This window comes from Abramis brama, assembly GCF_963993115.1.
Source record: "Abramis brama genome assembly, chromosome: 24".
NCBI classification, from domain to species: Eukaryota; Metazoa; Chordata; class Actinopteri; order Cypriniformes; family Leuciscidae; genus Abramis; species Abramis brama.
In genome coordinates, this window is record NC_139986.1 from 766,819 (window position 1) to 838,907 (window position 72,089).

General features: G+C 40.0%; 3 protein-coding genes across 3 annotated transcripts in view; all 3 read left to right on the top strand.

Annotated features, from left to right (window-relative positions):
* Positions 1 to 12,144: 12,144 nt before the first annotated feature.
* Positions 12,145 to 21,344, top strand: LOC311075755 (uncharacterized protein). Its single transcript, XM_084103340.1, has 10 exons — positions 12,145 to 12,228; positions 14,453 to 14,752; positions 16,540 to 16,870; positions 17,260 to 17,366; positions 17,437 to 17,495; positions 20,062 to 20,133; positions 20,235 to 20,303; positions 20,403 to 20,480; positions 20,564 to 20,632; positions 20,785 to 21,344. Exons 1-10 carry the CDS (start codon positions 12,180 to 12,182, stop codon positions 20,839 to 20,841), a joined length of 1,191 nt encoding a protein of 396 aa, XP_083959466.1. The 5' UTR covers positions 12,145 to 12,179; the 3' UTR covers positions 20,842 to 21,344.
* Positions 21,345 to 25,476: 4,132 nt separating this feature from the next.
* LOC311075027 (uncharacterized protein) lies at positions 25,477 to 43,939 on the top strand. Its single transcript, XM_084102082.1, has 8 exons — positions 25,477 to 25,632; positions 36,993 to 37,208; positions 38,034 to 38,340; positions 39,024 to 39,106; positions 39,560 to 39,630; positions 39,836 to 39,895; positions 40,102 to 40,145; positions 42,098 to 43,939. Exons 1-7 carry the CDS (start codon positions 25,578 to 25,580, stop codon positions 40,141 to 40,143), a joined length of 834 nt encoding a protein of 277 aa, XP_083958208.1. The 5' UTR covers positions 25,477 to 25,577; the 3' UTR covers positions 40,144 to 40,145; positions 42,098 to 43,939.
* Positions 43,940 to 51,045: 7,106 nt separating this feature from the next.
* Positions 51,046 to 72,089, top strand: part of tgfbr1b (transforming growth factor, beta receptor 1 b) — a 69,401-nt gene continuing 48,357 nt past the window's right edge. Inside the window, exon 1 of the mRNA XM_084102083.1 lies at positions 51,046 to 51,342. Coding sequence (XP_083958209.1) covers positions 51,129 to 51,342 — 214 coding nt within the window. The 5' untranslated portion in view covers positions 51,046 to 51,128. The remainder of the gene's footprint in view (positions 51,343 to 72,089) is intronic.

Sequence of the window (72,089 nt, forward strand, 5' to 3'; positions counted from 1 at the left end):
CGAGTGTGAGCGCTTCAAGTGTGTGAGATCTCAAACACACGAGTGTGAGCGCTTCAAGTGTGTGAGATCTCAAACACACGAGTGTGAGCGCTTCAAGTGTGTGAGATCTCAAACACACGAGTGTGAGCGCTTCAGGTGTGTGAGATCTCAAACACACGAGTGTGAGCGCTTCAAGTGTGTGAGATCTCAAACATACGAGTGTGAGCGCTTCAAGTGTGTGAGATCTCAAACACACGAGTGTGAGCGCTTCAGGTGTGTGAGATCTCAAACACACGAGTGTGAGCGCTGCAAGTGTGTGAGATCTCAGACACACGAGTGTGAGCGCTTCAGGTGTGTGAGATCTCAGACACACGAGTGTGAGCGCTTCAGGTGTGTGAGATCTCAGACACACGAGTGTGAGCGCTTCAGGTGTGTGAGATCTCAGACACACGAGTGTGAGCGCTTCAGGTGTGTGAGATCTCAGACACACGAGTGTGAGCGCTTCAGGTGTGTGAGATCTCAGACACACGAGTGTGAGCGCTTCAGGTGTGTGAGATCTCAGACACACGAGTGTGAGCGCTTCAGGTGTGTGAGATCTCAGACACACGAGTGTGAGCGCTTCAGGTGTGTGAGATCTCAGACACACGAGTGTGAGCGCTTCAAGTGTGTGAGATCTCAAACACGCGAATGTGAGCGCTTCAGGTGTGTGAGATCTCAGACACACGAGTGTGAGCGCTTCAGGTGTGTGAGATCTCAGACACGCGAGTGTGAGCGCTTCAGGTGTGTGAGATCTCAGACACACGAGTGTGAGCGCTTCAGGTGTGTGAGATCTCAGACACACGAGTGTGAGGGCTTCAGGTGTGTGAGATCTCAGACACACGAGTGTGAGCGCTTCAAGTGTGTGAGATCTCAGACACACGAGTGTGAGCGCTTCAGGTGTGTGAGATCTCAAACACACGAGTGTGAGCGCTTCAGGTGTGTGAGATCTCAAACACGCGAGTGTGAGCTCTTCAGGTGTGTGAGATCTCAGACACATGAGTGTGAGCACTTCAGGTGTGTGAGATCTCAAACACACGAGTGTGAGCGCTTCAGGTGTGTGAGATCTCAAACACGCGAGTGTGAGCGCTTCAGGTGTGTGAGATCTCAAACACGCGAGTGTGAGCGCTTCAGGTGTGTGAGATCTCAAACACGCGAGTGTGAGCGCTTCAGGTGTGTGAGATCTCAAACACACGAGTGTGAGCGCTTCAGGTGTGTGAGATCTCAAACACACGAGTGTGAGCGCTTCAGGTGTGTGAGATCTCAGACACGCGAGTGTGAGCGCTTCAGGTGTGTGAGATCTCAGACACGCGAGTGTGAGCGCTTCAGGTGTGTGAGATCTCAGACACTCGAGTGTGAGCGCTTCAGGTGTGTGAGATCTCAGACACGCGAGTGTGAGCGCTTCAGGTGTGTGAGATCTCAGACACGCGAGTGTGAGCGCTTCAGGTGTGTGAGATCTCAAACACACGAGTGTGAGCGCTTCAGGTGTGTGAGATCTCAGACACGCGAGTGTGAGCGCTTCAGGTGTGTGAGATCTCAGACACGCGAGTGTGAGCGCTTCAGGTGTGTGAGATCTCAGACACACGAGTGTGAGCGCTTCAGGTGTGTGAGATCTCAGACACACGAGTGTGAGCGCTTCAGGTGTGTGAGATCTCAGACACACGAGTGTGAGCGCTTCAGGTGTGTGAGATCTCAGACACACGAGTGTGAGCGCTTCAGGTGTGTGAGATCTCAGACACACGAGTGTGAGCGCTTCAAGTGTGTGAGATCTCAAACACGCGAATGTGAGCGCTTCAGGTGTGTGAGATCTCAGACACACGAGTGTGAGCGCTTCAGGTGTGTGAGATCTCAGACACACGAGTGTGAGCGCTTCAGGTGTGTGAGATCTCAGACACACGAGTGTGAGCGCTTCAGGTGTGTGAGATCTCAGACACACGAGTGTGAGCGCTTCAAGTGTGTGAGATCTCAGACACACGAGTGTGAGCGCTTCAGGTGTGTGAGATCTCAAACACACGAGTGTGAGCGCTTCAGGTGTGTGAGATCTCAAACACGCGAGTGTGAGCTCTTCAGGTGTGTGAGATCTCAGACACATGAGTGTGAGCACTTCAGGTGTGTGAGATCTCAAACACACGAGTGTGAGCGCTTCAGGTGTGTGAGATCTCAAACACGCGAGTGTGAGCGCTTCAGGTGTGTGAGATCTCAAACACGCGAGTGTGAGCGCTTCAGGTGTGTGAGATCTCAAACACGCGAGTGTGAGCGCTTCAGGTGTGTGAGATCTCAAACACACGAGTGTGAGCGCTTCAGGTGTGTGAGATCTCAAACACACGAGTGTGAGCGCTTCAGGTGTGTGAGATCTCAGACACGCGAGTGTGAGCGCTTCAGGTGTGTGAGATCTCAGACACGCGAGTGTGAGCGCTTCAGGTGTGTGAGATCTCAGACACGCGAGTGTGAGCGCTTCAGGTGTGTGAGATCTCAGACACACGAGTGTGAGCGCTTCAGGTGTGTGAGATCTCAGACACACGAGTGTGAGCGCTTCAGGTGTGTGAGATCTCAGACACACGAGTGTGAGCGCTTCAAGTGTGTGAGATCTCAAACACGCGAATGTGAGCGCTTCAGGTGTGTGAGATCTCAGACACACGAGTGTGAGCGCTTCAGGTGTGTGAGATCTCAGACACACGAGTGTGAGCGCTTCAGGTGTGTGAGATCTCAGACACACGAGTGTGAGCGCTTCAGGTGTGTGAGATCTCAGACACACGAGTGTGAGCGCTTCAAGTGTGTGAGATCTCAGACACACGAGTGTGAGCGCTTCAGGTGTGTGAGATCTCAGACACGCGAGTGTGAGCGCTTCAGGTGTGTGAGATCTCAAACACGCGAGTGTGAGCTCTTCAGGTGTGTGAGATCTCAAACACACGAGTGTGAGCGCTTCAGGTGTCTGAGATCTCAGACACACGAGTGTGTGCGCTTCAGGTGTGTGAGATCTCAAACACGCGAGTGTGAGCACTTCAGGTGTCTGAGATCTCAGACACACGAGTGTGAGCGCTTCAGGTGTCTGAGATCTCAGACACACGAGTGTGAGCGCTTCAGGTGTGTGAGATCTCAAACACACGAGTGTGAGCGCTTCAGGTGTGTGAGATCTCAGACACGCGAGTGTGAGCGCTTCAGGTGTGTGAGATCTCAGACACACGAGTGTGTGCGCTTCAGGTGTGTGAGATCTCAAACACGCGAGTGTGAGCGCTTCAGGTGTGTGAGATCTCAGACACGCGAGTGTGAGCGCTTCAGGTGTGAGATCTCAAACACACGAGTGTGAGCGCTTCAGGTGTGTGAGATCTCAAACACGCGAGTGTGAGCGCTTCAGGTGTGTGAGATCTCAAACACACGAGTGTGAGCGCTTCAGGTGTGTGAGATCTCAAACACACGAGTGTGAGCGCTTCAGGTGTGTGAGATCTCAGACACGCGAGTGTGAGCGCTTCAGGTGTGTGAGATCTCAGACACGCGAGTGTGAGCGCTTCAGGTGTGTGAGATCTCAGACACTCGAGTGTGAGCGCTTCAGGTGTGTGAGATCTCAGACACGCGAGTGTGAGCGCTTCAGGTGTGTGAGATCTCAGACACGCGAGTGTGAGCGCTTCAGGTGTGTGAGATCTCAAACACACGAGTGTGAGCGCTTCAGGTGTGTGAGATCTCAGACACGCGAGTGTGAGCGCTTCAGGTGTGTGAGATCTCAGACACGCGAGTGTGAGCGCTTCAGGTGTGTGAGATCTCAGACACACGAGTGTGAGCGCTTCAGGTGTGTGAGATCTCAAACACGCGAATGTGAGCGCTTCAGGTGTGTGAGATCTCAAACACACAAGTGTGAGCGCTTCAGGTGTGTGAGATCTCAGTGTGAGCGCTTCAGGTGTGTGAGATCTCAGTTATTTGTCACCTTCATCCAGGACTGAATTTCCATGCTTTGCACGAACATCCGAGATATTTCATCATCCGGCTCGGCTCTCAGCGGGAACACACAGATGCTGAAACACACGTTAACATGATGATCTGACACTGCATGGAGAAAATAAAGCCCCAGAGAAAACACCAATAGTGTGTTTCTGCTGTAAAATCAGGGCACCACAACTTTGAAAAATGCATGCTTGTTCAAGTTAAAAAATGCAGTGATTCATTTAAACAAACATGAAAACATTTTTTTTTTATAAATTCTTTTGATAAAGTTGTAACAATGAAATTGTCTTGATAACTGTGAAAGCTTGTAGAAAAATGTAGATGCTAATTAAGTCATATATAGCATGTGCTGAAATAAAAAAAAATAATTGGATCTAGGACCACCATTAAATTAGTTGTAGTTTTTCTTGAGGTTTATGTTTTTATGTTGCGATTTATGTTTTTTTGTTGTTTATTCTATAAGTTCCTCTATCTCAGTGTGGTTTGTTACATAATTGCATTCAAAGTTGTCATAAATAGACTGATGTTTTTTTAGGTTGTTAATATAAGCAGTTTCTCAGTAGGTTTGACTGTAAAGCTGCTTTTTCAGAATAATATGTATTTGTCCACACAAGCTTGGCTTCAAATTCATAATCGTGCTCCTGAAAATGAGCAAAAAGTGTGTCCTGCATTACTTTATCAATATCAATGATTGATGGGAATCTCATTAGAGCCTGAAATCCCACATCTGCAGGTCTGGCAGGATTTTCTCCATTAAATCATCATGACAGGATGAGACAGACTTTTTACATCTTAATAAAATGCCTTGAAACATGATCTCTGAGGTTTGCAGAGGAGCGAGCAGCATTATCATGATGAAATGTCCATCATTGCAGTAAATGTGAAACATGAGCAGGAACTATACGTTTGTGCAAGAAAGCTTGGAAACTCGTGACCACAAGCATGAAGTGGTGAAGCGTGTGAACAGAAGATTCTCACGCCGACACAATGATGACAACACACTCCTCACAGCTCAGTGTCGCTGTTCCTGATCAGGGGAAACTCTCACACGTCCGGCGTCCGTGACACATTCACTGCTCATACTTCAAATGGCAAGCGAGTAAACAGAGGGTCTAAATATGGTGTGAACTGATTAAAATGATGTAGCATTTTTTTCATCATCAACCAACATCTCAAAATGCTCAAGATGTTGAATAAACTGGTTTGTGTGTTTTTTTGTTTCTTTTTTGTTTTGTTTTCTCAAAATCCTTAAATCAAGACCAACATTTGTGCAGCTCACTCAGAGTTTCAGGCCACATCAATACAAATCTATATAACCTTCAGTCTCTGCCCTTGAAGCTTCATTTGAGGATCAGTTTTTATTCATATTTGGAATTATTGAAATTTTAATCTTTTATTTGGTTGTTTTTGTCTATTTCTGTTTCAAAGTGTATTTAGTAAAACTGAAAATGTTGAACTGTAAAAAGTTTGGTTCAGAAAAAAAAGTGATTTTAAAGAGAATAAGTGAAATATAAAATCTTACAAATATTATAATCTGCTGTTTAGTTATGCGCAATACTAATGAAATACAGTGTTGCACAATAAAAAGTCTTATTATTATGGATGTTACTTAATTAACCACAAGTAACAAATGTATGAAAAAACATGTTTGAGTTTCTCTTTCCAGTGACAGACGCTCATTATTATGACAGATCATGTTGTGCAAGATCAGTCAGTTAACTCAGTCATATGCATATGTTACTTATTTAATACAATTAATGTGAAATTATCCACTAATATTCTTGCGTTTGTGTACATCAGAGCGAGTGCTGCCCAGAAATAGCAGCGTAAAGAAGCTCAGAATAAATGAGTTTACTGTCTCTGACCACAGCTTGTTATTTGAATTATTTATATCCTTCTTTTATTTGTGTAAAAGAGTGAAAGCTTGCAACCTTCTTGTGTCAGTGATGGCTCAGAGGTGTTTATGTGCTTTAGATGTGAGTGTTATTGTTATTTAAACACTTTTGTTCTTTTTCTGAAGCCGTCAGATGCTGAGAGAACAGATACTGAGACATGTGAAAGACGGGAACTTTCTAAAGTCTTCGAAGCTGCACTGTAAAAAATCCAACTTACGTTTTGTATGACAAACTCAGTTTTTAAAGTTTATTCAACTATTTAACATAAAAAAGTTGAGAAAAGTTGAGATAACTCAAACACCTAAGCTGAGAAAACTCAAAAATGTCCTGCAGCTGGTTGCCTTAAACTTTTAAGTTTTCTCAACTTTTTTTTTTTTTACAGTGGGCTTTTAAACAAAGAAAAATGTTTTAGACACTTAAAAACACAATAAATACAAAGTCCAGGAATCCTGCTTATTTTTCCTGGCTCCCATATATTGCATCTATATTATGATTTTTTATTTTTATTTTTTGAAAGATGTTTGTCAGCTGATTAAATGGCATTTTGTCAAGAGGTCATGAACTGAGAAATCTAATTTTCCTTGAACTTTTGACATACAGTATAAGAGGTCATTATACTATAAGAATATGCTGTAAGTTTCAGAACTGAAGACCTTGTTCATCCAGAATCATTATTGTAACCCAGAGAGACTCGTTGAGGAATGTGTGTATAGATCATCACATCTTTAGCCCCGCCCACTGGCGCTTTAGCCCCACCCACTGGCGTGTTCGTGAGATGAGGAGGAGAGAAGAGGAGGATCACTGACTGGACTATAACATTAACTTCCAAAGGATCCTATTGCTAGGAATTGTCTCAGTTGAGCATTATTTATTTGTTTTCGGTATGTTTTACTGTGGATTGTTTGGTGAATCAGTTGCAATTTCGTCACAGACTTTGCAAACAGACTATTTATGATATGGACTCTACAGTAATGCATGTTAGTAACTGTGTTAATTCTAATGCCTGATCTGTGACCAGTGATTTCTGATATATAATGATTCACGTACAGTCAGATGTTCTTCATCTATGTGCAGTAAATCAAACCAGTGAGTGACTTAATGGTCAACTTCACATTGTTTCTCTTAGTAGGATGAAAATAATCTGTTATTTAAACTGTGCTTAAATTATATATAGAAAGTGATCAAAGAAAGCGTCCCTTTAAAATCGCTGGAGCTGTCAATCAAACAGCACGTGTTTATCAGTGACTGAGATCTTGCCTCTCGCCCAAAACTCTCATTATAATCAACAAATCTCTTATTTACATCGTGTTTGCACTGTTAGTTATGATGAAAGCATTCATTACTGTGCAGAAATCGAGTTGCAAAGATGAGTTCACTGCATTCATGCGCTCCACATGTCTGTGATCGGCTATGCTCATCACTGCAACCTTTCATGACACGATCTAAATATAATTCCATAGATCTAAATATAATACTATATAATCAACACTTTACACCATTAGTTAACCTTGAGAGCTGTAACAGTAAAGACGTGCTAAAAGTTTACAAGATAATTCAACATGTATTACTAGCTATTTCATATGCAGAAATGTCAGCCAATCACAGCAGTGGGCGTTTACACTGAAGTCTCACAGCCAATCACAGCAGTGGGCGTTTACACTGAAGTCTCACAGCCAATCACAGCAGTGGTTGTTTACAGTCTCACAGCCAATCACAGCAATGGGTGTTTACAGTCTCACAGCCAATCACAGCAGTGGGTGTTTACACTGAAGTCTCACAGCCAATCACAGCAGTGGGCGTTTACACTGAAGTCTCATAGCCAATCACAGCAGTGGGTGTTTACACTGAAGTCTCACAACCAATCACAGCAGTGGGCGTTTACACTGAAGTCTCACAGCCAATCACAGCAGTGGGCGTTTACACTGAAGTCTCACAACCAATCACAGCAGTGGGCGTTTACACTGAAGTCTCACAGCCAATCACAGCAGTGGGCGTTTACAGTCTCAGAGCCAATCACAGCAGTGGGTGTTTACACTGAAGTCTCACAGCAGCCAATCACAGCAGTGGGCGTTTACACTGAAGTCTCACAGCAGCCAATCACAGCAGTGGGCGTTTACACTGAAGTCTCACAGCAGCCAATCACAGCAGTGGGCGTTTACACTGAAGTCTCACAACCAATCACAGCAGTGGGCGTTTACACTGAAGTCTCACAGCCAATCACAGCAGTGGGTGTTTACAGTCTCACAGCCAATCACAGCAGTGGGTGTTTACACTGAAGTCTCACAGCCAATCACAGCAGTGGGCGTTTACACTGAAGTCTCACAGCCAATCACAGCAGTGGGCGCTTACACTGAAGTCTCACAGCCAATCACAGCAGTGGGCGTTTACACTGAAGTCTCACAGCCAATCACAGCAGTGGGCGTTTACACTGAAGTCTCACAGCCAATCACAGCAGTGGGTGTTTACACTGAAGTCTCACAGCCAATCACAGCAGTGGGTGTTTACAGTCTCACAGCCAATCACAGCAGTGGGTGTTTACACTGAAGTCTCACAGCCAATCACAGCAGTGGACGTTTACACTGAAGTCTCACACAGACACGCCCCGTCAAACAGAGCATTTAAATCAGAGGCTAAAATCAGGGTAGGAAAAAAGTCTTTTATTTCTAAATTATGACCATTTTTGAAGTATAAATCATACTAACATTATAAGTGCACCCTAGGAAACATTACAAAACAATGCAGTTCATGACCCCTTTAAACTACAGTACAAATCCTGAAATACTGATGTCATAAAGAGACATCGGTAACACTTTACAATATGGTTTATTTGTTAACGTTAGTTAACTACATTACATAGAACATTAACATGAACTAACAATGAACAGCTGTATTTTTACTAACATATTTTAATACAGATACTGTAACAAATGCATTGCTCATTGTTAGTTAATCTTAGTTATCTTAAGAAAGCCATAATAAATAAATAAGACAACATTCTAATTAGTGGTGTCTGATAAATATTGCATATTGAAATTTTATTCAAACATGACTGTTTTTATACATATTTGTCCTCGGCTGTATATGATGTGAAAGTTTAAAGAGTGTTTCCCTTGAGGTTGGTGTTTTTACAGTCTTCCGGTTCTCTGTGCTGTGTGTCATTTATAGCCCAGCGCTTCACGAATAGGCCGTGAGTGTGTGAAGTGTGTGAAGTGTGTTAACTGTGCCGTGGCCAACACAGGAAGTCAGTGTTAGTTGTCGAGGAAACGCCACCAGAGCGACCAATAGAGAGCCTCGACCTTTTAGACAAAACAAGATAACACTGTCTAAAAAAATAGAGCAAAGACATCTTGACATTTAGCTGAATGTTCCAGAAGCGTATGCGAGGCTATAGCAGCATGATGATTAACAGCAGCTGGATTACAGTCACCTGAGGTTCACACACAACCCTGGATCACAGTTGCAGATCACGGCTAACAGGAGAAGATATGAGTTACACTGTTAAAAAAAACCTGTGAAATTTCCGGTAAAAAAACGGCAGCTGTGGTTGCCAGTATTTTACCATAAAAAATATGGTGGCAACATTTTAGTTTTCACAAGACAACCCTTATATTTCATAAACATTATCATTCAATTTCACTAAAGTATTAAAATCTGCTTTATACCTTTGTAATATATTTGTCACATCCACCGTCTGTCTTCCTCATCTGTCTTTGCACTACACTCCCCAGAATCCTCCTTGGCGCACACCTGCACTCACTCTCCTCTCTCTCCTCTAAGTAATTATCATCATCACCTGTACCTCGTCTTCTCACCCCTTTATATTCAGCACTCAACCTTCAGTCATCGTCTGGTCTCGTCAAGACATGTCAATATGTCAATACATGTCTATTCATGTCTATTCATGACACACAGACTCTCTACTTCACCTACCTGCATACTTACCGTCGATCCCGATCTTCTTCAGCCTGTCTTCAGTCCATCTTCAGAGAATCTTCATCATCTGCATCTGCAAGAGAAAGAGAGACTTTGTTATCATTCAGTTAAGATCCAATTATCTACTTCCTGTTTACTCACCTTTCACGCTGTGTCCGATCCATTCTGCTATTAAAATATCAAACTTACCATCTTGCCTGCTTCGTTTGTACGAAACCTGACAATACTGATAACCACCATAATTATACAGGTGGTAAAAAAGAAAAGCACATGATGATTTAAAGTACACCATTAGTTTTCCACAAACTGAGGCACATGTTAATATAAAGAAGGTGAACAGTGTCATACACACAAATACAAAACACCATCATGGTGACACGCACACGACTCCAAATAATGCCATAAACATTCATTAAACAATATATGATGTAATGAGATAAACCCCAAATGTACATAGCTGATAACAAAAACTAAGAAGAAACATAATTATTTAAATGAAATGGCATCAAATGTGAAGTGTCACGCAGGGAATTCTGGGAATGTCAATTTAGAGAAACAAGAACAGAAAAAAGAGACGAGCAGAAACACAAGAACTACAACTTCAGCCACAGCCTTAGATGAAATCAACTGAAGATAAAAAACATTAAATCTCTGAAGATCTCAGCAGAGGATTAAACAACTCCACAAACAGCATTACCAGCTTCACTTATTACTAACCAGACTGACTTTATTTCTGTCATACATCTACAGTTCTGTTTGAGAATTAACAGAGATGATTTGATTGTTTCATTTGAAGTCACCATGATGGTGATCGGTGTTCACTTTAGTTGGTCTCTTGACCCTTTTTTTTTATTATTCAAAGCATTATTTATTTTATAAAGGTATTTGTAAAGGTAAAAATGCACTTGAAAAAATCGATTTAAAGGGGGCAAATATTGTCCTATACTGAAAAAGGTGTGAGTGAAGAGTGGGGGTACGCAGAAGGATATTAAAGCCTCTTGGGGTACAACTCTAAAAAGTTTGAGAACCACTGGGACTGGGTTAAGGAATAGAACAAAATAAACATCAAAGCACAATAAACATACCAAGGGCAGAAAGTAGGCCTAATACTCCCATGGTTACCAGACTATTGAAACCGGCTGAATATGACAGCCCTACCTAAGATATTTTTCACCAGCCGCCACTGTCCCCATCACTATGTAGAAGTGAACAGCTCTTGTTATAGCGCCACCGGTGGTCGTTCAGTGAACTGCAGGAGCTCGTAACACACAACAGACTCAACGGGATTCAAGACCCCAATATTCTCATGGAGAAGATCTTTTTCAGTCTTCGCTTAGAAGTAAAAAGAAGTTATAAATAGCTTTGCAGTGATATACTGTTAACGAACATAGTGATGCTGCTGAGAGCGACGGTTATATGAATATGTAAATATGTGCTGCACGTTCCTCTCAGTATGAAATAGACACAATGAAAATGAGAAAGCAACGGTTCAGAAAGCATCAGATCGCAGTGATGTGGATGTTTGATCAGATCTGAGATTCACCAGCATCATAACGGCAGATGAGCTCATTAAATCACACTGTTGTGATAGTTTGATTATATGAGACTATATAGATCTATATGTGAGTCTATAGTTTGAATGAATCTCTTTTCTTTGCATGAATCATTGACGTTACAGTAAGGCTTTTAGGTTTAAGGCTTTCATCTAGGAGTCGGGGAAGGTCTCGTTCTTTAAGTTTCCTTACAAGCTGTTCAAACAGTGGCAAAAAACAAAACAAAAAAACAGTTACTGTAATACATGAAAATTCTTACATAAAGCCCTTCTAAAGAGCATCAGTAGATTATTTGCAGGTCTAATATTGAATTGAAAGTAGTATGAGGAACTACTAATGTTCTTATGAGTATTTATGGCTATACTGGACATCACTGGAGAGTTATACATTTAGTAAGTTTTATTTCACTGGAGACATATATATATATATTTAAAAAGATATATCCCTCTTAAAGTGTTGTATAAGTTTCAACATTGAACCCAGGTCTTATCTGCAACAGATCTGATCATAAAGCAATATCATCTCATCTTTGATCATATCTGCAGGATGTTCTCTTATAACACAAAAGGTTTCTGAGATACGCAGGAAGGAACAACAGCAGCGCTCATGCAGATCATCTCAAATATAACATGAATATGCTCTTGCATTAGTTTTTCTCCACTAAAATATGAACTATTATGATGTGCATTGTGAGGAGAAAGTGTTCAAACGATGTCAAGTGTATAGTGTTTGCACACAGACTGAAGTTAACAACGGCTCACACAAGCTGTGAAAACTGTTTCACCCTATTCTCTAGAGAGAAATAAATATAGTCCTGCTAAGATCGGCTCGTTCTCACTCAGTCAGCATGATGAAGACGACTCTGCTAGTTATGTTCCTTGTCACACACTCTTCAGGTACGACAAAAACTCAATTATACGCCGTTTTCTGACTGATTTTGTCTCAAGAGAAATTCCTGTCTCTCCGTCTGGAATTTTGGGAATGTGTGTTGAAGTCAGTGCTGATATAGTGTGTGTAATAACAAGCTTTTGGGCACAATTCATCTATATTTTAGCTGTTGTAAACATACATTTTTTCTTTTCATATTCAACACCATCAACTTGACAAGAACTAGCAGTGTTAATGTTTAAGGGTCATGTTACAAGTATATTTTTATCTACTGTATACATGATTGTGTTTTCAACTGAAACCAAACCGAAAAGGCGCATCTTAACTAAGAAGAATTATATTATCATAAGTTTAGCATATATTTTATGTTGGTTATTTCATAGATGGATCATTGATTCAACATATATAGCTATGTATAGCTCAGAATAACCTCAGACATTAGAAACATTTCAGCAGTTATGACCTGTGTCCCTTTCTGTCAGATGTTTAATCAGAAATAAAAACACCGAAAACATAAACATAAGCAAAGCATAAGCGGGTTCTTAGTTAATTTGTGATTCAGTTTGATTCGTTCTTAGTGAATCATTTGGAGCAGATTCTCCAGTCGACCAAATGATTTTTAGCCATGTAATGCGTTTAATATTGAGCCCATAATATTGAGTAACATTATAACATGGATGGGAATAGGCATATATGCAGATGAGCTCATGCACACTGAAACAAGGCGTTGTAAGCCTAACATTTAATTTTTCACTTCAGCTTTATATACAGTGAGGAAAATAAATATTTGAACACCCTGCTATTTTGCAAGTTCTCCCACTTGGAAATCATAGAGGGGGCTGAAATTTTCATCGTAGGTGCATGTCCACTGTGAGAGACATAATCTAAAAAAAAAAAAATCCAGAAATCACAATGTATGATTTTTTAACTATTTATTTGTATGATACAGCTGCAAATAAGTATTTGAACACCTGTCTATCAGCTAGAATTCTGACCCTCAAAGACCTGTTAGTCTGCCTTTAAAATGTCCACCTCCACTCCATTTATTATCCTAAATTAGATGCACCTGTTTGAGGTCGTTAGCTGCATAAAGACACCTGTCCACCCCATACAATCAGTAAGAATCAAACTACTAACATGGCTCACCTCGTGGGGTCTCAATGATCCTAAGAAAGGTGAGAAATCAGCCCAGAACTACACGGGAGGAACTGGTCAATGACCTGAAAAGAGCTGGGACCACCGTTTCCAAGGTTACTGTTGGTAATACACTAAGACGTCATGGTTTGAAATCATGCATGGCACGGAAGGTTCCCCTGCTTAAACCAGCACATGTCAAGGTCTTAAGTTTGCCAATGACCATTTGGATGATCCAGAGGAGTCATGGGAGAAAGTCATGTGGTCAGATGAGACCAAAATAGAACTTTTTGGTCATAATTCCACTAAACGTGTTTGGAGGAAGAAGAATGATGAGTGCCATCCCAAGAACACCATCCCTACTGTGAAGCATGGGGGTGGTAGCATCATGCTTTGGGGGTGTTTTTCTGCACATGGGACAGGGCGACTGCACTGTATTAAGGAGAGGATGACCGGGGCCATGTATTGCGAGATTTTGGGGAACAACCTCCTTCCCTCAGTTAGAGCATTGAAGATGGGTCGAGGCTGGGTCTTCCAACATGACAATGACCCGAAGCACACAGCCAGGATAACCAAGGAGTGGCTCTGTAAGAAGCATATCAAGGTTCTGGCGTGGCCTAGCCAGTCTCCAGACCTAAACCCAATAGAGAATCTTTGGAGGGAGCTCAAACTCCGTGTTTCTCAGCGACAGCCCAGAAACCTGACTGATCTAGAGAAGATCTGTGTGGAGGAGTGGGCTAAAATCCCTCCTGCAGTGTGTGCAAACCTGGTGAAAAACTACAGGAAACGTTTGACCTCTGTAATTGCAAACAAAGGCTACTGTACCAAATATTAACATTGATTTTCTCAGGTGTTCAAATACTTATTTGCAGCTGTATCATACAAATAAATAGTTAAAAAATCATACATTGTGATTTCTGGATTTTTTTTTTTTAAATTATGTCTCTCACAGTGGACATGCACCTACGATGACAATTTCAGACCCCTCCATGATTTCTAAGTGGGAGAACTTGCAAAATAGCAGGGTGTTCAAATACTTATTTTCCTCACTGTAAAATCTTTAGTGTAATAATAATTGTATTATTTTTCTTTGCACAGGAACTCAATCTATTCTTACAGTCAGTAAAATATCTGTTCAAAAACATCAAACCATCATAATCCCTTGTTTATACGATCAGAAATATGTCAGTGAGCATAAATATGTGAGTTCTGGAGGTGTTTGGCCCTTCAGTCGTGAAGTAAAACACAACAGAATGTCTTTTGAGGACAACCAGACAGAGAAGGTGTTTACGGCCACGCTGAGGAGCGCTGAGGAGAGCGACACCGGCTCATACTGGTGTGCCATCAGCACTTCTGGATCCGATCCTCACGCACATCTTTACTTGGAGGTTATTAAAGGTATTTTGAGTATTTTATTTTGTGTATCTAAATCTATCCATGTGTTTCCAATGGCAGCTTGTTTATCCCACAGAATAAAAAATAGGTAACTGTATTTGTATCTCTCAATAATTTTTTCTCACAATTTCACAATTCTGACTTTTTATCCTCACAATTATGAGATATAGTATAAATAAATATAATATACATTTTTAAGCTCGCAATTATGAATTTATATCTTACAAATCTAACTTTCATGAATTTCTTGCAATTCTGACTTTCTTGTAATTGCAACATTATAGTATCTCGCAATTCTGACTTTATATCTCGCAATTCTGACTTTATATCTCGAAATTCTGACTTTATGACACAAAATTCTGACTTTATATCTCGCAATTCTGACTTTATATCACGCAGTTCTAACTTTATATCTCAAAATTCTGACTTTATATCTCGCAAATATGACTTTATATCTCGAAATTCTGACTTTATATCTCGCAATTTTGACTTTATATCACGCAATTCTGACTTTATATCACGCAATTCTGACTTTATATCTTGCAATTGTGAGTTTATATCTCGAAATTCTGACTTTTTATCTCGCAATTCTGACTTTATATCTTGCAATTGTGAGTTTATATCTCGAAATTCTGACTTTTTATCTCGCAATTCTGACTTTATATCTTGCAAATGTGAGTTTATATCTCGAAATTCTGACTTTTTAACACACAATTCTGACTTTATATCTCACAATTCTGACTTTATATGTTGCAATTCTGACTTTATATCTCGTAATTTTGACTATATCTCACAATTCTGACTTTATATCTCGAAATTCTGACTTTATATCTCGCAATTCTGACTTTATATCTCGCAATTCTGACTTTATATCACGAAATTCTGACTATATTTTGCGAAATTCTGACTTTATATTTTGCGAAATTCTGACTTTATATCACGCAATTCTGACTTTATATCACGCAATTCTGACTTTATATTTTGCGAAATTCTGACTTTATATCTCGGAATTCTGTTTTTATATATCTCAATAATGACTTTATATCTCGAAATTCTGACTTTATATCTTGCAATTCTGACTTTATATCTCGAAATTCTGACTTTATATCTTGCAAATATGACTTTATATCACGCAATTCTGACTTTATATCTCTAAATTCTGACTTTATATCTCGCAATTCTGACTTTATATCACGCAATTCTGACTTTATATCACGCAATTCTGACTTTATATAACGCAATTCTGACTTTATATCATGCAATTCTGACTTTATATCTCGAAATTCTGACTTTATATCTCGCAATTTTGACTATATCTCACAATTCTGACTTTATATCTCACAATTCTGACTTTATATCTCGCAATTCTGACTTTATATTTTGCGAAATTCTGACTTTATATCTCGCAATTCTGACTTTATATCTCGGAATTCTGTTTTTATATATCTCAATAATGACTTTATATCTCGAAATTCTGACTTTATCTTGCAATTGTGAGTTTATATCTCGCAAATCAGACTTTATCTTGCAATTGTAACTTTATCTCAAAATTCTGACTTTATCTTGCAATTGTGACTTTATATCTCGCAATTCAGAGTTTTTTTCTCAGAATTGCGCCTTTTTATCTTGCAGTTGCAAAGATTGCAAAAAACTTATCTTGCAGTTTTTTATCAGCTTGCAAAAAAGCTTCCATAGTTTTCTACGTGTCATATTCCAGAATGTACAAATTTAGACATGAATTATCAAGAAAAACATGCATGTGTCTCTGACGTTTAGTGTGACCTGTCCAGGTAAAGCCCAGCTCCAGGTGTCGAGTCAGAGCGTGTCCGGCTACGAGGGAGGGAACGTGACCGTCGTCTGTCACGGAGCTTCACAGTGGTGTCAGATCGGAGGCTCGTGTGTTGAGAGAGATGAAGAAAGCTCGGATCAAACTCATGTCAGTGGTGACGGTGAGGCTCTGAATGTGAGCTTGAGCGAGCTGAAGATAGAGGACAGTGGATGGTACTTCTGCTCCGATGGGAAATACCAGATGCCAGTTCATATTAGCGTGAGGAAGATCCCATATACAAGACGAGTTACTGTTCACTATACAGGCCACACCACAGCATTCAGCCAAGACAAGTAAGAGGCACACTGGGGACATTTAATATAATATTCTACAATAATATTGATCTGCCTGCATTGACACCATTATATGAGAACTGATCTGAGCTGGGCGATGACATCATGGTTTTCTCCAGAGCGGTTATATATATATATAAATGAACTAAATTAATAACTTTTTTACATCAAAATTGAAACATTACTGAACTTACTTTAGCTGGACTATGACACTATTTTCTTCTGGAAACAAACTTTGTTGCATTATTTTCCTGATATCTCGGTAAAGATGCTTTGAAACAGTCTGTATTGTAAAAAGTGCTATATAATTAAAGATGTCTTGACTTGAGATTAGTCCACGTGTGTTCAGTCCTCCTGACACACTCCTGCACCTCTGACTCCTGTTTCAGCTTGATGCCGGGTCTGAAGAGTCTCCTGTGGCGGGTTGTTCTGGGAGCGGTGCTGCCCGTCATCTTCGCTGTGGCTGTGCTTATGATCAGAGGACACATTAGAAGAAGTGAGAGAGTCAGAATATTTGATCAGAGACAGTAGAATATGTGCACTATTACATGTGTGTGTTTCTGCAGAACGAAGAGCTGGAGCTGCAAATCCGTCTGAAGGCGTGAGCGATCAACAGGAGCCCGACGTAAGTGACCGCTCATTGCCATCATGTTAGTAAACTCACAGATTCTCATCTTCTTCCGCTTATCCGGGGATTCTCATCCCAGCCGCTTCACACTCGGCTGCAAACTTTCCCAGCTCATGCTGATGGTCCTGGTCTGAGGCCAGCACGACAACATCATCCGCAAAAAGCAGAGACGAAATCGTGTGGTCCCCAAATCTGACACCCTCCGGCCCCTGGCTGCACCTAGAAATTCTGTCCATAAAAATTATGAACAGAACCGGTGACAAACGGCAGCCCTGTCGGAGTCCAACACGCACCAGGAACAAGTCTGACTTACTGCCAGCAATGCGAACCAAGCTCCTGCTCCAGTCGTACAGGGACCAGACAGCCCTTAGCAAAGGGCCCCGGACCCCATACTCCCAGAGCACCCTCCACAGGACGCCACGAGGGACACAGTCGAATGCCTTCTCCAAATCCACAAAGCACATGTGGACTGGTTGGGCAATCTCCCATGAACCCTCCAGCACCCTGTAGAGGGTATAGAGCTGGTCCAGTGTTCCACGACCGGGATGAAAACCACACTGTTCCTCCTGAATCCGGGGTTCTACTATCGGCCAAGTTCTCCTCTCCAGTACCCTGACATAGACTTTCCCGGGGAGGCTGAGAAGTGTGATCCCCCTGTAGTTGGAACACACCCTCCGGTCCCTCACACCCTCTTAAAAAGAGGGACCACCACCCCGGTCTGCCAGTCCAGAGGCACTGTCCCCGACTGCCACGCGATGCTGCAGAGGCGTGTCAGCCAAGACAGCCCCACAACATCCAGAGACTTGAGGTACTCAGGGCGGATCTCATCCACCCCCGGTGCCTTGACTACCTCGGTGACTTCAGCTTGGGTGATGGACGAGTCCGCCTCTGCTTACTCAATGGAATTCCGCATTGGTGGAATTGAGGAGATCCTCGAAGTATTCCTTCCACCGTCCGACGACATCCCTAGTTGAGGTCAACAGCTGCCCACCTCCACTGTAAACAGCGTTGGTAGGGCACTGCTTCCCCCTCCTGAGGCGCCAGACGGCTTGCCATAATATCTTCGAGGCCAGCCGGTCCTTCTCCATGGCCTCACCGAACTCCTCCCAAGCCCGATTTTTTGCCTCCACAACCACCCGGGCTGCAGTCCGCTTGGCCTACCGGTACCCGTCAGCTGCCTCAGGAGTCCCACAGGCCAGCCAAGCCCGATAGGACTCCTTCTTCAGCTTGACGGCATCCCTTACTTCCTGGTGTCGATCACCGGGTTCAGGGATTGCCACCTCGACAGGTACCGGAGACCTTACGGCCACAGCTCCGAGTGGCCGCATTGACAATGGAGGTGGAGAACATGGTCCACTCAGACTCAATATTTCCAGACTCCCTCGGGATCCGGCCGAAGCTCCGCCGGAGGTGGAAGTTGAAGATCTCTCTGACAGGAGACTTGGCCAAACATTCCCAACAGACCCTCACAGTACGTTTGGGTCTGCCGAGTCTGTCCAGCTTCCTCCCCGGCCATCGGATCCAACTCACCACCAGGTGGTAATCAGTTGACAGCTCCGCCCCTCTCTTCACTCGAGTGTCCAAGACATACGGCCAGAGGTCAGATAAAATTACCAAAAAGTTGATTGTTGACCTCCGGCCTAGGGTGTCCTGGTGCCATGTGCACTGATGGAAACCCTTATGCTTGAACATGGTGTTTGTTATGGACAAGCTGTAACTAGCACAGAAGTCCAATAACAGAACACCACTCGGGTTCAGATCAGGGGGGCCGTTCCTCCCAATCACGCCCCTCCAGGTGTCACTGTCGGAGCTCTTTCCAGCACCCCTCCCAGAGACCCCTAGAAGGCCGGGTACTCTGCACTGCCTTTCAGCCTGTAGACACACACGACAGTGAGAGACCTATCCCCGGCCCGTAGGCGCAGGGAAACGACCCTCTCGTTAACCGGGGTGAACTCCAACACATGGCGGCTGAGCTGGGGGGCTATAAGCAAACCCACACCAGCCCGCCGCCTCTCACCATGGGCAACTCCAGAGTGGTGAAGAGTCCATCCTCTCTCAAGGAGTGTGGTTCCAGAGCCCAAGCTGTGCGTAAAGGTGATCCCGACTATCTCTAGTCGGTACCTCTCAACCTCACGCACAATCTCAGGCTCCTTCCCCGCCAGTGAAGTTACGTTCCACGGATCGGGTTGTCGTCGCTCCTTCGGGCTGAGCCCGGCCGGGCCCCATGGGGGAGGCCCGGCCACCAGGCGCTCACATACAAGCCCCGGGACTGGCTCCAGGGTGGGGCCCCGGCTGCGCCATGCCGGGCGACATCACGGTCCTCGTTTTAAATTTCTTCATAGAGGATTAATGAACCGCTCTAAGTCTGACCCGTCACCTAGGACCTGTTTGCCTTGGGAGACCCTACCAGGGGCATATAGCCCCGGACAACATAGCTCCCAGGATCATTCGGATACTCAAACCCCTCCACCACGGTCAGGTGGCAGTTCAAGGAGGGGAAATCACAGATTCTGATCACTGTTATTAATAATAATAATGTATATATATATTTCTTTTTTTACAGGGAAATGGGAGAAACGAGGAGGTTGCATGTAATAGTATCTATGAAAAGAGTGAAATTAAACAAAACATTCAGGTAATTTTTTATCAAATTTGTAGCATACCTACTTGCACTTTGAACTGTGTTGTTGTTGTTGTTCTTCTTATTAATTTACTTATTAATTTTATTTTAAATAGGGAAATGAGAAAAACGAGGTTACATGTGAAAATCTCTATGAAAAGACTGAAATCAAGCAAAACATGCAGGTCATTTTCTATAACATTTGTAGCATTCGTCTGCTTGCTCTATAAGTTGCTGTTATTATTATTATTAATTTATTTATTTATACATTTTATTTTTAATAGGGAAATGATATATACGAGCAGGTTACACGTGACGATATCTATGAAATCATGACTGGTGGAAATACACAAAACATTCAGGTAATTTTTGATCTGCTTGAACTACAAACTGCTGTTGTTATTGTTATTATTATTAATGTATTCATACATTTCATTCTAAACAGGGAAATGAGAAACACAGCAAGGTTGAAGATCTTTATGAAATCATGACTGGATTTAAACAAATCATCCAGGTATTATTTTTATAATATTTGTTGATACAGTAATGAAAGTACAGTAATATGCAGTTATATAAATTACTTTACAGTGTATTAATGTGGCTTCATGTAAACCTAACTCTATTTTCTGTTTTGTTTTGTTTTTGTGTTCTCATGTGCTGTTGTAGCTTCCTGAAATGGATAATAAAAACATATATGAATCTATGGTCAGAAAAGTGAAATAGTTATATAAGCAGACGTAATCTTTTTATGATGTTCTTGTCCTTTGTGTTGATCAGAGTTATGAAAGCGGATGTGAAGTACAGCAATATGTTTAGTTGCATTCAGCCCTTTGTTTCTGTGATGTGAAAAATAAATAATGTGAAGATTGTTTTTGTTTTTTAACCTATATTAAGTTCCAGGTCAATCTGAAACACAAAGATGTTTTTCTTGAAGTTGTCTTACTGTTTCTCAGTTATGGTACAGTCTCGACACGTTGAGCTGTTGATAAAAAATGTGAACGAAATTTCTATTATTGTGATGTGATTTTATGGTATTTTTTTTTTAATGTAATTTTGCTGTGATTTGAACCCATGATCTTAGCGTTGCGAGAGCCTGTTCTACTGTTTAAGCACATAAACAAATATAAATGTTTAATTTAAAATAATAAAATATTTACATTTTGTGAAAAACAAATAAAAAAATTGTTCAATGCTGTTTTATAAACCATATGTTCTCCTGTTTACTTTTTTTGTTTTTCTTTTCTTTTTTTTTTTGGTGAATTGTATTGAATCCAATTAGGGTCATTTTCACCTGGAACATAACAATCAAACACAGAATTTTAGCATAATTAAGTTGGCTTGAGAAAGCCAACTTACTGAAATCCTATTTAAACTTATTATTATTCTTCTGAGACTAAAAAATCTGACTCTAACTCCTCCTAGAGCTTTAACTCTACATACTCCAAACTCGGGTCAGACCTTCAGACTGTTCTGACTTAGTGTGCTATATCTTTTCAGACTGATTTGACTTTCAGTTTTCTTAAAAATTAATATTAAAAACCATAAAAATCCCATAGACTTTCATTGCAGACTGCTCAAAATGAGCCAAGACTACGGTGGCCCATTAGTGCACAAACACAAAAACTCAAATCTAAAATCCCTGAAGCCCTAGACTCAATTAAACTACTATTCTATGTACTAATTCACTTTACTATCTATCTATCTATCTATCTATCTATCTATCTATCTATCTATCTATCTATCTATCTATCTTCAAACTATTTTATCTATCTTCAAACCTTATCTATCTATCTATCTATCTATCTATCTATCTATCTATCTATCTATCTATCTATCTATCTATCTATCTATCTATCTTCAAACCTTATCTATCTATCTATCTATCTATCTATCTATCTATCTATCTATCTATCTATCTTCAAACCTTATCTATCTATCTATCTATCTATCTATCTATCTTTCTTTTTAACTAACTAATATATCTTTCTTTCTTTCATTCTAACTAATCTATCTTTCTAACTAATCTATCTTTCTAGCTAATCTATCTTTCTTTCTAACTAATATGTCTTTCTTTCTTTCATTCTAATTAATCTATCTTTCTTTTTTTCTAACTAATCTATATTTCTATCTAATCTATCTTTCTTTCTAACTAATCCATCTTTCTTTCTTTTTAACTAACTAATCCATCTTTCTTTCTTTCGAAACTAATATATCTTTCTTTCATTCTAACTAATCTTTCTTTCTTTCTTTCTTTCTTTCTTTCTTTCTTTCTTTCTAACTATTCTTTCTATCTAATCTATCTTTCTATCTAATCCATCTTTCTTTCTTTCTTTCTTTCTATCTTTTTTCTAACTAATCTTTCTTTCTTTCTAAATAATTAATTGTTCTTTCGTTCTAACTAATCTATTTTCTTTCTTTTTAACTAATCCATCTTTCTTTTTCTTTTTCTTTCTTTCTTTCTTTCTAACTAATACATCTCTTTCTTACTAATCCATCTTTCTTTATTTCTAACCAACTAATCCACTGTTCATTCTTTCTTTCATTCTAGCTAATCTATCTTTCTTTCTAACTAATCCATCTTTCTTTCTTTCTTTCTTTCTATCTTTTTTCTAACTAATCTTTCTTTCTTTCTTTCTTTCTTTCTTTATAACTAATCAATTGTTATTTCTTTCTTTCTAACTAATCTATTTTTCTTTCTTTCTAACTAATCCATCTTTCTTTCTTTCTTTCTATCTTTTTTCTAACTAATCTTTCTTTCTTTCTTTCTTTATAACTAATCAATTATTTCTTTCTTTCTAACTAATCTATTTTTCTTTCTTTTTAACTAATCCATCTTTCTTTCTTTCTGACTAATCCATCTTTCTTTCTTTCTAAATAACTAATCCACCTTTCTTTCTTTCTTTCTTTCTTCCTAATCTTTTCTTTCTTTCTTTCTTTCTTTCTTTCTTTCTTTCTTTCTTTCTTTCTTTTTTTAAACTAATCTTTCTTTCTTTCTTTCTTTCTTTCTTTCTTTATAACTAATCAATTGTTATTTCTTTCTTTCTAACTAATCTATTTTTCTTTCTTTCTAACTAATCCATCTTTCTTTCTTTCTTTCTATCTTTTTTCTAACTAATCTTTCTTTCTTTCTTTCTTTATAACTAATCAATTATTTCTTTCTTTCTAACTAATCTATTTTTCTTTCTTTTTAACTAATCCATCTTTCTTTCTTTCTGACTAATCCATCTTTCTTTCTTTCTAAATAACTAATCCACCTTTCTTTCTTTCTTTCTTTCTTCCTAATCTTTTCTTTCTTTCTTTCTTTCTTTCTTTCTTTTTTTAAACTAATCTTTCTTTCTTTCTTTCTTTCTTTCTTTCTTTATAACTAATCAATTGTTATTTCTTTCTTTCTAACTAATCTATTTTTCTTTCTTTCTAACTAATCCATCTTTCTTTCTTTCTTTCTATCTTTTTTCTAACTAATCTTTCTTTCTTTCTTTCTTTCTTTATAACTAATCAATTATTTCTTTCTTTCTAACTAATCTATTTTTCTTTCTTTTTAACTAATCCATCTTTCTTTCTTTCTGACTAATCCATCTTTCTTTCTTTCTAAATAACTAATCCACCTTTCTTTCTTTCTTTCTTTCTTTCTTCCTAATCTTTTCTTTCTTTCTTTCTTTCTTTCTTTCTTTCTTTTTTTAAACTAATCTTTCTTTCTTTCTTTCTTTCTTTCTTTCTTTATAACTAATCAATTATTTCTTTCTTTCTAACTAATCTATTTTTCTTTCTTTTTAACTAATCCATCTTTCTTTCTTTCTGACTAATCCATCTTTCTTTCTTTCTAAATAACTAATCCACCTTTCTTTCTTTCTTTCTTTCTTCCTAATCTTTTCTTTCTTTCTTTCTTTCTTTCTTTCTTTCTTTCTTTCTTTCTTTCTTTCTTTTTTTAAACTAATCTTTCTTTCTTTCTTTCTTTCTTTCTTTCTTTCTTTATAGCTAATCAATTGTTATTTCTTTCTTTCTAACTAATCTATTTTTCTTTCTTTCTAACTAATCCATCTTTCTTTCTTTCTTTCTATCTTTTTTCTAACTAATCTTTCTTTCTTTCTTTCTTTATAACTAATCAATTATTTCTTTCTTTCTAACTAATCTATTTTTCTTTCTTTTTAACTAATCCATCTTTCTTTCTTTCTTTCTTTCTTTCTTTCTTTCTTTTTTTAAACTAATCTTTCTTTCTTTCTTTCTTTCTTTCTTTCTTTCTTTCTTTCTTTATAACTAATCAATTGTTATTTCTTTCTTTCTAACTAATCTATTTTTCTTTCTTTCTAACTAATCCATCTTTCTTTCTTTCTTTCTATCTTTTTTCTAACTAATCTTTCTTTCTTTCTTTCTTTATAACTAATCAATTATTTCTTTCTTTCTAACTAATCTATTTTTCTTTCTTTTTAACTAATCCATCTTTCTTTCTTTCTGACTAATCCATCTTTCTTTCTTTCTAAATAACTAATCCACCTTTCTTTCTTTCTTTCTTTCTTTCTTCCTAATCTTTTCTTTCTTTCTTTCTTTCTTTCTTTCTTTCTTTCTTTCTTTCTTTCTTTCTTTTTTTAAACTAATCTTTCTTTCTTTCTTTCTTTCTTTCTTTCTTTCTTTCTTTCTTTCTTTCTTTCTTTCGAACTAATCTGTCTTTCTTTCTTCCTTTCATTCTTTCTAACTAATCTTTCTTTCTAATCCATCTTTCTAACTAATGTTTCTTTTAACTTATCTTTCTTTCTAACGAATCTATTTTTCTTTCTCTTTCTAAATAATCTTTCTTTCTTTCTAATATTTCTTTCTTTCTAACTAATATTTCTTTCTTTTTCTTTCTAACTAATCTTTTTTCTTTCTTTCTATTACTAATTTATCAATCAAAATTTTAACTTTTTTAAACTTCAAACTACTTAAAACTTCTAACTTTCTTTTAACTTCTTCAAACTCTCTGGTCTGGCTTTCTCAAGCCACCTTAAAGTTTGTCTCAACAAACTTTTTTTTCTAGTTGTAATGTGTTCTTGAAGAACTAAAAGCATGCAGACATGAGTAAATGCAGATGTTTGATGATCCGGTGAGTTATAGTTCAGATAGTGTCGTCTACTGTGTTCAAGGCGGAGGCTGCGTTTTCATGAAGTGGAAAAACTGTGGGTGTAAATAGTGCTTGTTTTTACTTTCTTTCTTTGTTAAGCCTCGGAAAGACTTTGTAGAGAAAAAGTCATTAGCTGGCCTTTCAACAAACTAATCTGTCAGTGTTAATGCTGTTTTTCTTTGGAGGAAATGCATCACACGGGTTTCCAATGACTTAAAAACTGTTATAAATAAACAATTAGTTTTGTCACACTGCCCACAAATATACTCTTGCAACACAGTGGCGAGTATTGCAGAAAAAGAGGAACTAGAGATGGGAAAGATTTCACACACATCACCAACAACATCTTCAGAATGAGGCGGCGATGGATCGAGACTCATCTTTTGTTCTGCTCATGTTCATCCTGACCCGACTCTCAGGTGAGACGATCACACACTCCTCCAGTCTTCTGGCATTTTTCATTCTTCAGCCATAGATCAAAAACTACAATTTATAAAGTCAAGAAGATTAAATATGGTACTGGCATAAAGAATATACAGAAGGGTCAAAAAGTCTCAGACTGTATTCAAAAATCAAAAATAAGAAGGTTTTAGGATTGGGGTGGGGTGGGCTGGAGAGGGGGGTGGGGGATTTAAAGTCTATTAAAGATTTGTCTCTATTTTTTGGATCAAATTGATTTTTTTTATTTATTTTTTAATGTATATTCATGTTAATATAATTTGAAATAAAATGTGTATTAAGGAACAATTAAAATGGCATAAAAAGCCACAGACTTTTAGATTAATTTAATATTTTAATATATTGTAATATTTATTAAAAAATGTAATATATTCATTTTTTAAAGGTGCTCATGATGTCACTATATTTAAAATCTGGGATTCAACGGTATTATGTAATGTTACCTCTTAAGTATTGTATTTCAAATAAGACTAAGGAAGTCCATTTTAAGATCTTACATAAAATATACCCAGTGAATGATACTGTTGCAAAATATATGGATGTTGACAGTTCTTGCTCATTTTGTGGGAATAAGGATGAAACACTGATCCATTTATTTTTCCAATGTGAAAAACTCAAAACTTCTGGAACAGGTTATATCTTCATATTGGCAAGAACCTTGATTCTTCCAAATCCTTTCAATTAAAGGATATAATCTGTTACTATAAAGAAGATAAAGCTAGTACTTCAGTTAATTACATTGTGCATTTTTTTTATTTTGTTTGTTTGGAAAAAAACAAATTATTCACAAGCAGAAATTCTCTAAATCGCAGCCTACTTTTCCGCATTTCTTAATTGAAATTGATACATTATGAAGTCTCTAAGGTTGATTAAAAACAAGAAAAGTGACAGATTCTTGAAATATTCTGATGATATTTTTTGACAATACCACTGTTTCCTCTGTGTATGTCTTTTATTTTATTTTATTTTTTATTTTATTTTAATTTATTTTAATTTATTTATTTTAATATGTGAAGCTTTACATATACTTGATATAATTTAATTCTTGTAGAAGTTCTATTTGTTCTGTCCTTTATATCTGCTTGTTATCTGATACATATTCAATAGAAAAAAAATTTTTAACTCGTGGCCTTCTAGCGGTTAAAAAACAAAACTGCATTTTGTGGAAGAACGTTGTTTCGGTTTTGCTTCGGCTGTGTGAGAATGAATATGAGAGAGAGAGAGAGAGAGAGAGAGAGAGAGAGAGAGAGAGAGAGAGAGAGAGAGAGAGAGAGAGGACTCTCTAGGGAGATACACCTACAGCTCATCTCATGGTTGCTCAACAGTTGACTACATGATCACAGACTTAGATATATTCTCTTTCAGAGCATTCACGGTCAAACCACTAACACCCCTATCGGATCACAGCCAAATTACTCTGTATCTAAAAAGGAAAGAAAATACTAACATAAACCCACAACCCAGTAATTACATATTTGATTATCTGGCAACAATATCTAATCTAAAACCACTAAGAAAAACCATAAGCAAAAACAAAAGAATGAAAAATGGTTTGATTTGGAGTGTAAAAGAATAAAGAAAAATTTAAGACAGCTTGCAAATCAAAAACACAGACAACCAGACGATTCAGATTTACGTCTTCATTATTGTGAAGAGCTTAAAAAATATAAAAATACACTCAGAAAGAAGAAAGAACAGTACATCCAAAATCAGCTCAAAACTATTGAAGAATCTGTCCAATCAAACAGTTTCTGGGACAACTGGAACCTCCTAAATAATAAGAAACATGAAAAAATTACAATACAAGACGGAGACACCTGGAAAAATCACTTTGAACAACTTTATAGCAAATTAGACATGAATATAAAACAAACACAAATATATGAAAAATTAAACCATATAGAAAACATAATTGGCAAACACCAAAATCCACTAGATTACCCAATCACAGAAGAAGAGCTGATGGATAAAATACAGGCTCTGCCAACAAAAAAAGTCAAGAGAACCAGACGGCATCCTTAACGAGATGCTTAAAAACATAAACCCCAAATTCAAATTGGCCATCATGAAACTGTTCAACTTGGTTCTGAGTGTTGGCCATTTCCCTGACACCTGGAATAGAGGACTCATAACGCCCATATTCAAGAGTGGAGACACATCAGACCCCAACCATTACAGAGGCATCTGTGTGAGCAGCGATCTGGGGAAGATGTTCTGCAGCATCATCAACACGAGACTCGTCCACTTCCTCACAGAGCACAGTGTCCTGAGCAAAAGCCAGATCGGAGAGCATCAGATCATATCTTCACCCTGCATACCCTGATCGATAAACACATCAACCAAAACAAAACCAAAATATTTGCTTGCTTTGTAGATTTCCAGAAGGCCTTTGATTTGATTTGGCATGAAGGCCTTCTTTCTAAACTTCTAGAATCAGGTATCGGGGGCAAAACATACAGCATTATAAAAACAATGTACTCAAACAATCAATGTGCAATTAAAATTGGCCATAAACAAACCGAGTTCTTCACTCAAGGGCGGGGTGTGAGACAGGGCTGCCCACTATCACCGACCCTCTTCAACATCTACATTAATGAATTGGCGAAACTCCTAGAAGAATCGGCAGCTCCTGGCCTCACACTTCACGACTCCTCTATGAAGCTCCTGCTGTCTGCGGATGATCTGGTCCTGCTGTCTCCAACAGAAGAGGGTCTACAGCAGAACCTGGACACCCTGCATCAGTTCTGGCAGACCTGGGCCCTGACCATCAACCCAACCAACACTAAAGTAATAACTTTTCAGAAAAGACCCAGATGTCAGGGAAAGGGACACAACTTCACCCTTGGTATGACCAAACTTGATTATGTCACAAGCTACACATACCTCGGGCTGAAGATAAGTGCAAATAGAAACCTAAATTTGGCTGTAAATGAACTGAAAGAGAAAGCAAGAGCATTACCTGACCTACTGGACTGAAACAACACAAAAACAAAGTAAACTAGAATGTTATTTGGCCCTAAATAGAGACTACACAACCGCAGGATACTTGAGTGCAGTGAAGGACTGCACACTCAGAAGAAGAATGACGAGGTACAGACTGAGCAATCACAGCCTAACTGTCGAGACGGGCAGATACAGGCAGAACTCTGTGTGTGTGTGTGTGTGTGTGTGTGTGATACAGACAGAACTGGCTGCCCAGAGAGAGGCGCATCTGCCCGTACTGTGACCAGGGAGAGGTGGAGACAGAGCAACACTTTCTCTCCAGCTCTCCCAACTATGAGGACATTAGAGGGACTTTTTACACAAAATTTGAAATACTTTGCCCTAACTTCCTAAAATTGAACAACAAAACAAAAAGAAAAGAGATTGTATCATACTAGCGGCAAGATACATTGATGCCTGTCACAAAAAGAGAGAGAGTTGACGACTAATCAGTGACTACGTTTACAAGCTGTCAAATATCGGGTTATGGTCGGGTTAAGGTCACTATTTGGGTTTCTGAAACATTCGGAATAACCCGTTTACATGCGTGAGCAGAGAGAGTTACTCCTGTATACATGGAATTTGTAATCAATTGGCAATATCCCGATGTAAACGGCGACGCACGGTTAGCGTCTGGACGTACGGACAACCTTAAGACGCAATATGCGTCATTTCCGATTCTTCTTCCTGTATCCAAAGACAACAACAGCAGCAGCAGTACGCGGATAATGAATAGTACAAATATCGTAATGTAGTGATTACTTTCATTTCAGGCGCTATGGCATTTCTGTGCTGTGTTGGAGATGTTAGCGTGTCTCTAATAAGATCTGTCTCAAACATGATCCCTGCACGATTTAATCTATAGCGTCTTATTAACTCACTGTTATTCATTGTCTGCAACACATTTCTTCTCCCTCTTCGTCTTTCTGACATTTTCTCCTCTGCTAAAGAAACTCTTAAGCCAGGGTGGATGCCACTAAATTGTTGATAACCAGCACCCTTCCCCTATATGATAGCTGAGGCAGCAACCAATTCCATTTAGACAATTTAGCACATACTTTATCTTTTACATTCTCCCAATTCTTTTTTTTAAACTCTCTTTACTTCCTAAATAAATCCCTAAAAATTTAAAACCTATTTTTCCCCATTTTACATTTTCAGGAATAACTGGTAAGTCTTCTGTTGAATGTTCAAGACACCACAAAGCTTCCGTTTTACTCCAATTTAACTTAGCAGATGATGCCTTTTCATATAAACATAGACACTTACTAATTGTGTTTACATCTTTTTGATTCTTGATAAATACAGTGATATCATCTGCGTATGCGGTCAGCTTAATTTCATTATGAATACTGTTTCCTATACATATACCAGACACATTTCTCCTAAATAAACACAACAAAGGTTCGACTACTAATGCATACAACTGACCAGACAAAGGACATCCCTGTCTGATTCCCCTTTGCATTTGAATCTCCTCCAATTTTCACTAAACACGAAGCGTTTGTATGCAAACTCTTAATCCAGGATAAAAAACCATCACCACAACCAAAAGCTCTTAGTGTTCTGAATAAATACTCATGATCTACACGATCAAACGCCTTCTCTTGATCTAATGATAGAAGACCTAAATTGATACCATTTAATTTACAATAATCCAGTAAATCTCTCACTAAAAAAATGTTATCATAAATAGTTCTATCCGGAATACAATATGATTGATCCTTATGAATGATATTGCCCAAAACACACTTCAATCTATTGACCAAAATTTTTGCCAGAATTTTATAGTCAGTAGTGAGGATGGAAACGGGTCTCCAGTTCTTCATGAGAATTATGTCTCCTTTTTTGGGAATAAGAACAAGAACAGCCCTCTGACAACTCCTGGGAAGATACTGTTCCTCATAACATTCCTGTACAACCTTATAGAAGTCTTTATGATTCCCCACATTTTATAGAATTCCCCCGGCAGACCATCAATACCTGGTGCACGACCAGGTTTCAACTGTTGTACTGCTTCAGTCAATTCTTGAAAAGAAAAAACATTGTCCAAACTTTCACGTTGTTTTTCATTAAGAGTAGGAAGTTGTTCAAGCAAGTCCGATGTACTCTGTGAATCACAGTTTTCAGCTCTAAAGAGTTCTGAATAAAAGTCCACAGCAATTTTCCTCATCTTCTTTGGGTCAGACGTTTTAGACCCATCATGTCAGACAATGCATTACACTCTGCTTTTTTGAGACTTTTTCCAGATTAAAAAAATATGTAGTTGGTGCATCCATATCACGTACTGACAAAAAACGTGACCTTATAAGTGCCCCCTTAGCTTGCACTGTAAAAGAGAGGTAAGAGTATTCTTTCTCTCACATAAGTTCTCAGTCATCACAGTATCTGGTTGCATCACCAAATTCGATGTTATCTGTATTATTTCCTTTTCTAATTCGTTGATTTTTCTCTTAATCTGTGTTGTAGAGAAAGGAGAAAACTGTTGACAAAAAATTCTAATTTGTGTTTTTCCCAATTCCCACCACTGAATTAAGTTTTCATATTCACTTTTCTGAGAAACCCAAAAACCCCAAAAACATTTAATTCTGCCAGAAAGACTCGGGAGAATTAATGCTGTAGCATAGACATTTATTAATGAGCTCTGCAAGCAATCAAATTCTTTGGCGGAGGCCCCGTTCATGACTCGAATTCCAGGGGTATTGAATCAGCGACTGCTGACTGAAGATGAAGGCAGGGGCGCCGCTCACCCCCCGAGGCGATGAAGGGGGCCATCTGGTGGTGGTGGGGTGGATGGAAGGGAGGGCGTCTTGAAGACTTCAGGTTGGAGAGGAGAGCCCATTTAGTGATGTTGGGGATGGTGATGGTGGACACCTGGGTGGTCGTGATGGGGGGGGATGGAGGAGAAGATCCGTCTTAGTGGTGGTGGGGAGGAAGGTGGTGGCTGGAGCAACAGCATCTGCGGACTCAGATATGAGTAAGTGCTGCCCTTTTATGCTACAGCAAGAAAATGAATGGGTAGTTGAAGAGGCAATTAGTGACGTAAATGATTGAGTCTCCCTGGCAGAACTTGCGCTAGCTTTATATCTCTCAATAAAGTCTTTCTCCTGTAACAAACGTACATTCAATTTCCAGTAAGGACTTTTGCACTGAGTCTGTGACAAAGTAAAATTACAAGAAACAAAATGATGGTCTGAAAAACTACATGGTACAATGTTCGCAGCCAAAATCCTATTATTAGTTCTCTTACAAACATAGAATCTATCTAATCTAGCTGCACTTATTCTCCCTTGTGATTTTTACCCACGTATATTTTTTTACTTTCAAATTCCTCTCTCTCCACACATCCAACAAATTGTTTTGAAATATAACCTTTTTTAACAAAGCAGACGATTCAAAATCTGGTTCAGTATTATTCCTATCCAATGTAAAATCAACTGTACTATTCCAGTCCTCCTACTATTAGGAAATCATCTGCATTCACATTTCTCAAATATTCTCTCAGTCTTTTAAATAGAATTATTCTATCTGCACTTCTATTTGGAGCATAAATATTAACAAATATAAAATTATATTCATCAATTTTTGTTTTTACAACAAGAAGGCGACCTTTTTCTAATTCTATGCTTGACAAGATATCAACATTGAGGTAAGGTGAAAAAAGTATGGCTACCCCAGCACTTAAATTTGTTCCATGGCTTAAAGAGTAACTGCCCTCCCAACACAATCCCCAATCTGCCTCATTACTCTCATCACTGTGAGTTTCTTGTAAAAAGGTTACATGCGATTCTTTAAGCTTAAGAAACTCCGTTAATAAACCTCGTTTTTCTCTATTCCTCGCTCCGTTAACGTTTAAAGAACTAACTCTTAAGATTTGCATGTTAAAAGAGGGGAAGAGAAACAAGAAAGAAAAGACAGAGAAAGAAAAAGATAAGGGCAGCACCCATAGCCATGTGAACCTATTTATTCTTTCTCTTTCCTTTTAAACTTTTACGAACTACTGTAGCCAGTTTCTTCAAACTAAATCTTTTTTGTTTTGATATGACGTCACTACCTACACTTTTCTGAACACTCATAACTGACCTCAAGAATTTGGCAGCTTCAGGAAAAAACTTCAGGACATCAACTTTCTGTCCTTTTGTTTGATCCAGAAAGTCGTTAACTTCTTACACAGTATACAAATCCCCAGATGATTGACTCAACTCAAACTCAGAAACTTCTGAACAGCTGTCACTATCACATCTTGATTCATCTACACACACATCATCATCATCTTCATCATTCTTAACAAACTGTAAACCACTTCCACTAGCCTTTTCAATTTCCATATCCTTGCCACATATAATACTCTGAACAGCTCCTTCTGAAACACCAAGCACTTTAGAAAAGGAAGAGTCACTCACCTCTGATCTTGACATTGGATCCTTATCTGACTCAACCTGTCCTTCTGAAAGCTGTATGTTCTCAAGGGAATGAGTACGTCCACTGTTGGCTGGGTTTTTATCCTGAGTCTCCTCAATTTGTTTTTCGTTTTGTACTTTTTGTTTTTTATTTTTCGATTGCGCAGGCGTCTCTTTTACCAGCGTGGGTCTTTTTTCGGTTTTGTCAGTTTTACCGCGATCCGACTGAATTCTCATTTCATTGTTTTCAGTCTCTGCACTTTTCTCCTCGTTTTGTTTTCTGTGAGGACAAAACAATTTCTTGTGACCTAAGTCCCCACATTCAAAACATCTCATACTTTCCGTTGTTGCGAAAATCATGTAAGAGCTTTCACCGTGTTGTATACGGAAAGACACTTCCAAAAACTTTGTCGGTGCTTGCAAAAACATGAAAACCTGTCTCCGAAAAGACGTTACGTGCTTCAGTGCCTCGTTCTTACAGCCGAGCGGAACAGCTCTAATTGTACTCGCAAATTTTCCAAAGCAACTTAGTTCTTTTATAATCGCTTCGTTTTTTATGAACGGGGGCTCATTCGAGATGATGACACGCGTCGCAGGGGAACGCAGAGGTGTCACCTGCACAAACGTGTCCGACATTTCTATTCCACTCTCCACAAGCACATTCACAAATTTCTCTTCTTCTAAAAACACAACAACGGCCTTATTCATCCTAGACGCCGAAACAATTATCATGGCCAACAACCTTTCCCATAGCCATAAGTACATCCTCCGCTCCACCATACAAATTTGATCGGGAAAACATTTGCATCCATTTCCAATGGAGAAAACCGGCGTTCCCTCATTAGAAGGCGAGGCCATGTTTATCGTCCACGAATGGATGCAAACAAAATAAAAAACAAGATCTTACCACTTCACAAATTATTTAAAACTAAGGTGAGAAAAAAACCCCCATAAAGTATGGAAAAAAAGAGAAATAATTAAAGATCAATCAAACCCCTCACACTCCTCACCACGCCAAACACGCACATGCGTACAAGAGAGAGAAAGAAAGACAGAGAGAGAGAGAGAGACAGAGACAGAGAGAGAGAGAGAGACAGAGAGAGAGAGACAGAGAGAGAGAGAGAGAGAGGGACAGAGAGAGAGAGACAGAGAGAGAGAGAGAGAGGGACAGAGAGAGAGAGAGAGATTGTCCTGTTGCTCATAAATCATTGACTGCTAGTCTTCAGAGATATACCAGTTGTACCAGACACACACGAGTATCACGATTCTGGGTTTGTTCTTGTCATGCTTCATGTTTGTCATGTGATTCCCTGTTTGTCATGTGATCCTGCCATGTGTCTTGTCATTGGTTAAGTGTCTGCTCATTGTTCACAGGTGTCCCTTGTCTTGTCTTTAGTCTGTGTATTAATGTCTAGTATTAATTCCTGTAACCACTGTTGTGCGAGTTTATGTTCATAGCTTTTTGTCTTGTTTCATGTCATGCTTTTGTTTCATGTTTTTGGATTATGTTGTCAGTAAAGCTGCACTTGGGTTCTCAAGGCTTGCCTTCAGTGGATACTTCTTACAACGAGTTTATGTGTTCAATACAACACCATCATCTCCTGATGAGAAGCAACACCTTCATCTCTGTGACACTCGTACAGCAGAGGGTTGTTCCATAAAACAAGATTAGAATACAAGCCAGGCTTATTTTGGTTAGTCAGACTTATTGTCGGTTGATTCTGTTTCATAAAGCAAACTTAAAATAGTTTGACCTCAGTTACTCTGGCAACTTATGCTGGGAAACTAGCCTGGTCCAGGGCAGGCTAACTGTCAGGCTAAGAAACGCGTGCACACGCAGTTATCTAGACTAGATACACCTGGATCAAATTAGTGGGATTGCGTGAACTTGAATTACCTTTTATGAAACCGCTTTAGCCCCAACTTATTTGTTAGGTTTATTCAAGTCGGGTTTTGGAGTTTAATCCCCGCTTTTCTTAGCATCTTTTATGGAACAACCCTCAGTTCTCCTCCTGAAGCCGAGCTGATGTTGATTCTTGTTTTATTACGAGCTCGGTCTGTTCTCTTTTCTCCGATCAGATGTCTTATTCTCTTTATCAGATTAATGTCTGGTGTGGGTTTGGAGCGAATGCCTTTAAAAAAGTATTTTTTAACCAACAGAAACTTCTCGTCAGTGCTTCTGTCTCCTGCTCTTTTCTCACTCTGTCTGCTTTCCCCTGGGTTCTGTGTGTAGGAAACAGGGTTTTGTTTCAGTTCTGCGCTCATGATCCGCAGATTCCCCGTGTCCCGGCACAGATGTTTGGATGAGGTTGAGTGTTGGCTTTCTCAAAACGTGCGTTTTTGAATGCAGATTCAGCAGAGGAGATGTTTGTCCCTCTGTTTCTCCTGTGAGGAGTTTGACAGTTCTCTGAAGTTTAATAAGCACATTATCTCTGGGATCGGTTCTAGTCTTTCATCTCTGCTTGCTAAAATTAAGCCGTTTCTATCCGAGAATTCTCTGGAAGTTGCAATCCCTGCTTTTATTATGGCTAGGCTGCATTATTGCAACTGCATCTACTATGGTAAATCTAAGTCTCACATTTCTTGTTTACGAGTGATTCAAAATGCAGATGCACATTTTCTGAAAGGATGTAAATGTCTCTCTCCTTCTGAAAGATCTACACTGGTTGCCGTTAATTATAGAATTGAGTTTAAAATCCTATTACTTGTCTATAAATCTTTAATCAAACGTCGAGTTATCTGTCTATTTTACTCCTCCGCTATAATCCCTCACTAACGTCTGAAGGTTCACGAACTCACTGTGTCGGCGCTGTAAGAGAGGCTTTCTGTGATTTGCTTCCAAAACACATTTACTGAGGGCTTTCTCTGCACTCACACTCTGGGCCCTATTTTAACGATCTGAAACACAAGTATCAAGCGCGAAACGCAAGTAACTTTGTGGGCGGATCTCGGGCGCTGTTGCTATTATACCGGCGGGATAAATGACTCTAAAATGTGTTGGTCTGAAGTCGCTTCATTACTCATAGGTGTGGTTTGGGCGTAACGTGAAATAAACCAATCAGAGCGTCATCTCACATTCCCTTTAAGAGCAGGCGCGCTTGTTCCATGGCGGATTGCTGTTATAACGGCGGATTTGCCAGGAGCGGTTCACAGCCGAGGAGACCGACGTCATTTTTTATTATGATTTATGCCTATTTTTTCACATCTTCAATGATTTCCCTCATGTGGAATATTTTTCCTTGTAATAATGTATGTTTTGATAAAATGGAACTGCTGCTTCTGTGTAGATGAGAGAATCAAAGTGTGTGTGTGTTGTGCACTCGCTACATTGATCATGGCCAAGCATGCGTCCTTAAAATAGCATCTGAATAACATGCGCAACGCGCCACTGACTTTAGACTAGGTTTCTCCTGGTCTGTGATGGAATTGTTTTCTGAACCTGCAAAATAGCACCAGGGAACGTTTGTGCCGGATCACGCCTCCTCTCTTCGCTGAACTGCCCCCGGGAGCGCAAGTTCATTCCCTAATTTACCGACGTGCGTCTGTGGAGGGAAGAGTCCGCTGTGCATCGGGTGAGAAATAGGAATGACACATGCGTCGCTGTACAAAGTCTATTGCGCTGGGTGCGAGATAGGGCCATAGTGTCCTAAAACATTGCTCTTCATTGGCTTTTGTTTTGTTCTTCTCTGTTTCCTTTTATCCGTTATCTTATAATCTTTTTATTTTGTATTGTCCAGAGCTTTGGTCCGGCTTGTTGCTGTTATTAAATGTGCTGAAGAAATAAACTGAACTGACTCATTATTTTAATTTTGTTCATTTTGAACAAAGAAAGTTATATGTATTTATTTGAATATATGTTGAAATAAATCAAAATAGCATAAAAAGCCACAGACTTTGGATTAATTGAATATTTGAATATATAATTTCTCTTTCGTCAGGTGCTCAGAACGTCAGTACGGTCAGGAACGTCTCAGTTCAGAGCGGACAGTCTATCATAATTCCTTGTTTATATAAACAAGAGCTGGGGAGTGATCGTGTCAAGATCCTGACGGTCCACATGGATGATGTCCGGGAGTCGGCTTGTTTCTCCTGTCCTGCTCGCATTTCTCGCAGAGCTGATCAACAGGAACACTTCTTCCTGGAGGTCACACCAGGTCAGACTCTCACACACACACACACACACACACATGCACACACACACACACGTCTGGTTCACTATCTTTGTGGGGACTCTCCATAGACTTAATAGTTTTTATACTGTACAAACTGTATATTCTATCTCCTTACACTAACCCTACCCCTACCCATCACACACACACACACACACACACACACACACACACACACTAACCCTACCCCTAAACCTCCCCATCACAGAAAACTTTCTGCATTTTTACATTTAAAAAAAAAACTCATTCTGTATGATTTATAAGCTTGTGTACCTCAGTTTAGGTCCCCACTGTGACACGAGTCCCCATGAGTCTGTGTGCATTCAGGTTGAAGTCCCCACCAGGATAGAAAAACATGAACACACACACACACGCGCGCACACACACACGCGCACACACACACACACACACACACACTCTAACACACACTCACACACACACACACACACACACACACACACACACACACACCCTAACACACACTCACGCACACACACACTCACACACACACACACACACACACACTCACACACACACACACTCACACACACACACCTCACTTTATTTCTCTGAACATCGGGGACAGGAGAGCTGTCAGTCAGTAGCCTACATGTGAAACTAGTGTTACTTATTTGAAAAAGTAATGCTTTACTTTACTAGTTATTTAAAGATTAGTTAAAAAGTAATCTGATTACGTAGGCTAACTGAAATTACTTGTAATGAGTTCCAAAAACAACGATGAAATAGAGTATAAATAACATTATTATTATTATTGGCACACATCTGCTGAGTGAAGACTGTGTCCTCCAGACTCGCCGAGGCTGTATGTGGAGCGCCAGAGCGAGAGCGGGTCTGAGGGCGGCAGTGTGTCCGTCTCCTGCTTTCACCGCGAGAAAATTAAGGTCTCGTGGTGTAAGTTCGCCGGCGGCTGCGTGACGGTGCCGTCCGGGACTTTAGACGGAGCCTCGGTCGAGATCAGACAAGAAGAGAGACGCACGACTGTGAAGATGAGCAAACTGAGGATGAACAACACGGGCTGGTACCTGTGCTCCACACCCCATCTGCAGATGCCGGTTCACATCACTGTACATGACGAGGAGATCACCGCCCGCAAGAGGTGAGAACACACACACACACACACACACACACACACACACACACAGATCATCCTCTCCGTCTTCTGCTTCAAACTCACATCATCCCTGTGACTGTCATCAGAAATAATGTCTTCAGTGTTAAGATTTCAATAATTCAACACACGTTCACAGGTTATTTATTATGATTTTTTTAGTGTAGTGTTTTATTTAATCGTTTATTTTATTATTTTAATTTTCAATTTTAGGATTGAATTTCTTGAATTATTAGCTTTTCATCAACTCTAAACTAACCCCAGTTTATGAAACCATGCTTTAGTGCTTTAGTAGATATTATAAATAATGTCAAAGCTGCTCTTTTTCATATGATCAATGCAGATTTCAAAATACAAAAGTAAAATAAATCATATAATAGCCTGTTGCTTACGGTTGCTATTTGGATGCATGATATTCTCTTCATTTTTGTGAATATTTGTCAAAATATCTAGAATTAACGTCATGTAGTTTTGGAAGGACGTGTGGGTGAGGAGATAATCACAGAATATTAAACTGTTATGTCCATTTGAATTTGAGAACTTCCAATAGTACATCTGTGGCTTTTTGTTTCTCGTTTTTACAAAAATATTATCATTGACATTATGCCATTTTCATGTATGTATGCAGTTATTCAAAAGCTGAAATATGTCTTTATTCTGTTGTATTGTAGGACGGCTGTTCTGTTTCTGTTGCCTGTGGTCGTGGAAACCCTCCTGATCATGATCATTTGCTCAGGACTGAAACTAAAAGAAAGTAAGTTTTTCTGTGAATAAATACATGAGGTCAAGGTTCTCTCAAACTCTCCCAGTAACATAAATTAAACATTATTAGGACTCTAATAAAATGTTGGCACAAAAATATTATTTATATCATTTAAGGAAGTTTTTTTCCCGAAACATTTTATTTGGATGTTAATTTAACGTTTTTTAAATGTTGCTTTCAGAACGTTCAGAGAACATTCAAAAGTAACATTCCATAATGTTTGAAGAATGAAACAATGTAACGTTCGTTTAATGTTCACATAACCGAGAATTTCTTTTTTAAACCACTGAAAACGCTGGATGTTTGGAACGTTCAGAGAAATAATGTTTTCATAACTTTGTTTTACATTTGTTCTTAAAACATTTTGTTGTTGTCTGGCAAACCATAATGGACATGTTACAGGTTTATAGCCACAACTGTTTTAAACTGAACCTATTCTTTCAGGATTCTTGAAACCTGTGAATCCAGCAGAGGAAGGGCAGTACGTGATGATGCACCGGAAACGATCCTCACACGTGAGTTCAGAAGCATCGCTTCTTCATCATCATCTTCATCTTCATCTTCATCACGTGTTTCTGTCTGCATCACACATTGATTCAGCATTAGTTTTGGGATCCTCCTGGGAAAAACTTTTGTACTACATTCAAAGGAACAACAGATCGAACAGATTCACAGAAACCTGAATCTCATGAATGTCTGTTGCTGTTTGTGTTCTTGCAGTCTCAAGTCTGCAGTGAAGAAGCTTACGAGATCATGGCTGAACTCACAGCAAACACTGAGGTACGTCTACTGCTATACTATAGTGAAACACCACTGAAATACCTCAGTGTGTGTGTGCGTGCGCGTGCGTGTGTGTGTGGGTGCGCGTGTGCGTGCGTGCATTTGTGTCATTTTTGTATTGGAAAGGAAAAAAAAATGCTTTAAAATACTTATAAAATTGGTTAATCTGATCTTTTGAATGACTGAGTCTTGTGTTTGTCTTCTAGCGCCGGGCAGAGTCAGATTATGTGAACATCAGGGAGACGTGACTGTGAGTCTGTTTATTAATATCTACTATTGGTCAATAAATCAGTAGTTTCTGCATGAAAATCTTTTCCATTTATTCAAAGCTGTATTCATTAAACTAAATCCCCTGATCTTATGAATTATTATTTAGAAGCTGGAACTTCCGTTCAAAAGTTTGGGTTCGATCAGATGTTTTAATGTGTCTGAAAGAGTCTCTTCTGCTCACCAAATCTGCATTTGTTTGATCAAAAATTCAGTAAAAACAGTGAAATATTATTCCAATGTAAATCATCTGTTTTCTATGTATATATACACTCACCTAAAGGATTATTAGGAACACCTGTTCAATTTCTCATTAATGCAATTATCTAATCAACCAATCACATGGCAGTTGCTTCAATGCATTTGGGGGTGTGGTCCTGGTCAAGACAATCTCCTGAACTCCAAACTGAATGTCAGAATGGGAAAGAAAGGTGATCTAAGCAATTTTGAGCGTGGCATGGTTGTTGGTGCCAGACGGGCCGGTCTGAGTATTTCACAATCTGCTCAGTTACTGGGATTTTCACGCACAACCATTTCTAGGGTTTACAAAGAATGGTGTGAAAAGGGAAAAACATCCAGTATGCGGCAGTCCTGTGGGCGAAAATGCCTTGTTGATGCTAGAGGTCAGAGGAGAATGGGCCGACTGATTCAAGCTGATAGAAGAGCAACTTTGACTGAAATAACCACTCGTTACAACCGAGGTATGCAGCAAAGCATTTGTGAAGCCACAACACGCACAACCTTGAGGCGGATGGCCTACAACAGCAGAAGACCCCACTGGGTACCACTCATCTCCACTACAAATAGGAAAAAGAGGCTACAATTTGCACGAGCTCACCAAAATTGGACAGTTGAAGACTGGAAAAATGTTGCCTGGTCTGATGAGTCTCGATTTCTGTTGAGACATTCAGATGGTAGAGTCAGAATTTGGCGTAAACAGAATGAGAACATGGATCCATCATGCCTTGTTACCACTGTGCAGGCTGGTGGTGGTGGTGTAATGGTGTGGGGGATGTTTTCTTGGCACACTTTAGGCCCCTTAGTGCCAATTGGGCATTGTTTAAATGCCACGGCCTACCTGAGCATTGTTTCTGACCATGTCCATCCCTTTATGACCACCATGTACCCATCCTCTGATGGCTACTTCCAGCAGGATAATGCACCATGTCACAAAGCTCGAATCATTTCAAATTGGTTTCTTGAACATGACAATGAGTTCACTGTACTAAAATGGCCCCCACAGTCACCAGATCTCAACCCAATAGAGCATCTCTGGGATGTGGTGGAACGGGAGCTTCGTGCCCTGGATGTGCATCCCACAAATCTCCATCAACTGCAAGATGCTATCCTATCAATATGGGCCAACATTTCTAAAGAATGCTTTCAGCACCTTGTTGAATCAATGCCACGTAGAATTAAGGCAGTTCTGAAGGCGAAAGGGGGTCAAACACAGTATTAGTATGGTGTTCCTAATAATCCTTTAGGTGAGTGTATAGTAAAGTGTAATTTATTCCTGTGATCAAAGCTGAATTTTCAGCATCATTACTCCAGTCTTCAGTGTCACATGATCCTTCAGAAATCATTCTAATATGATGATTTGATGATCAAGAAACATTTATGATTATTGTCAATGTCATATTTCTGTGGGAAGTGTGATACATTTTATTTTTCAGAATTCTTTGATGAACAGAAGGTTCAAAAGAACAGCATTTATTTGAAATAGAATCTCTTGTCTAGACATTATAAATGTCTTTACTGTCACTTTTGATCAGTTTAATTAGTCCTTGATGAATAAAAAGTATATTTCTTTAAAAAAAGATCACTTAGAAAAGTATATAAATAAATACGTGATACTTGTTTGCTGTAGTTAGGATCAGAATGACTTTTCTGATTGTGTGTCTTGATTTTGTCTTGATTTGTGTTTTATCTCATTAGGCGACATCAGGAATGGAGGAATCCACTGATTCACTGGAGTCTTCCCTGAAGCCTCAGCAAGCCTGAGCGCTAACGGCACTGTGGAGAGAAGGCAGGGATATCGTCCTGTGTCACTGCTGTCATGACAGGCTCAGTCCTCCAGGGGGCCTCAGAGACATTCAACATCATTCATCATCATCATCATCATTCATCATCGTGCTGTTTGCTTTCAAGTGTGTGTGTGTGTGTGTGTGTGTGTCTTTTTAATAGGTGCTTCAACATGACCTATGATTACCATAACTCTGTTTCTAGATAACAGTATTTTCACAGTTCATAAATAGTGCAATTTTATGGAAGCCCATTTCTGCAATATAAGAAAAAAACATGCGTTTCTAAATCACAGCTATAAGATAAAAATCGAAATGATGACATAAATCAAAATTCTGACTTAAAAGCCATAATTATCACATAAAAAGTCATAATTATAACATAGAAAGTCCTAGTTTTTATCTTAGAATTTATTTTGTTTTTATTTAAAATTATGACTTAGTATGTCATTAGTTGTCAAGCGTACCTGTACCTGTACTCCTGGTGCCACGTACAACAAATGTAGAAGCAAGTGTCCGTCTTTTGTGCGGTAGCGGTGTGTTCAGTTCCGCTAAATATAATATACCCTTCATCAAAGGTTTCTTTACAACATGCTTTTAGAAGCATCGCAGTCATGTCTGATGAGCGCGCGATCTAGTGGCCAATCACAGGTGCTCAGAATCCACTTAACCAATGAAAATGCACAAAGGGTAAACACAATGTAAATTCATTTTACATTTAAGACAGATTTTGTTATTATAACGGGAGTTTTCGCGAGAGTGAGTGCAGAGTTCAGTGAGCTTGTGCTTTAGAGACTGACAGGAGCCGTTCAATCCTTCTTAAACGCAGTCAAACACGCGATTGGTAAACACGATTCATCGATAGCGTAACTCTGACCCCTCTGGCTTGCCATATCTCACGCATGACACGCGATGCTTAAGTTAGAAGCATTTCATCTCTCTAGGCCTCGAGTGTGTTTAGTCGTTCCTCTGAGTCTCGGTTGTTCTGTGATGATAAAGGAAAGGCTTTTCTCTTGCTTTCTGTGTCAATCTCAATACAAGTTTAGTTTCTCATGCTGCTCAAAATACGACAAAGTTCCTGGACTGAGAATCGTGTTTAGATGCTGATAACCAACGGGCGACATAACTTCAACCTTTATGTCATTAAATTAAGACTTTTAATATCATAATTCTGACTTTACCAAAGCATGATTACCAAAGCATGATTTCCCCCCTGAAGTGACAGAAACGGGCTTCCATACAATGAACATGTTGATTATGCCACACTTAAAAAATAAAACCTGGTAAAGTCTGGCAGCTGAGACAGATTCTGCTCTATTACAGGAGATATCTGTAAAACTATTTATTTGTATTTTTTCAATGTATTTTATTGTATAATGACAAAACAGGCTAATTCTGTAAAAAATTACAGAACATTATAGCTGTAAAATTATATTTATTTCTAACGGTGCAGCGGTTAATATTTAAGAATTGAATTTGATTAATTCTGAGAGCATATATGCTTATCTCTCTATGAATGATGTATGATTATTGATTAATGCTGATAAACTTGATAAACTTTGATATTTTATGAAGAAAATGTGAGTGACAACAACAATGTTCCCATTATTGTGAATGTCAGAAACTTTCTTTCCTACTTTTGTGAAAAACTAATTGTTTGAAATGTGAAGTTTAATGTATACTTTAAATCTTAAAAATCTATTTTTAAAAAACTGTACTTGCTGAAAATATATTAATAAAATAAAAGGTGACTTTTTACACTTTCATGACTATGATTTTTAAAGTGGTGAAAATCCAGCTTTTAATGTTGTTTATGTGTGTATGTGGTGTTTTTAATATGCTTTAAGACACACCATGTGTAAATTCATAAGTCGACAGCATTGCTGAGTATTTCCTCCTTAAAACTGCAGTGAACCAAAGACAGTCTCAAAAACACGCTTTGAAATCGCTGGTGTTTCTGACGTCACAAACTACCTTGTAACCAATCAGATCAACGTGTGATCGTCAACCAGTGGATCTCTGAGCTGAGTGAGTGAGTGGAGGCGGGGCTCATTTGCATATTCATAGAACCGCGCATACTAAATGAGGCAAGGAAAAAACATTTAAATATGTCATTTTGGTGATCAAAGATGAGTTTTAAGGGATGCAGTTATTGAGTACAGGCGGACTTCAACACTTTTAAAAAGTGCACTTTGTAATAAATTAAAAGTTTATTTTGAAGTACATTTTAAATTGTTAAGTTTTTGTCATGCATTACAGAGGTGCACCTATTTTGATGTGTTTGCACATGCAATGTACTTAAATTAATAAATTAATAAAGTAAATTAATAAAACTGCATTTGGCATTTAAATTTAAAAAACTGATAAATGGTTTAAATGCTCCATAGTTCACATCTTTACTCATCATTCAGCTCAACACATCATGATGATCACGGAGAGCTGATCCCAGATCAGCCTATCAGAGCCTGTGATTTGCATTGGGTCACATGATTAAGCTCTTGATATCAGAGAGTGTGGGAAAGAAGTGCAGGTGTCCGACAGCACTGTGAGTGACAGCTGGCTCTATTCCACCGGGAGCTCTCTCTCTCTCATTATTCCTTCTCCATTCATCCCTCCTTCCGTTTCTTTATTCCAGCTTCGGCCACAGACTCAGTCTTCTCTCTCTCTCTCTCTCTCTCTCTCTGTCTCTCTTTCTCTGTCTCTCTTTCTCTCTCTCTCTCTCTCTCCCTCTCCCTCTCTCTCTCTCTCTCCCTCTCCCTCCCTCATTCTCTCTCTCCCTCCCTCTCTCCCTCCCTCTCTCTCTCTCTCTCCCTCTCTCTCCCTCCCTCCCTCCCTCTCTCTCTCTCTCTCCCTCTCTCTCCCTCTCTCTCTCTCTCTCTCCCTCCCTCTCTCCCTCTCTCTCCCTCTCTCTGGAGATTTACACTGGAGAATACTGCACTGTGTGTTACCTACAAATAGTTTTGTTTCTAAGTTTAATACGGCTGTTTTATCGTCCTGTAATTTTTGTACTAGACCAGAGTCTGTGTTCCATGTTTTTGTTGAATGTTCCAGGCTAGTGCCACTGTTTACCTTATTGGAAAGAATTCTTGAAGCCTAGGTTTTTGTTTTAACAAGACATTCTTTATTTACGGCTGCAAGTATTCAGAAACACACAGTGAATGTTGTAGCTGGACACGCTAAATGAGCCGTTAGCAGCAGCGGAGGGGAATAACATGAGCACTGGAAGTGTTTACTGGTTGAACTGGAGATGTTCACTGGTTGAACTGGAGATGTTTACTGGAGATGTTCACTGGTTGAACTGGAGATGTTCACTGGTTGAACTGGAGCTGTTCACTGGTTGAACTGGAGATGTTCACTGGTTGAACTGAGAATCAGAGTGGAACACAAATTCTATCAAATCACAAAAAACGTTCTTGAATTTGAGTTTAAATGGCGTGTGAATGGTGCTTTATTGTCAATATGTGAAGATGAAACTATGGTGTTTGATTGGTGATGTTTGATGGTCAATTTTAATTTTAATTTAAAAAATGTTTTTTCTTTTCTTCTTTTGAGAGTTGTTTTTCGCATGTGCACATTGTAGCTCTGCGTCTGCATGGGTGAATATATTGTATTTTAGTGGTTTTAGTAGATGTTTTAAAGGGATGGTTCGGAGTAAAATCCACCTAGGGTCGTTTGCACCCTGACCTCGAGCCGAACACCGAACATGATTAAAGTTAGAGCTTGTTTAGAGAGATCAGCGGATGGTTTAGTGCAGGCGCTGACGGATCCTATGATGTATCTGGTAAATTACCCACTAATGATGCCCACAGTGGACCAAACTTCTACAGTAGTACAGGTTCTGTACTCATAAAATGAGTCATTGGAAAGTTTGTAAGTACATCAGGAGTTTATTTAAATAACACTGCCTTGACGTCACTTCAGGGATTTGGGAAAAGCCTGTAAAAGTCCTGCAGAATGCAATCATAAGGATGTAGTGTAATGACGCCCAGTTCCAGGAATGCACTAATACCAGTTTATAACAATTATTAGTTAACTCTAAGTTGTCAACACTTCGGAAAAAATAATAATTCCTCGTTACACTACATCCTTATGCATCGCTTTCTGCCAGGACTTTTACGGGCTTTTCCCAAATCACTTTGTGTTCGAGGTCATGGTGCACAGGACCCTAGGTGGATTTACTCCGAACCATCCCTTTAATAAGGAGTTGTAAAGTCTCTCTCTCTCTCTCTCTCTCTCTCTCTCTCTCCCCCTCCCCCTCCCCCTCTCTCTCGGTGATGATGGATGATGCACAGATGGCTCGGGGCAGGGATCAGGATCTACCTGTGTGGACAGCTGGTGACATCCCATTAGCAGTTAAAGAGAGCCTCCACTGTCACCTGAGCACCGGGATGCTGGCCGACTCCGAGCAGCCGTCAGGAGGAGACTCGTGCTGCACGTTCTGTCTGCAAACAGTGTTTGGACTGCAGGATCAGAGCCATGCGAGCCTCCAAGTGGAACAGAGCTTCAAACAGAAAAGAATGTAGGGCGGGGCTTGGTTCTGTGTGTCGGTTGTTGATTGGATGTTTGAGATGTGGGCGTGGCGTGCATGCAGATGAGCTTGCAGGGGTGGAGCTTAAGCGCACTCAATGATTGGAGGAATCCTGCATACATCACCAGAGAGAAGACTGACCAGTAAGTAAAGTTGAAACATATGCATCATTCACAATGCACTCTAAAAAACACTTGGTTAAAAACAACCCAAGGGCTGGGTAAATATAGGACAGAACACATGTTGGGTTCATTTCACCCAGCAAATTGGGTTGATTCATTTTTACTACTAGCTTTTTATTATTTTACTTCATACATTAATTTATCTTTACAGATTAACTTAAATCCTCTAAATGTAATAATAATAATAATAATAATACTCCACACAACCACTGGTTTGCATGATAATTCCTTTTTTTTAAATCATATTTTACAGTATAGCATATTTTATATAGTTTTGAATACATATTGCATACATTTAAGCTTGTTTAAGAAACATTAGAAGTGTAATCAACCAGTCTCTATTGTCCCGTTTCCACTAACAACGCTGGTTGTGACGTCTGACCCAGGAGCTGGGTAACACAAACACTACCCAAACACTGAAAGAATAACCCAAAAACTGACCCAAGAGGCTCAACCCATGATTAGGGTAAAAAAAAATCATCTAAGATTTTAGAGTGTAATAACTTGAATTTTGAAAAAAGTGTATATTAATAATTTAATGCTGACTTGAAAGAACTTTCACACTGTTTCCTCAACTCACACAGTTTGAGGTTTCGTTCACATCCGAACACTGCTGGACGAGTTACGCGTAACAGTTTAATCAGTTCAGCCTTGAAAATAATTAAAACTCGAAGACTATAACGGGCCTGAAATGAATTCATCTCAACATAACTCTCCTCTCTTAAAAACACCACTGCCCGAAGAGAGCGTGTTCTAGAAAGACTGAAATAACAGTAATTAAGGATGAATGGTGTGTGACCCTCAGCAGCGGGTGAGACGCGAGGGAGCCGTGAGTGTGTGTGTGTGTGTGTGTGTGTGTGTGTGTGTGTCCACAGGCCTGATTCATCTGCTCGTCTCGTCTCGTTCCTCTTTCACGTGTCTGAATCCTCCAGGAAAGAGAAGTTCCTCCGCTGGGAGAGACGGAAGACACTGAACTCCAGACTTCAGCCACACGTCACAGAACTACTGGAGACGCTTCTGGAACAGTGCTCCAGCATCTGGGAAAGGGTTTTCCGGTACTCCTTAATCAGGAAAAACTGATGAAACAACAAGCATTTCTCATAAAGGAAGTGCAGTAACTAAGATTTAACCAGAGATTTTTAAAGCACACATATTTCATGAACAAAATAATCAGTAATTTTACATCACGGGTGAATAAACTTGAGACTTTAATATCATAATAAAATACTTTTTTAATTTTCTAAGAGTTTAGACTTAGAATTTTCAATGGCAGATGATAAAATAGCTGTACATTCCCATAGATTTATCAGATCATATCAGAATATTACAGAGATTAGAGGATGGGCTCTGATATTCACAGCTCAACTCTATCAAGCGTGAGCAAGTGTTTCTGTAGATTAGAAATGCTGTTGATAATCTGTTGGCATTAGATGTGAACGCTATAACGCTGTTCAATCTCAGCGCTGCTGTTCTTAATGTAACACATTGTTCCTCTTTTATTTGCTCAATTAGCACAAAAATATCATGATCTTCTTTTGAACACGTACTGTGTTGAAGAATTACTCTGTGGACTGAAATATTCCCTTAAGTGAACACATTTTTTGTTTGGCCTACTTCTGCTTAACCCCATTACCGCTTAATAACCAGAGAAAGATTTTTTTAGAATAAAACACTGTTGCAGTGTAAATTAATGAGCGTTTCTGAGCTGGGCGCCGCCAGACGGAGCGTTTCTAATGTGTCTCAAGGTTAAAGACCAAACCCATCCTTTGCCAAAACCAGGTCGTGTCAACACACACTTGTAGAGCTGAAGACGGGAGACGATCATCAACCTTCATAACTGATGCACACCTGCACATGCATATGCATAACCCAGCAAAAGTTTAAAATGCAATTAAAACTACTTTTTTTTTTACTATATCGATCACATACTGATATTGTTTTAATGCAGCTTAAGAGAAAAGGTTTGTTAGCTTTCTTATATGTTTGCATTATGTGGCACTTTAAACTGAACTTAAATACACTTTCTTTTGCAGACGTATGCTGAACATACACTCACACATTTAAATCTTTATATAAAGAACATTAAGTGCAATAAACAGCTCATGCACAACATGATAAATCAAAGTATAATAAAAAACAATATAAATGAAGGTACTTTGCAAGACATCATACAACATAAAGAATATGCAACATATTTTAAAAAGCACCTTATGTATATTTTAATTATTTTAGCAGAAAGGGGGAATGTGTGTGTATGGGGGGGGGGGCTTTATGCCTTCAAAATAGTAATAATATAATAATAAATATGACAAAGGCACATAATAAAATAAATTAAATTAAGCAAAATATAAAATTTTATAAATATAAAAATATAAGCGAATAAAAAAAAACTATATAAATAATACTAAAATAACACTTTTTTGGTCCTTAATGTATTGTTGATGTTTAAGTCTTGTGTTTAGATTATTATGCTCATTAGCTGATGTGACACAAGTGCAGTGATCACACACACACACACACACACACACACAGTGCCTGGCTGATGTCCAGATGGCTGCGGGTGAACGGCATGTTATTTGGACAAAAATAGGTGTGGCATAAAACATAACCATCATCCACGAGCCGTCTTCAGGAAGACAGACAGACAGACAGAGAGAGAGAGAGAGAGAGAGAGAGAGAGAGAGAGAGAGAGAGAGAGAGAGATAGATAGATAGATAGATAGATAGATAGAGAGAGAGAGAGAGAGAGAGAGAGAGAGAGAGATAGATAGATAGATAGATAGAGAGAGAGAGAGAGAGAGAGAGAGAGAGAGCGATAGAGAGAGAGAGAGAGAGAGATAGATAGATAGATAGATAGATAGAGAGAGAGAGAGAGAGAGAGATAGATAGAGAGAGATAGAGAGAGAGATAAATAGATAGAGAGAGAGAGAGATAAATAGATAGATAGATAGATAGATAGATAGATAGATAGATAGATAGATAGATAGATATGGGTATATATATATTGATAGATGACTTCATAAGTGTCCACACTACAGTGTTACGATGAAGTGAATCAGTGTTGAAGTTGATGAGATCATTAAGTGAAGGATGAGCATTAGTGATGAACACCTGCTGTTAACAAGCAGAATCACTGAAGGAAAGAGGAACAACAACAACAGAAGAAGAGACACAACTATACCACCGACTTCCAGCACTATTACACATTATTACACTTATTACTTTATTTTGTTTTGAAGTCATAGTTGGGCTCTTAATGTTTTAACTTTAGTTTTTCTGTGGCCGCTGCATCTTTGTGTTTAAGGCAGATCTGTTAAAGAAACTATGATCAGGTTATGATGATTAAGTTCTGATAATGACGTAATCATCATGTAATGACCCGGTTCACTGATCTCCGAGTCTGAAGCTCTGATTATATGCCTGATGTGTAATTTCTGTATCCTTATTTATGTCAAATATTACATTTGATTCCTTTAATTCTGTGATTGTGGTTACAGTCTTGATTCATTGTTGCTTTAATGCTTTGTTTACCTGATTAAGTATGATTAATTAAATTAAATTATGAATTAAATAATAATTTTGCAGTAGTAACAATAACAGAATACATGGCAGAAATCTGTGGTTACCGTTCATGTTTTTCTCCTGTTATGAACCATGGTAAATTTCCAGTTACTATAGTATTACAGACTGAAGCCATGGTTAACTGTAATCAAACATACATTTAAAAATACATGTCACCATTCATAAAAAAAATTATAAAAAAATAATAATAAAATGCTTTGATAGACTGTATACCTTGACTTCCATATTCATAGTATTACATGATTACTCCAACACTGAAAACATGATAACCTCTACATTAACTGGTTAACATTGTTCAGTCAACCTAAAGAAATTAATTCATACCAACAAAATTCATTTTTATGGGTTAAATCAAGTGTAAGCAGCCGGTTACCATTTTTTACAGTATGCTATATAGATATAGATAGACTAAAAACTTAGTGGATGTCGTGAGTTTGACTCTCAGTCAGAGATTATAATTCCAGATGAAATCAGGAAAATCAGATTTACAATATTGTTTTCGTGCATGCAGAAGAGCATCGCCAGAACAGATCAGACAGAAAGAGCTGTGGAATGTGTTCTTATGCAACCAGACCAGACAGAGAGAGAGACACACACACACACACACACACACACACACTTCAGGGCGGGATCGGTGTCGGTTCGTCCCAGCCAATGATCAGACGTGTTTCTCTTCCCCCTTTCCCCCTGTTTCTCCCAGTCCTCCGGCAGCTCAGTCTGCCTGAACGCCTCGAGTCTCGCAGAAGAAGAGTGAGGATGAGGAGGACGATGATGATGATGAGGAGGATGAGGATGATGATGGATGCAGTGCCGTGTCGTCTGGTGTTTCTCGCCCTGTTCTTCGGAGCCCGGCTCCCGCACACCGAAGGTAAGATCTCGGGGAACGAGGGCTCTGGTTCTGGGCATCGGAGGGTCGCTCTTTGTTTGCAAGCAACTGCAACCCAAAGAGAGTGTGTGTGTGTGCGTATGTGTGTGTGTCTGTGTTTCTGCAAAGATGGCGCAGGTCAGAGAGAGAGAGAGAGAGAGAGAGAGAGAGAGAGAGAGAGAGATGCTGACTGCCAGTAGAGGCTCTTTTATTTCTTCGCGACTGAGAAGAAAAGGAGAGAAAGCGCAGAAAAGTCCATCATATCACACACACCTGATCGCGTTATAAACTGAGCTCATTCACAGCGCGTGTGTTCAGATGAGTGACGTGTGATCAGTGCGAGAGATGTTTTCATTCCAGTCTGATTACAGGCTGATTGTGTTATAGTTATCACTCTTTAAGATCATAGACCGTGACAAACACACACACACACACACACACTCACGTCTCATCTGCCTCGAGGCGTTGTATTTTCAGTCGAAACAGTCTTACCTATCGATCGATTAAACGCATTTTATAAATACATTATGTTGTTGAAGTGTGACGTAGAATATCATAATTATCAGTTTGTTGTTCACGCTAGTCGAAACTTATTTTGGTCGATAATAACCGTCAATCTGAAAGACAACTCCCTTTTTATTTACTGTATACCCAATAAAAGATTGTTTTCCGTAGTTACTCAATTTAAATGCATTGATAAAACTTAAAAAACAAAGCATATTTACGTATTTCGCTAACAGCTGGATTGGGCTAACTATCCAGATAACAGATAGCTTTAAATGCTGGTAGCGCTTTTAAAGTTAAAAAATTGTCATCTTTTGTCTCAGAATGTAACTTTAATGTATTTTATTACACGTTCGGTATATTTAAAACGTTTCAATGTGTTCCGTCACCTCGTTTGACTTTTGTATTAGCCGTTAGCTGTTTGGCTAACTTGTTTCCATTAGTTCTTAGTTGGAAAACCGAAACAATTTACAAATACCAAAACAATTCTAGTGATCTTGTCAGCGATTGGTAATGACTACCCGATGTGTCTCCATTTGTATTTCTAATATAATTTAACGTTTAAAAATACTTTTTTTAGTAATAATGATTTATGTGCTGCTGTTTAACTGACTGTTTTAAACACGTAAAGTGAGAGAAAACTCGATGAATTGCAGTAGAAATAATAAGGTAAATATAGAGGATGATGTCAGATGTTTTATAGACTGAAGATTGTAGACTGTCTCTCATTTGTGTATAGTCTAACTATACAGCTTTAATGGGTGTTACACAAAGAAAAAAACTACCATAGTATTTCTATTTGCCATGGTATTATTTAGTGTACGAGGGTATTGCCTTTTGCATCACAGTACATTTTTGTAAGATGATTTTTTTAAATGTACATGTATTGAATTTGAAGCCTATTTCCACCACATAAGAAAAATAAGATCATGATTTTTTACAATAATTATGACAAAAAACTGCCAACTTTTGAGTTGCAAGTTTTTTTTTCTTACATCACGATAAATGTATTGTGATTGTCAAAACACTTGGTAACTAAACATAATTTGACTAGGGTTAGTGACAGCATATGTTACAGTGTTTACATGGGACAGTGACTGGTAGGTTACTGTTTTTATTAGCCTATAGCTTGACACAAATTTCACGATTTCAATTCAATTCTTGTGATTTGATTCCGATCTTGATTCAATATAGATTCATTTGGATACATATTAGGTACAGTAGTAAATATGCAAATTTTTCTCAAGAAAAAAACTCGCCTAATGCTATACAGAGAGAGCACTGTCAGCTGGTATTATTATTAAAGGTTAAAAATAACTCAATAATATAATGCAGTTTTTGTTATAAATACAACGTTATAATATTTGAATGATATAAGTAACAATACAATAAACATGTAATATGGAGCACATACGTAGCAAAATAGCTACTCCTCTCTATAGCTAATTTTTCTAGCCAGCTAGCGTGCTATGGTCATTAACTGGCTTTCCTGAGGTAATGTGTCATTATTCTCCTGCTGTTTTATTGACCTCTTTCGGTTAAAAAACACTGATTGATCGATATTATGTATGAGGCAAATACATTCCGGTAAGTTGTACTGTATCTTTCAACACAACTATTGTTCGTGTTTATTCACTAGATGACCGGTTCACGTGCCGCTAGAACTGAGGCGCTACAGCGATCTGTCACTCACATTTACAGGCACCAAAACTGTATTTATTGTTTGAATATGGAAATAAAGTTGACAGAATCCGAGAGCTGAGAATTAGTTTGATATCAACAGTAACGGCTGTCCTGTCGTGTCGGTGTCCTCTTTCTCCGCGAGTTGTCTGTGCGTGAGAACGTGTGTGTGTGTCCTGAGAGTGTGTGGACGGTCTCTGAATGCCTGAGAGTTGTAAAAAATAAAAATGATGAGAACCAAGTAATTTATGAGATGAGGTCATAATTATGACAAGTCAAAAACGACATAAATGGGTCTCCATACATGTGATGACAGGAGATGCTCATTCTCATGTCTTCATCAGTGTTGCGACGGAAACGGCGAGCGTGGTCACATCGGGTTTCATAACTCTTGCTCGGCTCCGTGCGGCGGGTCACGCGCAGTTATGGTCATATTCAGTTATTGCCAGGTGACCTGCATCTGTGTCACCTTCACTATCAGGCTTTATTGGCACTGTGTGAATCATAAACGTCCTTCATGAAATCCTCTTCTGAATGTCAGGAGAGCAGCGATGCCGTTAGCAACCCGTCGTGTGTTCGTAATCAGATGCATTTTTACAGAATAATTAATATCAGTGAGTTACTGTAAGCTGGAGCATGAGTGCATGAGCTGTACTGTAATCAGCATAATCAGCAGCTGCATAATGTTGAATACCTCAAAAATAATAATTCTTCTTGTTCTTCACTTAAACAGCACAGGCCGTGGCGGCGAAGGCCCGCTCACACTAGCATCTCTACATTAGCATCTCTACATTAGCATCCTCACCAGCGCACGAGTCTGACGTGTGTAAAGCCGGACTCTGATTGGCTGTCAGTGTTTTTATCCTTCATAAGAAGAACAGTTGTTGATTCCAACAATATCATTTCTCTGACGGTTGTTGTTGTTGTTGTTGTGAACTCTGCTATTCTTTTACATTTAGGACGATTATTACTTCACAGTCAGTTAGTTTTCATTACGGCCTTTACAGTGAGGCATTTACAAAAACAGAAAACAGTTTTACTAAAAACACATTCATTTTTCTGGTAATGTTTCAGTTCTGTTTTGCAATGATGATAATGATAGTATAAGTAGCCCCCCCCCCCCCCCCCACACACACACACACACACACACAGTATAGTTTAAGTCTTGTGGTTTTCCTGCTGAGACTGAGGCCGTTTCACAACACCGGTTTCTACAAGAACTGAAAACATGTATTTGTTCTGGCCCTTCGTTTACACAACGGCCTGAAAACGGCCTGAGTTTTAAAGTGCAAGTTTTCGAACACGATACCGTCATCATTTCCATCTACACAAAGATGCAAAAAGATTTTCGCTTTGCTTGTCAAAATTCTTTTAAACACACCGATTGAGCTTCACTTGTTAAGCTGCTCTTCCTGGACGGACCGATGATGCTTTCACACTCACACACACACACTCACACACTCACACTCACACACACACACACTCACACACACACACACACACACACACACACACACACACACACACACACACACACACACACACACACACACACACTCTCACACTCACACACACTCACACACACACACACTCACACACTCACACACTCACACACACTCACACACACACACACACACACACACACACACACTCACACTCTCACACACACACACACACACACACTCTCACACACACACACACACACTCACACACATACTCTCACACTCACACTCACACACACACACACACACACACACACACACACTCACACTCACACTCTCACACACACACACTCTCACACTCACACTCACTCACACTCTCACACACACACACACACACACACACACACACACACACACACACACACACACACACACACACACTCTCACACTCACACACACACACACACACACACTCTCACACTCACTCACACTCTCACACACACACACTCTCACACTCAGTGGCTCTCGTGTGTTCGGCTGTTCTTACACCACTGCACTGACTCCGTCATGAACACACGTGAAGAGTTTCATGCGATCCATGTGTTGTGTGTCACTGAAGCGTGTGTGTGAAGAGCTCCCCGTACACCACAACACTCCGTTTCCCGGATCCCATCGGACACACGTGAACCTGTCGGAGGATCCCGGATCACTTTCCTGCACAGTATCATCAGGACCGTGGGGACTGTGGTCTGGATGCGGTCGGAGACGGTGCCGTGATTAATGGACGCCGTCAAAGGACATAAATCAAGTGATTCTGCATTTGCACTGTCAACATTCCACCAGTGTGTGTAAACCGGCTTCATGGCACAGACCCGAGTGTGTGTAAACCGGCTTCATGGCACAGACCCGAGTGTGTGTAAACCGGCTTCATGGCACAGACCCGAGTGTGTGTAAACTGATGCTCTTTAGGCTGAGATTACACTGAAACTAAAATATACTTCTAAATCAGATATTTTACACTGTATTTTACATGCCTTGGTGACTTTTTTAAAAAAACATTACAAAATATTATTTACAACACATCAATTCTTACTGACTGACCTCAGAAATATGAATAATAGTGTTGACGTCGTCCACATGACTTATCCTCTATAGTCTAATAACGCAAGAAATATTAATTATTTCCACTGAAGTCATTCAAGGCATTATGTGAGAAGACGTGATTCAACCCAGAAGCCTGTCACTCTGCAGTTCACAACTCAGAGTTATTCATATTCATACTTCGCACGATTGCTCATTAGATATGCGCGTTTGTGACATCAGAGCTGATGAATAACGACCTTAAATATTGTTTTGTTCCTCACACACAGCTATCATACAACTGCAGAAGACTCGCAATATATTTTATGGTGATTATTTATGTCAACGGATCCGTCATTTACTGTCATTAGGGGTTCACCGATGTTTCTATTATTCTGGCGAATGCTGATGTTGATAAGTTGTTATTTTCATGTTATGGCGGATAAATCCACGATAATAGATTCTCTGCTGTCTAAATAAATCAAAATTAAATCAGTAAAAACTAATGTTTCAAGAGCAACAAGTTAATTTAAAAGAGTAGTTCACTTCAGAATTAAAATCTCCTGATAATTTACTCTCCCACGTCATCCGAGATGTTCATGTGTTTCTTTCTTCAGTCGTAAAGAAATGAAGGAAATTAATTTTTAAATTTGAAAAAGGAAATTATTTTTGAGGAAAACATTCCAGGATGTTTCTCCATATAGTGTCTTCAGTGGGGTCCAACGGGTCGAAGGTCCAGATGTGAGTTTCAGTGCAGCTTCAAAGTCTCGACACGATCCAGCCGAGGAATAAGAGTCTCATCTAGACAAACCAGCCGACATTTATAACAAATAAACATTTATATACTTTTAACCACTAATGCTCGTCTTTTTGGTTTGCACTGAAACTCACATCTGGACCTTTGACCCGCTGGACCCCACTGAAGACACTATATGGAGAAACATCCTGGAATGTTTTCCTCAAAAATAATTTCCTTTTTAAAATTTAAAAATTAATTTCCTTCATTTCTTTACGACTGAAGAAAGAAACACATGAACATCTCGGATGACGTGGGAGAGTAAATTATCAGGAGATTTTAATTCTGAAGTGAACCAGTGCTTTGACGGGGCCGTTCACACGACACCGCTTTCAACGTAAAACTTTTGATGTGTTGTCGTTCGTTTACTCGACAGCGGCGTTTGGGGACGCCTGAAAACACAAACTTATGAAAACGGGTTTCAAAGTGCAAGTCTCCGTGTAAACAGCAGAATCTCTGAAGACGCTGACGTCATGCTCGTGCGTGTTACGTGTTCAGTCTGTAGTGTGTGATCGCCATCTACTGGCCTGGCAGCAGAACACAGCGGTTATGGTGTTTCCGCGGATCCGTGTGAACCATCGCTTTGAGGATGGTGTCGGGAAACTCCCCGAAACGAGTGTGGCAACATTACAGTGTTCCACAGAAGCTTGTTTTCACCATGCAATAAAAAAAAGATAATCAACTTTTTATCTGAAAATTATGACTTTTTCTCAATTGTGAGTTTATATCTCACAGCTCTGAGAAAAATTCAATCGTTGCAGTTACTTTTTGTATTATTTATTCCGTTGCAGAATCAAACTTTCATAATGTACTGTATTAATTTTGAGATGGCAAAAGAGTGTTTTTAAAATGAATTTATTTGTGTTTTTTAACCATTAACCATTTAAATACGTCAAATAAATCTGTATCTGTTAAAGCAAACGAAGTCCGTCCAGTGATGGGAAGAACCGTCTCCGGATCCTGAAGTTCTGGGATCCCTGTCCTCTCTTCCAGCCGTGTGTTTCACAGCGTTCCCTCTCTGATCCCGGTGTGTGTCGAGATCCCGGTGTGTTCTCTAGCAGTTAGCCTCGCGTCGGACTGCCGGAGAAGTGTGTGTGAGCTTGAGGAGAGCTCGTGTTTGGCGGATCTCTCTCTGATTAGCGCGTCAGCTCCAGAACGCACTGGACCCCAGAAGCCCGTTTTGGAGTGTTGTGTCCTAGAAAACCTGTCTCCGGTTAGCACTAACTCGGGAACAATACGCCCACGGAGTGTGTGTCTCCTGACAGCCTAGCGCAGACGTCCCCTGAAACCTCATGAACACACACACACACACACACACTCTCTCTGATCGCCAGCTGATGGAACGAGGTCAGTGTCGGGAAAACACCAGTTCCCTCTCCTCTCCTCACACTGGAGTTGTGTGTTTATCTCTCTTGTGTTTTCCGGCCTCAGACTCGAGAGCTGTCAGCGTCCCGGCAGCGTCTGTGCCGGAGTCGTGTGTTTCTTCACCACATCCCTGAAGTGAAACACACTCGCTGGGGTTATTGTGTGCGGTCTGCGCTGAGCGTTGGGGTTCAGGGTCGAGCTCCCTGTGGCCTGAGTATCAATTCTCAGAAGACTTCTGTCAAAAACATTAATTGTTTTTAATAAATTGAAAATGAATTGGAACAGATGCTGTTTTGCTCCAAAAATAACCAGTAATCATCATAAAAGTGGGTCCATATGACTCATGCAAGAAATATCAGAATTATTTCCCCTGAACTTGAACCGGAGTGGGCGGAGTTAAAGTGTGCTTTTGGCATGATGTGCTCTGATTGGTGGAGATTTCTCTGCAGAATCATCTTCTCTGCATAAGTCCCCCTGTAGCCAATCATTTCATCCCTTAAAACTCATCTTTGATCACCAAAAGGACATATTTAAACGTTTTTTCCTTGGAATAAATAAAATTTCTTCATGCCTTAAAATATCTTGAATGTAACTCGACACCCTTGCCTCATTTAGTATGCGCGGTTCTATGAATATGCAAATGAGCCCCGCCTCCACTCACTCACTCAGCTCAGAGATCCACTGGTTGACGATCACACGTTGATCTGATTGGTTACAAGGTAGTTTGTGACGTCAGAAACACCAGCGATTTCAAAGCGTGTTTTTGAGACTGTCTTTGGTTCACTGCAGTTTTAAGGAGGAAATACTCAGCAATGGAGTCGACTTATGAATTTACACATGATTTGTCTTAAAGCATATTAAAAACACCACATAGACACATAAACAACATTAAACGCTGGATTTTCACCACAGGGGGACTTTAAATGTGATTAATAAAAATTAGTTGAAATCATTTGGGCGGATGGCTTGAACAGAAGCATATAGTATTGCTGTCTTTCACAGTTTTATAAGTTAAAAATCAATTCCCCTTTGTAGAAAACGAATGGGGTTTTTCCTTGCAGAACCGCTTGCTGTATTAAAGTTGCAGTGTTTAATTACTGAAGTAGCGAGGCCAAATTGTTGAATGTTTCTGGTTGTCTACAGGTAGACCGTTACCATACTTTTCATGAAAAGGCTTTTTTTTTCTGTCTTTAAGTTGGTAGTATTTCATTGCAATTTGGCAGATGCTTTACTAGAGACAGAGGCTCATAAATGCTCAGGATTAACAATTAGGCCTTTTCAGACAGATTGCACTTCTGTTTGGTGCCGCTAATGCTGCATAAATTACATGCTGCAGCTTTAAATACATTGGCTAATTTACTAATGCTTTCTGCTAATAATATCGCACCATTTTCAGTGCGTTTAACACGTTTGACCATATTCAGATCCATTCCACAAACAGTCGGCTCTGAAAGTGCTGAACTAAATCTGCTATTCCATCTGAACCTGTTTTTCGAGCTGTTTTTGTCATTTAGATCTGGATTATCATGTATGAGCGAGCTGTCAGGTCCTTCCTCACCAATACTCTGATTCTTCATCAGTGTGCAGACAAAAGCACGTATAGCATAAGGCTTATTGGGGGAGGTCAGGGGCGCCGGCTCCATCTGATCCGAACCCACATCTGTCGAGGACAAAAGGCTGGCGGTGAGGGGCGTCAGGGGTTAACTGACCTATGGAAATGACTTCAGGATCCCTTGTGTGGTGAGAAAGGGGTTCGCTCCTCGACTCGGATGAGAAGGGGGAAGGGAGTCTCGTGTGCGGATGCGTTCACATGTGACGTGTGTGTGTGTGTGATGTATGAGCCAGCGGGCGCAGGGATTGTGGTTGCCAGGGAACGGGGGGTAATTAATTCCACTGCACACGAAGGTGAGCGCGAGCGACTGGCTTTCTTTGATGAAGAGCCACAAGATGCGAAGCCTGTTTCCCGTCTCTCCTGTTAAACCACTGGAGCAGCTCCGGGATCATTCCTTTGTGCCACGCTTAGAGTCTAACATTCACTTTACAGTATTTGTGCACTCCCAAGCATTGACAGAATCACTTAAACTGCAGTCTTTCTCTTTTAGGAAAGCAGCAAAAATATTGATGACTATATTGTCCAATCAGATCCAATCATGTCCCGCCCTCTTATACTACCTGTAAATCCTGAATCTATTTTACACCATACTAACCAGATGCGCCACGACACTTGATAAAAGATATCACACCCACTCCGCCCACACGCTCTTTTGATTGGCTGTGAGTTTTGATTGATTTGGTTACGAGTGCAGTGCGCTTGCAGAGAGACTCCGCCCACATACTCTTCTGATTGGCTGTAAGTTTTTATTGATTTGGTTACGAGTGCAGTGCGCTTGCAGAGAGACTCCGCCCACACGCTCTTCTGATTGGCTGAGATATTTGATTGATTTGGTTACGAGTGCAGTGCTCTTGCAGAGAGACTCCGCCCACACACTCTTCTGATTGGCTGTGAGTTTTAATTGATTTGGTTACGAGTGCAGTGCTCTTGCAGAGAGACTCCGCCCACATACTCTTCTGATTGGCTGTGAGTTTTCCCTTCACAGGGAAGAGCCTAGTGACACTTCAGGACTGCGCTGTCGTCGCGTCCGGGCGCAGGTCCTTCATCAGATCTGGATACGGCCTGGATCCGGCGGACTGCGGTAAACCTCGGTTAAAAAAAATAAAAAAATTACAGTATTTGAACTTATATACCATAGAAATAGCCAAGGAAGCTGGCATAGCTTTATAACACCAGCCAACCAGCTTGTTCTACCTGCAACCAATTGGTAGTTAACAAATTATAAGCTGTGTCTGAAATCATACCTCGTTCACTATACCCTACATCACTCTTTCCCTATACCCTACATCAATCGTTCCCTATACCCTACATCACTCGTTCGCTATACCCTACATCACTCGTTCCCTATACCCTACATCACTCGTTCCCTATACCCTACATCACTCGTTCGCTATACCCTACATCACTCGTTCCCTATACCCTACATCACTCGTTCGCTATACCCTACATCACTCGTTCCCTATACCCTACATCACTCGTTCGCTATACCCTACATCACTCGTTCGCTATACCCTACATCACTCGTTCCCTATACCCTACATCACTCGTTCGCTATACCCTACATCACTCGTTCGCTATACCCTACATCACTCGTTCGCTATACCCTACATCACTCGTTCGCTATACCCTACATCACTCGTTCGCTATACCCTACATCACTCGTTCCCTATACCCTACATCACTCGTTCGCTATACCCTACATCACTCGTTCGCTATACCCTACATCACTCGTTCGCTATACCCTACATCACTCGTTCCCTATACCCTACATCACTCGTTCCCTACACTGTAAAAAAATTCTAACCCTCCCAAATCAAAAATTTCAAGTGACCGATAACATCTAAATTTTTCAATTGGCCCAAGTGAAATTCTTGTTGCAATAGTCTGTTAACATTGGCTCAATGAGAAATAATACGTCAGACTAATTGAAAAATTTAGATGTTATCGGTCACTTGAAATTTTTGACTTGGGGATGTAATTTTTTTTTTACAGTGTACATCACTCGTTCGCTATACCCTACATCACTCGTTCCCTATACCCTACATCACTCGTTCCCTATACCCTACATCACTCGTTCGCTATACCCTACATCACTCGTTCCCTATACCCTACATCACTCGTTCCCTATACCCTACATCACTCGTTCCCTATACCCTACATCACTCGTTCGCTATACCCTACATCACTCGTTCCCTATACCCTACATCACTCGTTCCCTATACCCTACATCACTCGTTCCCTATACCCTACATCACTCGTTCCCTATACCCTACATCACTCGTTCCCTACATCACTCGTTCGCTATACCCTACATCACTCGTTCCCTATACCCTACATCACTCGTTCCCTATACCCTACATCACTCGTTCGCTATACCCTACATCACTCGTTCCCTATACCCTACATCACTCGTTCCCTATACCCTACATCACTCGTTCCCTATACCCTACATCACTCGTTCCCTATACCCTACATCACTCGTTCGCTATACCCTACATCACTCGTTCCCTATACCCTACATCACTCGTTCCCTATACCCTACATCACTCGTTCGCTATACCCTACATCACTCGTTCCCTATACCCTACATCACTCGTTCCCTATACCCTACATCACTCGTTCGCTATACCCTACATCACTCGTTCCCTCTACCCTACATCACTCGTTCGCTATACCCTACATCACTCGTTCCCTATACCCTACATCACTCGTTCGCTATACCCTACATCACTCGTTCCCTATACCCTACATCACTCGTTCCCTATACCCTACATCACTCGTTCCCTATACCCTACATCACTCGTTCCCTATACCCTACATCACTCGTTCGCTATACCCTACATCACTCGTTCCCTATACCCTACATCACTCGTTCGCTATACCCTACATCACTCGTTCCCTATACCCTACATCACTCGTTCGCTATACCCTACATCACTCGTTCCCTATACCCTACATCACTCGTTCCCTATACCCTACATCACTCGTTCGCTATACCCTACATCACTCGTTCCCTCTACCCTACATCACTCGTTCGCTATACCCTACATCACTCGTTCCCTATACCCTACATCACTCGTTCGCTATACCCTACATCACTCGTTCCCTATACCCTACATCACTCGTTCCCTATACCCTACATCACTCGTTCGCTATACCCTACATCACTCGTTCCCTATACCCTACATCACTCGTTCCCTATACCCTACATCACTCGTTCCCTATACCCTACATCACTCGTTCCCTATACCCTACATCACTCGTTCCCTATACCCTACATCACTCGTTCCCTATACCCTACATCACTCGTTCCCTATACCCTACATCACTCGTTCCCTATACCCTACATCACTCGTTCGCTATACCCTACATCACTCGTTCCCTATACCCTACATCACTCGTTCCCTATACCCTACATCACTCGTTCCCTCTACCCTACATCACTCGTTCGCTATACCCTACATCACTCGTTCCCTATACCCTACATCACTCGTTCGCTATACCCTACATCACTCGTTCCCTATACCCTACATCACTCGTTCCCTATACCCTACATCACTCGTTCGCTATACCCTACATCACTCGTTCCCTATACCCTACATCACTCGTTCGCTATACCCTACATCACTCGTTCGCTATACCCTACATCACTCGTTCGCTATACCCTACATCACTCGTTCGCTATACCCTACATTACTGCGGTAACACACACCACTGAAGGGAAACCAGTGAGCGAAGTTGTGCCGAAGGCTCTGGATGTTCATTTCATTCAGTGTACATTGATCGTCCTCTCGTTATTGATGTGCATTATGGGGTTGAATTAGTGCACTTCAACAAATGGCTGTCCTCTCAAACAGGGCTCTATATAAAAGAGTTTAGGAGACGGATTTGCACACAGCCGTGGCTCATGGCTGTAATTAATACCGATTGGCTCTTTAAAAAAGGGTTGATAAATGCCCCAGACCTCCTGTCCATCAGATGTGCTCCTCAGAACCTGAAGAAGAGTTTCCAGCGGGCCTTTAAAGGTGCAAGCTATTATTCTTTACTAATAAAGGTTATTTCGTTGATACCTAAACAAAATATTAGTCTAGTAACAGATATGTTTATGATGATGTACACTTACCTTCAGTCTTCAATTCCTGCTACAATCATGTGAAAACTGGCTTCCATAATTCATACCGCAATTATCCAACAACCAAACGTGGGTTTACATCAGATTGTCCTGAACCGACACGGTCTTCAATCGCTGACATGCTCATATCCTCTAGAACACATCCCTGATCTCTCACATCTCTCTCACTTCTTTTCATAACCAATCTGTGTCTGTTTCGACATAAGTGTATTTAATTATTCTTTTGCCATATTACCGTATTACAGGAGTCTCTGTATGTCTCCTAAACCCCTGACCCTGACCACTCCTGTTCCACCAATCAGAGCAGAGCTGTGGGTTTCGCTGTGCTTTGCGATGCTGTTCCTGGTCTTGTGTGTGTGTGTGTGTGTGTGTGTGTGTGTGTGTTTATAATGGGTTATGAAGCATTGAGATGGATCATGGGCTTTGCAGAAACAGCTGTGTCGAGACATTAGAGATATTAGCAGCTTAGCAAGAGAAATCAATCTCAACTCGCACTTCAAAATGAATATTACCAATAATACAATGCTTTGATTTGGACTTGTACCATGTGATGGTTTGTAGACCTTGTAATACCACTGTATTCTTTAAGTTCACCATGTAATGTATGTAACACACACACACACACACACACACAATGGTAATCACTCAATACTGTGGTAAATATTAAAATACCATGGTGTTACCATTTTTCCAGTTATTGAGGCTCAGTTCAGATGATAATCTCATGTTGTTTATTGGTGAGTTTAGCTGATGTTTGATCCATTTATAAAGAGCATAACATTTAACTAAAAAGTTTCAGTTTTATGTTCTTCTTTTGCATGATTCATCAGAGAATCGGCGGGAAAACAAGATATCACGGGCAGAAATTATTCATTCATTCTCGCAAATTTGTTCTTTTATTTGAGTTAAATCATGGCCACAGCTGAACTAAAACAAGGGCAGAACTCATCCATGAACTAAAATTAGAGAACACATTAATAAAGCATGGCCACAGATTATGAAGTTGTGGATGAATGTTCTTAATTTGTAGCCATAAAATCTCTTTTTTCTTCCTTACTGGAGCAATAAAATTGCTTTTTGTTCCTCGTTAAACATCCAGTGAAGCGTCACATTATGGATGTGAAATGAATGTTTGATACTGTCGTTCATATAGTCTTCTGGCAACACTTTACAATAAGGTTCATTAGTTAACATGAACTAAGAATGAACAATACTTCTACAGCATTAATTAATCTTAGTTAATATTAATTTCAGCATTTACTAATACATTATTAAAATCAAAGGTTGTATTTGTTAACATTAGTTAATGCACTGTGAACATGAACTAACAATGAACATCTGTATTTTTATTAACTAACATTAACAAAGATTAATAAATACTCTAACAAATGTATTGCTCATGGTTAGTTCATGTTAGTTAATACATTAACTAATGTTGACTAATGAACCTTATTGTAAAGTGTTACCGTCGTTTTTCACTTTGATGGAACTTTGGTCTTTCAATTCTGTCTTTCAAACTCAGTGGAGAGAGATTTGTGGTTTGGGAATGTGAACCAATCCACTCTTCCACTTTACCAATTTACATCCAGATGAATCATCTTGGCTCTGAAAACTGGACACACACTTTAATCAGCAAGAGAACAACACACTCTTCATGAAGCGTTCTGGATTACACCAGTGGATCGCCTTGGCGGACAAACGCATCTGGGCTTTCGCTCGCCCAACACATCGAACCGCACTTGGCTTTTCAATGCCAGATAATTCAATTACTGCATTAGAGGCTGAAGCCAAAGGCTCCAAAGATGCGAAATCCAATTGCCATTGATTCCCAAAATCGGTTTCATTGTCTCGAGAGTTTCTTTCTTGCTTGCTTTGTGTTCGGCATTAGATGAATCCGCTCCAGTCCTTTTCATTCCCAAGAGTTGAAATACTGAAGACGCCTGAGACCCAGCAAGTGGAGGCGGAGCGCCCTGATCCCGTCCATCCCCTGATCCCGCCCATCCCCTGATCCCGCCCATCCCCTGATCCCGTCCATCCCCTGATCCCGCCCATCCCCTGATCCCGCCCATCCCCATCCCCTGATCCCACCCATCCCCTGATCCCGTCCATCCCCTGATCCCGTCCATCCCCTGATCCCGCCCATCCCCTGATCCCGTCCATCCCCTGATCCCGCCCATCCCCTGATCCCGTCCATCCCCTGATCCCGCCCATCCCCTGATCCCGCCCATCCGACAGCGGCTCGTAACCAGACACCGCTCGGAGGAATCACCTTAACTGAAGCTTTACAAGATGCTTTTCCTGAATGGCCTATTTCATTCTGTAACATAATTACAGCATTCCTCTTAGCCTGTTTCAAGGGACGTGCTTAACTTTAAATTTAGTGAACTTCTCTGCTAACGGAAGATATCGCCATCACTAATAAATGCCCAAATAACCACCCAAAATAAACGTGATCATTATCAATTACCATCATTTACTCGTCCCAAGCCAGGGCCACTCCGTCTCGACTCAACCGGAGGGAAAAGACACAGCCAATGCCATGTATGAATATTTACTGTTTTGTAGATGGGGAAGAAACGTTTAAAAACCAGAATCTGAAATTATATTAAGATAACTTTAAAATAATATGAAATGAAATTATATTTTTTGGCAAGTTCTATGCCATTGTTTTGAGGGAAGCGAGATATGCACTGTATTGATCTCTGAAAATGTGTGTAATTTACTCATGAAGCCTCTTTGAGATCCTCTTATAGACACCAAAACTAAACTTTATTAAGAACCAAAATCTAAAAGGATATTAAGATATCTTTAATACTTCCTGAGTTACATGCAAGCAAACTTTGGGGGGAAACCTCTCGTAAACTGCCTTTTCCCACTGTTGAACTGATTTAGATTACTAAAGTCTACAGATTTAGCTAAGAGATCTATCTGTGTAAAAATAAAAATAATGATACTGCCATCTTTCTAAAGTAATTTTTCCCTTCTTTAATTTGTTGAAATATCAGCTGAAAACTGTCATTTTGAGTGACCCCCCCCCCCCCCCCCCCCCTTCTATTTAAGACCTGTGGTGTTGAGCCGCTTCGCTCTGTGATCAAGACATCACCGCTGATAAAGTGATGTGTGTGTGTGTGTGTGTGTGTGTGTGTGTGTGTGTGTGTGTGTGTGAATCTGTCAGACTCAGCTGATACAGCAGCATTGAGGCGAACTGTTTTATAATGAATAAGTGTGAATGAATAATGAGTCACTGGTTTGAACCGTTCACTGAATCAGTCCGACTCGCTTGACTGAACCGCATTGCATGAAAGAACTGCTGGAAATTGCATTGTTAGAAAACAGAAAAAACATTTTTAAGAAATTCACATAAATGTTGGTTTGATAAAGCCTTGTTTAAAAGTAAAAAAAAAGAGAAAAACTCTTAAGAGGACAGATAGAAATATTATAATGTTTAAAAAAAAAATTGCATTTAATAATAATCCAATTGAACAGTATTTCTGACATGTAGGTCATTAGTTGGTGTTTATTGTAAATATAATTCAGTAATTAAAATAATCTAAAATTAAGTTCTGTTTGTTTCAAAATGAATTTTCCCATTAGATTTTAGAGATGGATCGACTATTGAATAATGACCTTAGAAGGTATGAGTGGAGTCCTGTGGCATCATGGGATAGTAATGCTGTGGACCAATCAGAAGCCAGAGCTGAAGCTGCAGGGTTTTCACAGTGTCGTGTGTGTGAGGGTTGTTGGGAGTTCAGCAAACAATCTCAGTGTCATCGCCACACAGTTATTATGATACTCAAACATCTTTGTTTTAATAAACTGCACATTCACAGCAAAGCGGATCCAGAATCCCGCTGGAGTTCGGCCGCTGGTTGTGTTTTGGTGGAGCGAGTGGTTTTCCGGCAGCCGTCTCTGTCTGCCGACCGTCCCAGAAGAGTCTTGGCTTTGTGTCTGTGAGCCGCAGATTCAGACACGTTTAGAGCAGCAGGACAAACACTGAGTCAGTGTTTACACACACTTCCCTCTCTCTCCTCCGTCACAGCAGTGCAGAGATCCTCTCGGATCTGACGGAGAAGACATCGGATGAAGGGTGGTGGAGGGAACTGCAGGCGCTGCTCAGATGAGAACACTCCACTACCTTTTTGAGTCAGAATCATAGACTGTGTAAAACACTGGGCGTAGTGTGTGTGACGTCACCAAAGTGGGCGGAGCCGGCCGTCGCCATCTTGGTCACTCCCGGATAAACGACAATGTGCAGCGAGGCGGATTAGCTGAGGTGACGTGACGCTAGCGCTAGCAGACAAACGGCTAGTAGTGACATCAGCGCAATCCACCTGTCACTCAAGTGGCCACGCCCTTAATTATGCAGAACTTGACGGCTTAATACAATTTAAATGGATGAGTTATAAAATAATTCCGTCATGAAGAGCAAAATCAGCGATATAGACCAAAACCACTTTTTGCACCAGGCTGTAAACGTGTGTTTCTCTGCTGTAAAGTTGGGCATTTTAACATGCGTGTCTATGGGATTGAGTCTCTTCTGCAGCCGGCCTCTAGTGGCCAGTGGATGAACTGCAGTTTAACTCACTTCAGTGTTGATTCACGAGAGAGACCGGAAGGTTCCGCTTGGTCAAAACACATTCACGATTGACCATATTTGCTTTTCTAATCCTTGTTAGATTTGGGAAAAATTCTAAAGTGAAGAACTGACTAAGAATCTCATGTCAGATCAGATGTCAGGTAAAACACTGGTAGCTCTGGTTGCCAGAAATTTACCGTAAAAAATACAGGTAGCAACATTTTAGGTTTTACAGATTTATCTTAATTTACAGTTAAAAAAAACATATTTCATTATCTGATATAATGTTAATTTACCGATCTATTGAAGTACTAATATCTGTTTTGTACCATTGTAATACACTGACAACCACCAATCACAGCGGAGATGAGAGTCACATGATCAATCAAAGCTCATCACAAGCAGCTTTTCCACAATCATTCATTCACACACACACCATCATGGTAACACACATGGCATTTTAAAAATGCAATAAACATTAATTGAACAAGATTAAATGTAACCCTGATATTAAATGTAAACCGTAATGTACATCACTGATTAGAAAAAACTGAAGAAACCGTTATTTCAACAAAAATACATCAAATGTGAAGCGTCACGCAGGGAATTGAGGGAATGCCAATGTACGGTTTTCACTATACAATGACTTTATGACAAAAATGTGATGGTATTTTACTGTAAAATTACATTAAATGTACGGTTCTCCTGTTTTCCCTCTCCGCTGGGATCTAGACTGATAGCCTCGTGTCCAAGCAAACCTTCAGTGTATTTCCACTAGACTAAACAGCGGTGTGTGTGTGTGTGTGTGTGTGTGTCGTCAGTGGAGATGTGTTCCAGCACACACTGTCCTCGCTCTGGAACACACACTCGCTCTGAGAGTCGTGTTGGCCAGCCTTGAGCGAGGCGTCACACACCTGTGGTGCTGTAAATACACACACCTCATGAATCAGCCAATGTCTTCGCTGTTTAAACACACATGCATATGGATGTGTGTGTGTGTGTGTGTGTGTGTGTGAGCTGTGTTTACCTGTGTCTGTTTCTCTCCTGCGGAAACAAGAGTGCTGTAGTTCAGAGACAAAGAGAAATGACTTTCAGAGCTTTCACTCCGCAGAATCCCAGTCCACACCATAGACTGTAAACAACATGGACAAAGCGTCTGTGACGTCACCATAGACTTTCTGAAGAACGGTTTTGAGGCCGTTTATGGGGGGTATGGGCGGAGCCATCTTGGAAAATCCTAACCCCGCCCACCTTCTGGCCAATCCATATATGGGTAAAAGGGCGGGCTTTGTGTGAGACTGGAACGTCATTTTCGCGCGAAGAAAGCAACATAAACAACAATGGATGACATACAGCAGATCTTGTTCTTGCTTCTCGGCGTGTTTGTCACAAGAAGCCAAGCGCCGACATTAGGCGTTTCTCGATAGCAAGTACGCAAAGCTCGTTCTTAATTGCCAAGTCCGACTCAGGAGAATGACTCCCGAGGACGCGAGTCCGGTTACTCTGCGTCACTCCGCTCGCTCTGCTACTCCGGTTATCTCTGTATGTATATTTTAGGCAACAATAAAACGAAATATGTTATAAAACACCACACTGCCTCTTTTCGTTTAAATATAATATAAAAATATTAAACATTTTAATATGGTCCAGGCAATATGTGCATTTGTACTAAACAACAGATGTTGCAGTAAACGACTTTACAGATCATCTTCGTTGTATTAAAATTTAAAATGACAAAACTCAACCCAGTCTCTTTTTGTTAAATTTCAGTTTTATCAATATTAGCCATTATAAAAGTATAAGTAAAAGGTACAAGAAGCTATACAAATAAAGCAAACAATTCAGTCAAACATCAGCGCTCTAGTCTAACCATACAACGGTAAAGTTAAATAGCTTATAAAGTTATGAAACTTCCCCTCAGCCTAAACGATTGCCCAGGGAACAAATTATAGATTCACGAGACCAAAAATCGCCCGTTAGATATAGACAAGACGAATTATATCTCATGTTTAACCACTACAGAGACGCCAGAGTCAGCGGCAAACGCCAGAACGACGAGCCGAGGAAAGGCTGCTCCAGGCGGGGTACATGAACGCCGAGCGCCCGGTCATCGCTGGATCTCACAACCTTTAAATAAACCACAGATTTGAGCTTTAAAGGTCCCATGACATGAAATTTCCACTTTCTGAGGTTTTTTAACATTAATATGAGTTCCCCTAGCCCGTATATGGTCCCAAAGTTTCTAGAAATTTTAATCTGTGTTAATCGTGCTTTTGCTATTTTTCTCTGCCTTTGAGAAAATGGAGGCTCATACGCGCTGATCTTGAATCTCCTCCTTATGACGTTATAAGGAGAAATGTTTCCTCCCCTTTCTCTGCTTTGCCCGCCCAGAGAATATTTCTCGCCCAGAAAATGCGCTAGGAAGTAGAACGCGCGCGCGATATTTTAGTTTGTCCACGAGAGATATCATGGCTTTTGAGCGAGCGAAGCATAATAATTGCTCAATAATTGGATGTACAAATGAACACCGAATGGTCAATACAGAGCTGGGCTTGCTGAACGTCGGACAAGTAAGTCAACAAATGATATATAAGTGTGTTACTTTACTGTTTATGGTTACCTAGCTTCTTACACGTAGAATGTGGCTGTCACATTAGCTATGCAGCTATGCAGTTACTTGCTCTAATGTAAAGGTAAACAGCATCAAGTTACACACACTGTAACGCGAGTGTTGTACATTTCTTTGTTATTTGGATAACCGTTCTCCTGTTGGTTATATGGCGCGCGCGATATCCGCATTTCAAGATCGCAGAGCTTGATGTAATTGTAATAAGATAAATTACAGACGTTACAGATCTCTCATGAAAAGGCAACAGTAGGTTAGCTTTAGCTACATGATAATAACTGTAAACCATGCGAATAAAGTACCGTATCCAGACATAATATTTTAAACTAACCATTCGGAAACGTCCTGCTGGAGCCGCTGAGTTGCAGCTTCTTCATCCGTTGCTTCTCCATCCGGATCAGATTCTGGGTCAAACTGAAATGCTTGAACGACTGCGTGTCTTCGTGCAATATATCCAATGTAAACATGCATGGTACCGTTGCACAAGATGGTCAAGGCCACACCCACCCTCCACCTTGCGCCGCCTTTCTCCTCCTCATTAGCATTTAAAGCTACAGACACCGAAACGGCCCGTCTGACGGAAGCTCATTCTGGGACTGGCTTGTAGTGGCTATAATTCTGCACCGAGGCTGAATTTTTGGAAAGAGATTTCAGATACAGTACTAAGGACCACTAAGGCCTATATTAAAGCCTACAAAAAGTAGCATGTCATGGGACCTTTAAACAACTATATTCTCGCATGAAAAACTCTTAAAACTACATTTCATGATACAGAAACAGTAGCATTATATTTCAACTGTATATTAAAAAATGGCGCTTCTTATGTTGTCATTCTCCTTGGCGCAGCCTATGCTCGTTATCAGCTGTCAATCAAGCTGTCAATCAAGCTGTCAATCAAAGTTAACCACGCCCTTATTTGTCATACATTTTATATCTA

Bases quoted from the DNA above. Each gene is read 5' to 3' on its own strand.
- LOC311075755 (XM_084103340.1), top strand. From the start codon at position 12,180: ATGATGAAGACGACTCTGCTAGTTATGTTCCTTGTCACACACTCTTCA. The intron at 14,753-16,539 runs GTATTTTGAGTA...TGACCTGTCCAG, and splicing joins TTACTTGGAGGTTATTAAAG to GTAAAGCCCAGCTCCAGGTG. The intron at 20,134-20,234 runs GTAATTTTTTAT...TATTTTAAATAG, and splicing joins AAATTAAACAAAACATTCAG to GGAAATGAGAAAAACGAGGT.
- LOC311075027 (XM_084102082.1), top strand. From the start codon at position 25,578: ATGGATCGAGACTCATCTTTTGTTCTGCTCATGTTCATCCTGACCCGA. The intron at 39,631-39,835 runs GTGAGTTCAGAA...GTGTTCTTGCAG, and splicing joins ACCGGAAACGATCCTCACAC to TCTCAAGTCTGCAGTGAAGA. The intron at 39,896-40,101 runs GTACGTCTACTG...TTTGTCTTCTAG, and splicing joins AACTCACAGCAAACACTGAG to CGCCGGGCAGAGTCAGATTA.